Below are 70,401 nucleotides of genomic sequence, written 5' to 3'. Positions count from 1 at the left end.
CCGAATTTCAAATGAGTATCCGAGTTGGCCTGGAGGAGCACAATCAAACCAGCGTCCAGTAGCAGCTTTGAGACCAACCGAGATTTATTCCAGGCGGGAGCTTTTGAGCCTGAGGAAGGGTGCTTGCCCTCGAAAGCTCACGCCCTGAATCAATCCTTGCTGGCCTTCAAGGTGCCACCGGACGTCAGCGAACAAATCACACTCACTCCCTGCCTTTCCCCTTTGGTTTCCTTTCGAAAGAACTACTAGACAACGGAAAAACGTGGTCCGGCCATCGGAGCCCTTGAGGCGGAGCCCAAGAAGGAGCAGTGCATCCAGCTCTTCGGTGTCCAGCCAAAGCAGCTTCAGCGGCCACACCAGTGACACCTCGTATCTGACCGTTGCCTTGGACAAGACTTCGATTCAGGAGCAGACTGCCGTCAAGCACCTCTGGGGTAACGGACTCGCTCTTCCTCCCCTGACCGTTCGGGATAGTTCCGCAGCTGCACAAATCCGGGTTTTAGTGGGAGGCGGTGCCGTGCCTGATTTGGCAGAGCCCCAGAGCTGCCCTCGTGCCCCTGGGGGGGGGTCCGGCCGGGATCGAAAGAGCCGCTCGGGGCCCTGCAGTTTCTCAGTTCAATAGCCTCTCTAGTTCACGACGCAGCCGGATCTGGCCCATGCACCGGTTGGCAATCGCCAGGGCAGGAGGGAGGGAGGTCCCAGACACCGCCCCGCCTTCAGGGGCTCTGCCAAACTGTTAGAGGCGCTCATAATACATGAGATGTGTCACCGGTCCTGCTGCAGAGCTCAAGAAGACTTTGCCGTCCCGCCCGCTTTGCCTTTTGCTGCCAATTGGACGGGTATTATCCAAAAAAGAGAGAGAGGGAGATTAGAGAGATTGTATATCCCAATCCAGTTCGTGGGCGCGTGAGACACATGAAGATATGAAATACTAGGGAAATAAAGGCTTTAAAAAAACACGGTCAGATGCCCGAGACATTAGAGAAGGGGGAGCAAACAGGCAAAGAAGATGGTTCTAAAGTTGCTAATATCTCCTCTCACAGGGGCAGGCGGGAGGCTGGGGCATGGCTGGAATTTGCTCTCTGGAAAGAGCTTTTGGGGAGGGGGAGCATCTGTAGCGTTCTGGACCCCAAAGCGTGGGGGGGAAGGGGGGAAATGTCTTGTCCTCGCTAAGCGACCATTTCTGGTTCACCTCTCACCATATTATTATTATTATTATTATTATTATTATTATTATTATTATTATTATTATTATTATTATTATTATTATTCGATTTATTGCCCGCCACTCCCTTGCGGCTCGTGGCGGGTTACAACATCTTAAAACCCCATAAAATCCATTAAAACAACGCTATAGCTTCAACAATATTAGTTAGCTAACTATCATGGCAAGATCGGCTACTTCCCCTTCCTACTACTGTCAGGTGGAGAGGGGATCCAGATGGTACCAGTCTCAATCCCACTCCCAGATCCCGGGGGGCATAGATGTTAGCCTTGGCCTCAACCGTAAACCTGGCGGAAGAGCTCCGTCTTGCAGGCCCTGCGGAACGATGGAAGATCCCGCAGGGCCCGCAGCTCTCCCAGGAGCTCATTCCACCAGGCAGGGGCCAGGACCGAAAAGGCCCTGGCCCTGGTCGAGGCCAGGCGTGCTTCCCTAGGGCCGGGCTTATTCTTCCACTTATTCTGGGAGAAAGAAACACGGGACCGGCCCCTGCCGCAGGCATAGTTTTTAGCGGCTTTGCGACTTCCTTAGCTGGTTCATGGGACTCTCTTCCCCACGGGGGGAAGGCAGTCATCCTAGGTTTTCGTTGAGCAGTTCAAGGGGTCACCTCTAACCGAGCCACAGGAATTCAGGGCTCGCCCACTCCCTCTAGCCTCCCCTCAGAAGCTAGGTAGGAAAGGGGTTTTGTCTTGCTTGACATTTCCAGTTCACGTCGCTTCCGCCCCAGGGCGGCCCTGTGCACCAACCTTCTCCAAACAGTCCGGCCAGTCGCTGCCTTGCTCAGATCTTGTAAGCAGAGGGCCGTGGCCGTCTCCTGCTGAGTCTTCCCGTTTTCCTTCAACTTTCCCCAGCGTGGTCGTCTTTTCCAGCGACTCTTCTCTTAAGTAATCCCAGTTCAGTCATTTGAGGCCCCAGGGAGCCTTTGGGCTTCATTGGCTCTCAAAGCCAAATGCACAGGAGCCGTCAGACTGTCAGAGGCAAGCGATGCCCAACCAGGTAGAAGTTGGTGCCCCCCCCCCAAAGCAACTTCTCCACAGATTCAGAGCTGCCCGTGTGCAGTCGACAGCTTCCGGCTGTGCTTTCCGCTTGTGCTTCCGCCCTTTCTGGTCACTCAGCCTTCCGCCCTTGGTGTCTCTTACGAAGTCACATCGCGCATCCCTTTCCTTTTAGGTCTCGACGACGACGGGGATCTGAAAGGTGACTTGGACCCAGTGTGTTCTGTGTGTCTTGTAGCCCCCTCGGTTCCTTGAGCGGGAGGGTAACGTTTCAGACCCTTGCAACCCGACAGGAGGACAGACCACAGTAATACGGGCACAGTAATACGCGGCAGCTGCCCAGAGCCAATCGCACTGAGCAACGGCTACACCGGGAATGACTCACCGCCTTCTCGGCCGCCCACATGCCGCCCACCAGAATTTACTCCAGGGACCGGAGCCAAAAACACAAGTACAGTAAGTAGAGGACTGTTCTGAGGGGGAAGTCTGAGAAGGAGGAATGGTCTGCAGATTCGCCATTCTTTCGCCATTCACTGGCAGTCTTCAAGCAAAGGCTGGATACACACTTTTCTTGGATGCTTTAGGATGCTTAGGGCTGATCCCGCGTTGAGCAGGGGGTTGGACTAGATGGCCTCTATGGCCCCTTCCAACTCTATGATTCTATGATCCTGCGTTGAGCAGGGGGTTGGACTAGATGGCCTGTGTGGCCCCTTCCAACTCTATGATTCTATGATTCTAGGGCCACCCTTCTTCGGGACGACCTCACAATGCGTCTCTATCTGTTGCGGATCCGTGACAATGAACTGTCTTGTATTAACGGATTGTTACCGTAACCAACAGGTGATGACTGTAAGGGGAAGAAACAGCTTGAGGTGCACACAGCAGCCAACATGCGCTCCTCACGGTCTAAAGGGGTCGCAAGGACCATTTGGCACATCTTTTCGTACTCTCTGTCTCTCTTCTTTTGTGTGTGCGTTTTGATTTCTCTGATTTCCTGCACAAACCTCTCCCTCATTGATCGCTCATATTGCTGGTTTTGCTTCCCAAGCTTCTTTGCAAAGGAGGTCAGGCTGAAATCGTCTCAGGACGTAGCACCTCTGTCCCCCCTCCCCATCGTCTGGCATCATTGCACATGGCACGCAAGGGTCCTCCAGGAGAGGCCATGGCTCAGTGGAAGAGCCTCGCAGAAGGTTACAAGCAGGGGTGCGTGCTTCGGCTCGGTTCGGCCGGCTTGGCGATCACCAAAGCCCAAGGCAGCCAGCAGCGCAGAAAGGAGGGGGGGTGGCGCGCCAGATTGGTGTCCTGCGTGCCGCTTCAGGCTTTGGCGATCGCCAAGGTGGCCGAACCGAGCCAAAGCGCACACCCCTACTCCCAAATTCGATCCCCGGCCTCTCCAGCTTGAAAGCGTCATAGAGGAGAGGATGCGGAAGACCCCTGGCCGAATCCGTGGAAAACTGTGGCCAACCTGAGCATCAATCAATCAAACTTTGTTGCAGTCGTCCTGACCAAGTTGTGTGAAGTTAATACACAAAAGAGCAAAAGAATGTGGTCTTTTAATATAACACAATGTGAAACAGACCATGAAACAGAACTTAAAATGATGCTGATCTGAGCAGAGCCCCCCAACCTTGTTGGCCTGACGGTTTGACTCAGCGGGATGCACCTTCCCTCGTGTTTATGCGTGTTCAGATGACAGCAGCTGATGCAAAATGTGATTCACACAAATAGAGTCTTCCCGGGAAGCGTAGAACCGGCCCCTGCCATGGCAACAGTAGATCTACATCCGCCCCTCCAGTTTTCGGGAAGAGGCCAGAGGATTCTTTGTTGGCAGGGAGAGATGACAGTGGAGTGATGAAGATGCAGATCCGTTGCCAGGCAACGCCCCCCAAGCCATTCGGGACCGGGCCGGCGAGGGCTCTCCGGTGATCTAAACGGGGGAAGCACTTTAGGAACGGGCTGGGCTTGTTGGGGTGTCAAAGCTGCCGCGTTCCTGCATTTCCTGCAGTAAAGGCTTTCCCTCAGAGGCACGCGCAGCACAGAGATGAAAAGCTGTGATTTAAGATGCCTCTAGATTCCTTGGGCATTGGGGTCCCATGGCATCCCTCTCCCCACCCGCGTGACTTTCCAGTTAGGAAAACAAAAAGGCAGAGCATAGGTTGGATGGTCTTGGATGGTTCTCATCAGATCTCGGCCCTTGGGATTGGGACAGGAGGTGGCCAAGGTAGTCCAGGGTGCTACCAGAGGGGACGGACGTGCCTTGGGGGTTTAAAAATTGGCCAGGATGCTCCCTTGAGGGCTGGGGTCATGCCTACAGCACTCTGCCATGTATTCACTGGGTAGAAGCAGAGACGCACCGTCAGCCGAAGAGGCGTAGGCGGAAAGAAACAGTTTTGAAGCTGGTGAGGGCGAAAACAATATAAGCAGGACAGATTCCAGGGTACAATCTCGTGTTCATATCTTCATGCAAACCCTTAGTCTATAAAAATTATAAAATAAAACAAAAAATTATAACAATTTTAATATATATATATATATTAAAAAATTCTACCTTTATCAGTATTACGTTGTGTTTCTTTAAAGCGGGTTTCTACAAAGACTGCTATCAAAAATAGTCTTCAGCAATCATCAACATACATATTTCACAACAAAATAGCAAATTATTTCAGAACATATACCAAACATCTATCCCTTTGATTTAAGACATACGTTCTTGAATCTCCAAATTCTCTTTTATATTTAGTATCTCTCAGAAATGGGTCTAAATGGAAGAAAGGTGTCAACACTTAACATCAAAACTTCCACGTTGGGCTTACAAACGATCTAAAGCCTTAAGGAAAGCATCCACAAGACTAATCATCCTGTTTTCGGTTTGTTCTGAACTTGACGTGAGCACGAGCCACTTCCGATCTTGCTGAAAGGAGCTTTGGAGAGATTCTACCCCCCCAAAGTGCCGCTTTTAGGGGCAGGGGGAGAGGAAGGGAGCGCGGATGCAGCCGAGCTCCTCCGGAAGCGAAGTCAACCATAAACCCTGAACTCTAGATCACTCCTCGGGCTCATTTCCCCTCTCCCGCCATCTCCACGATGCTGTCGCTTTGAGGCGGGCCTTAAAGCCCTTCTTGAAATACTCCTGTGGAGGGTCCTTGAGAAACTGACCTCAGATTTCCCGTCCTGGCGCGTCCGGGAACTGCAAAGGGGTGATGGCCGGGAGACGAGACGCTAGTTAGCGGTAGGGTTCCTCCGGCACTTGGCGTGTCCTCTCTGAACCCTTGGAAAAAATCATGTTAACAGACCTCTCCCGACTCCTGAGCCCTGCTGAATTGCGAAGTCCTTTCTCTGTAATATCCCCGCTTCTTCGTTTCTTATGACGCCAGTGATCCGTGTGAATGTGCAGGTGCGGGAGAGAGAAAGAGAGCGAGAAATGCTTGTGAGATCCACGTCTCGCTGGCTTCGACGGCCAGCCCTGCTTGCCGTGTTCAACGCCCGTCTTCCTTTGTGTCACCCTGGGTTCCTTTATGCTGTACGCCAGTGGTCCCCAACTTTTCCGAGGCTGGGGATCGGCAGGGCATTGGGCCGCGGCCGCACGGACCGGCTGCGCCCACGCATCGGGCCGCGCCCGTGGGCCGTGCCCACGCATCGGGCTGCGCCCGCACAGGCCGCGCATGCGCGATGCGCGGCCTGGCCCTGATTCCCTCTCCCCGCCCTCCCGCAGTAAGAAGCTTCCCGGGCCGCAAGCTTGCGGCCTGGGAAGTTTTTTACTGTGGGGGGGGGGGCGAGGAGAGGGAGCCGTGGCCCGGCGCCATGGCCTTCGCGGCCCACAGGTTGGGGACCACTGCTGTCCGTGTTGCAGAGCACGGGGACGGCAGGATGGCTGGCCTCCAAGAAGGTCCTGTCCCTCCTGTGGTTGGCTGTTGTGTCTCCAGGTTACTACTGACTCTGTCTCTGCCTGGTGCCGTTGGGTTTCTCTGCATGCCGTTCCTTGCTTCCGAGGGCAGATTGGCGTCTCCAGCCGCAGGGGAGCCCTGGAGGAATACGAACAGGGAGCTCTGAGGGTGCCGTTCATTCCCTGCACGGAAAGCACTCCCCGTGAAGGGCCGGTGGAGCCCAGGTCTTTGGCACAGCTGGCCAGGACAGTGGAGGGAAGGGGACAGTCGACTGCCAGGCCAAGAGCAGGGGAAATATATAGATCCTACCCTCCTTCCACAGAGCTCCTTTTTACGCTCGCCACAGTTGTGAGAAGAGAGAGAACCCGGTGGCTCTGTCAAAATTAACATTTGTGGTAGAGCGCGACCTTTTGTGCGTCACTGCTCACTTCTTCAGATGCAGTTGTGAGAGGTGAGGCACGCTCCTGGACCGAGATCGCACGGCGGGCACGTCTCCCCAATTCCCCTGGGCAGACCACTCGCGTTAAGGGAATCAGATGGTTAGGGGGGATCCTCTGCCTTCCCCTTTCCTCCGGGCCGTCCCCAGCCCTTCCTGTTACTCTTCCTCTGCTGGAACAGGAGAGGCACAGCCGCCTTCCTCCCAGTTCTCCTGCGGCAGGCTGATCCTGCCAGTCGGACGGCTCCTGGCCGGTTCATCTTGCCTGCCTGGCCCTGCCGGGTCCTAAACGCTTGGCCACTTCCTCAAGAAGGAAGCCAGAAGCGTGAGAACGGGATGCGCCACTTTCACCCGGCTCGGAAGTGCTTTTCGTTTGGAGCGACCTTCAGGCTCCCCCCCTGCCCTGTTCATTAATTTGTGCTTCCTCCTCCTCCTCCTCCTCCTTTTGCTGAACGCTTAAAGTCTTGTGGGGATGTGTCTGTGTGTCAGACTCTCTAATAACACCGCGTACGTTATATAACTAGGCTCCTTCCGGTGTTTGAGGGGCAGGATGGCCTAGTGGCGAAAGCAAGGGGACAGCTCCCGGAGATTGGGAGGACTCCCTCCCCGTAACGCCATGTAAGCTTTGGGGCTCTTACTTTGTTCTCTCTCTGTCTCTCGTCGCTAGGTTCCCATCAGCGCAATGCGCAACCGTTTGCGTGTGCCCCTTCAGAGCGCGTGATTTGTGTGCCGCTTTACTAAATCCCTCGCTGCATGACTTGTGTTTGTAGATTTATCTATCGATTTGCATGCCGCTAATCCGGAACAGATAGCGCAACGTTATTCCAAGCTGTTTTTTTTCTTTAATTTTCTTTTTTTCATTTGCTCATTTCATTTTGTTTTGAGGCTGCGTGTCTGTTGCCATTGGCCAGCATCCCTTCACAGACATGTGTCCTAAGGTGTCGCTTTGTGCTCGGTCTGCCCCGTAAGCCAGTGGTTTTCAAACTTTATATCCCCGGGAAGCTTGCCTTTTCCCTCCAGAGAAAAGCTCCGGAGCAGCAGATGAGCTTTCTTCAAAAACCCAGCCACCATTATGGATGGTTCCCTGCAGCAGGTGTGCCCAGGCGAGTCTTAGCTGTGGCCTAGAGTGCCTTTTGGGAGCATGTGGGAGAAAATGAGGTCCAGCAGTCACGTGGGCATTCCTGAACGGTCCCCGGAGTTGTCCGAGCTGCATTGAGCTTCCTTAGCAAGGATGCAGAGGTGGGAAAGTTCCCCTTAGGATCGAAAGTTTGAAAACAACTGTCCGAAATCAACTCCGCTTGAAGTCCCCAGTTGATTCCCGTGTCTCCTTTCTTTTCCCAGGGAAGGCCATTTCTGGCATCATTTGGTGGCTTGGGACCGGCTGGTACCAACTTTTCACTGTGATCTCGTTGCTGAATGTATTTATTCTGACCAGGTTGGTAAACACTTCCTAGCAAGTATTTGATTCCCGCGCTCCGGAAGCGGGCTTGTAGGCCAGCCAGTCAATCACGGAGCACCCTTTAGAGCCCTGGGCTTCGGAAGCGTTCCGGTCCCACTAGCAAGCGGGGAGTCCACCGAGCCGGCTGCAGAGGGCCAGTCTCGCTAGTACCTCCGTGGAAGCGTGATAAGCTTGGGAGGTGGATGGTGGCTGTAATGAGGCTTCAGAGGATCTTGCAGCGGGCAAACCATCTCCTTCTCCCGCGTAACCAGTGCTCTGTCTTGCTTTGGAGTGAAGGCCCTGCCTTTCTTCTCCAGATGCCTTCCAAAGCTGTTCAAGATGCTCTTGTACCTCATCCCTGTGTTCCTGCTGATAGGTAAGAGGAAACGCATCGTCAGCCTGGGCCGAGGGAGCTTCCTGGTTGAGGCGGCCTGTTTTATTGGGGTGAACGTGTGCGGTTGAAATTCACGGCTGACCCAGCCCTCCTCCGCTACTGCCTTTGTTTGCTGCCTCCAGGAAAGGGGCGTGTCTGGGGGGAGGACATCCCGTGAGGCCACTACTTTTATAGGATTGTGCGTCTGTGCTGCAAATCTGGGCTGTCAATCAGCGGTGCCTTTGATCTATACCTGCACGACCTCACATTTCACGGCTCATCCAGTGCTTCCTTGGCGGTCAAAGACCATGGCCCTCAACGCAGCTGGGTGGCAGGCGTGCCGGCTGGCTCCGGAATTCGATTCCATTCTCAAAAATGGCATTCCTACAAACCCCCCCCCCCCCGACCTGACTAGTTCTGTTCGGCGCCCTTTGCCGTATCAGAGTCATCGGAAGGTTCCTCCAGTTTGGGGGACAGAGGTATTTCGACCAGCCCTGACCCCGACAAACCCGTGTAGCTTCCCCGCAGCCCCGAAATTAAGACGGGGATTCTTAGATCTCATTTCCAAGGGGGCCAGCTAACTGTAACCCTCTTGGACACAGGTTCAGACTCAAGGAGCGACTAGATACAAACAAATGCTATTTGTTGAACTAAAGTTTTTAAAATGCAGCTTTGGCCAAGATAATTTCTCCCCTCCCTGTTTTTCTTTTTTAATATTCTTGCTTCAGGTTTATGGTTTTGGGGCTCCGAAGCTTTCCTTTCATTCCTGCCTGCACTCAATCTGTGTCCAAGAGGGTTACAGTTAATGTTGACGTTCGGCTTAGCATAAGACAAGGGATGGCTGTGCTAATCATTCCTCCCGAAAAAGCCGGCCCTGATGGCTGAGATGCCTGCTAGGGATGGGCCGAAGCAAGCTTGGGTCGGGGGCAAGAACGGTTGTGGAAAAACACTTGTGCCTCCAAGCCTTTTTGAAACTCTCCTCTCTGTGAGAGCTGGCAGAGGGAGGGGCACAGCTATATGCCCCCTGCAGGGCCCTTTGCTGTGTGGGTAAGAATCTGTTGGTTGTCCCGGGCCCCTGGGGACATCCACCTGACCTCGACCAGGGCCAGGGCCATTTCGGCCTCGGCCCCTGCCTGGTGGAACAAGCTCCCGGAAGAGCTAAGGGCCCTGAGGGAGCTGTCTAAGTCCCACAGGGCCTGCAAGACAGACCTCTTCCACCGGGCATCTGGCTGAGGGCAGGAGAGGGTTGACTAGAGTTTGATCAGGGGTCCCACCTTGGCTGAGCATCTCTGTAATACAGCACAACCAATGCTGAGAGTAAATTATGTGGGGTGACAGTTAGTTCTGCCACCTTGTGGGTTTTTGTGTGTATTGCTGGGGTTTTAAGGGGGGGTTATGGGGAATCATAGAATCCTAGAGTTGGAAGGGGCCACACAGGCCATCTAGTCCAACCCCCTGCTCAACGCAGGATTAGCCCAAAGGGAAATAGTTGTGGTTTTAATTGTTAGCCGCCTTGAGGCGACAAAAGTCGTGAGAGGCTGGATATAAATCCAAGAAATGGGTGGGTGGATGGATGGATGGATGGATGGATGGATGGATGGATGGATGGATGGAAGGAAGGAAGGAAGGAAGGAAGGAAGGAAAGGAAGGAAGGAAGGAAAGGAAGGGAAGGAAGGGAAGGAAGGAAGGAAGGAAGGAAGGAAGGAAGGAAGGAAGGAAGGAAGGAAGGAAGGAAGGAAGGAAGGAAGGAAGGAAGGAAGAGATATGGGGGCAGCTGGCAGTCCGTGGACCCCGTAGGCGTCTCAGCCCACTTGGGAAAGGAACGACGAACAAGTCCCTCCGGCTTCTCCAGCTCCTAGTTTCTTCCCTTCCGCCCCTTTGCAGCAAGCACACACGATTGTGGACAATGCCCTGAAGCTTCATTCAGAGGACAAGATCGGGATGGCAGACTTTGCACTGGAGTCTGCAGGTGAGAACTGCCATGGGGAGGGGGGAGAGCTTTTTCACCCCTTCTCAGAGGCTCAACGCTTCAAAACCTAACCAACACAAACGTTTTAACGTCCGGCTGGGCTAGCCGGAGCAGCTCTCGGGTTCTCACGCCTTGCGGGAGAATCAGAGAAATAAGAGAGCAGGTGCCGCCAGATTCGGGAGCTGCGGGGCCATAAGGGATTGTTGCGCTAAGCCAGGCCTCCCCTCGGGCACCAATAATGTGGGCGGGTCTCTGGTTCAAGTGGGGAGGTGCTGAGCTTTGGCGTGCAGAAAGCCACCCGCTCAGATCTCGGTTCGGAGTTGGCCAACGCGCTTCCATCTCTCCCTGTGGCAGGATCAGAGCATTGGCCCCCAAAACTGCACTGTTCCTCCCAGGCAGGGCAGCTCCGTGAAGGACGCCACAAGAGGGTGACCGGGCATGCTTGCCTGAACAATCCCCGAAAATGCAGGCGGGACCCGGGGGTGGTTTCCCGTAGCCGAGTCCTTGTAATGTTGGGCTAAGCATGTTCTCGCAGGTTGAATCACCCAAAGGGTTTCTGGTGATGGGTCCTGTGAGTGGGGTGGGACTTGACCCCTGCCTTGTCTCCCCCAGGCGGTAGCATTCTCAGCACCCGCTGCTCGGAGACCTACAATACCCAAACAGCAGTCATCAGCCTTTTCGGGTTCCCCCTCTGGTACTTCTCCCAGTCTCCTCGTGCGGTGATTCAGGTAATTCAAGCGGAAGCCGCCGTATTGATCGCTGGGTTCGATTTGCGGGCCGACCCTCTCTCTGGCAGGCTCGGCAGGGAAAGGCAGCCGTTGGGTGGGCGTCCCAAGGAACAAGGGCTAGGAGGGCCGCTTAGAACCGCTCTAGAGGGGGCCGGTTTCTGCAGATGGGCCAGGACTGGACCAGGCAATTTCCCTCCCTCTCAAGTCCCAGAGAGGAGAAAAAATATTCTGGGTGATGATGCCATTGCCAGTCACTCTACTTGAGGCTGCTTTTGAATTGCCACCTCGCACGTCTTGAACGATTTGTTCCCAAAAGGCCACCGTATGCCGGCAGGTCCTTCGTAGCCAAAGCGTTAGTTTTCGCAGGGCAACATGCTGTCGGGTGTGCCATTACCCCGCCTGCGTGCCCGACCCAGAGCTTTCTCTGTTACTGAGCGTCCGACGGCAGTATTAACCCCCCTCTCCCCATCCATTCAGCCGGAGGTCTACCCGGGAAACTGCTGGGCGTTTAAAGGATCGGAGGGGCATTTGGCGATCCGGCTCTCCGTGGATGTCCTTCCGACGGTTTTCACACTGGAGCATATTCCGAAATCGCTTTCGCCCAAAGGAAACATTGACAGCGCCCCAAAAGAATTTGCCGTATACGTGAGTGTCCCCAGCAGCCAAGAGGGATGCTTTTGCTCAGGTTGAATGGCAGCTAACGGTAATTCAGAGGGTTTTGGTTCGTTCAGCCAGCTTGGTGTTGCGGTTAGGAGCGCAGGCTTCTAATCCGGCAATCCGGGTTTGATTCCCCGCTCCTCCTCCCCATGCAGGGCCTTGCGGATGAATACGACGAAGAAGGCGTCCTGCTAGGACAGTACGTGTATGATCAGGATGAAGAAGCATTACAGATGTTCCCAGTTACGGTAGGTCGACCTCGCTAGGAAATGCAGTTGCCAGAGGCACTTGGGTTCTCTCTCAGTCTCCGTTTTGTCTTTGCGGTCTGCACTCCTTCCGCACCCGTGCACATAAAGATCGCAATGCGTCCCAGTGGAGAAGGCCATATCAGGGTCACAAAACAATTGAACATGCTGCTTATTGCAAGGGTATGCAGTGTCCCTGAGGGACTGCCTCCCTGCTTATGCCCCTCAAAGAGCTTTACGCTCCACCACCACCAACCGGCTAATGGTCCCTGGCCCTAAAGAAGCCCGCCTGGCCTCAACCCGGGCCAGAGCCTTCTCTGTCCTGGCCCCCACCTGCTGGAATGAGCTCCCGGAGGAGATCAGGGCCCTGACGGAGCTAAAACCCTTCCGTAGGGCCTGCAAAAGGGAGCTCTTCCGCCAGGCATTTGGTTGAGACCAGGCATAACCAACAGCGAATGAAGGGCCCCTGCTTTCCCCCTCCCTCCCAGAACTCCATCAGTGCACTCTGGACCTGTTTGCACTATTACACTGTTTTGGCATTGTTTGCAATGATCAGTTATTAGCATTAATGTTATGGCGATTTACGTGTTCTGGATCGTTTCTACGTTTCATGCAAACCGCCCTGAGCCTCCGGGGAGGGCGGTGTATAAATATAATAAATAAATACGTCTGCGGCCAACAACCTTAACATTTCCAAAAGTAAGCGAGGCTGTGCCTTTTCCTGTCTTGTAGGAGGTGGTGGACAAGGCGTTCCGGATTGTCGAATTAAAAGTGCTTTCCAACTGGGGAGATCCAGAATTCACCTGCCTGTACCGTTTCCGTGTGCACGGGAGGCTTCCAGAGTAAATGCGGCTACGTTTTACCTGCTAGTACAATTCCCCCCCCCATTATATCTTTTCCCTCTTAATAAAACAGTAAGGGGTGTTGGGGTGGGCTCAGTCCGTGATGGGGAGAGCCAACAATTGGTCCCTTGGACCTGGACTGACAAGTGGAGGGGCCAATCAGAAGGCGCTTTGCGCCTTCCAATTGGCCATTCACCAGGACAAACCAAAATTCCATCCTGCCAAGGGCAATCTGGAGAAATGGCTGCCAGTCAGCCCCTGACCACCAAAGGGAGAGGAGACTGAGGGCCTTCCTTTTGAGGGGGGGGACTTTCCCCTTCTGCCAAACAGTTGGCTGACAGGGAGGCCACAGAAAAGCCCCTTCTCACTTAAAATACTGCTCTGGCCAAACCATGTGTCTTTCTTCTTTGCAACTCTATGCAGATCTGAGGCTACTGCACAGCACTATTCTGCAGACAAAGCTGTTTCTTTTGTCTCCTGTTTCATCTGCACAACAACCCTGTGCAGTAGGCCTCAAGTGTTTGAATTCAACAACAACCACCTGTGTGGGAGGCCTTAAATGTTTCTTCTCTACCACAACCCTGTCCAAAGTAGCCCTTTCTGCCTGGGGAGCTGATCTTTATACTCTGCAGGTGAGCTGTAATTCCAGGAGCTCTCCAGGCCCCACTTGGAGGCTGGCTACCCCTGGGTTGGAAATATTCCTGGAGGTTTGGAGGTGGGACTTCAAAATCGTACAATGCCTCAGAGTCCATCCTTCAAATAAGCCATTTTTGCCTACAGTTGGTAGGGAGTGGTCCCTCCTGGCCTATGGGCTATGGCCAGCCCTTACCAGCAACTGTTTGTATTCTGGGGCGCAGACAGGCTGACCAGCATCAGTCCTGTGAGTCTGGAAAGTACAGGAAGATCTAAATAAATACTTACAGCCTAAAACTGTAAATAGTGAGAGGGATAGGAAGGAAAGATGATTGGAAAATGCTTTGAGACACCTGAGGCCTGCTAGGTTACTGCGGCCCATTCCCAGTTCTCTCAGATCTCTCACAACCCCACATACCTCACAGATTGACTATTGTGGGGAGACGAATGTAAAAGGTGTTTGTAAACCACTTTGAGACTCCTTTGGGTAGTAAACAACAGATAAAAAAATTCTTCTTCTAAGGAGCAACCATGAAAGAAGCATGTGGCCACATAACATTTTATCAACAGTGAAAAAATGGAGACAGAAAGCCAGGGTGAAAATCTGTGTACCGTGACTACCCCATGTGTATTAGAGCAGGGGGACATTTCAGTGTCTGTGGCCTAATTCACACAAGAAGGGAAATGGTGCAGACCTGGGAGGAATTGGTTGTCATGCAATCCCCCCCTAAGATGAGTCTCCAGTCTGATCTTCCCTTCACATATCTGAAGACATGGCTCTGGAAAGCTCATCTGTAACCACTATACCACAATTCCCAAAAGTCGGTCCTCTCCCACACTCAACGAACATTCGACACCACAGGTTCTTGACACCCATCTCTCCACACCCATGCCCTCATTGGCCACCACAACCTCCCACACAGCACACACATCCAACCCCATGCCCTTACAGACTGGACAACTCCTTCCCTTCCTCTTCCCACTACCAAGCTCTAGCGCCCGTTGTATTCTTGGAGACAACGGGCTTTGCCCCTAGTATGTATATAAGTATAGAAAATCCCAACTTAAATTATATCCCTGTGGCTAAAGGTGTGTGTGTGCCACAAAAGCCCTCAAATATTTATTTATTTTTTTAAAAAGTTACCTCTGGAGTTAAGCTAGAGATTTATTGAGTTAAGGTTAAGCTAGAGATAGAGCCCACGGCCTGTGGAGGATTTGCTAAATATGTACAGGCGTTTCATATACTGTAGGTTAAAGATATAAAATATATAAATATAGTTATAATGATAGGTCTGTAGAAATCTAAATTGGGGAGTTGAGAGGGTGGGGGCTATTTTGAATAACTCTAACTTAATTGACTAACTTATTTTTAAAGAGCAAACAAAAAAAAGGGAGGGAGGGAGGGAGGGAGGGAGGGAGGGAGGGAGGGGGGAAATAGGACTTTGTGCAATGTATTTTTGTAAGTGCTTTTTCCAGAATATTTGCCTCTGTTATCCTTTGCGGCCTTTCCAATTTGCTGCCTTTCCTATTAAAAATGTTTTAAGAGTTTTGATTCCCCCTTCCCCCACCCCCCTCTGCCCTATAAGTGCATGTAGTATTTCAAAGTAAGTAATAAAGTTTCTTTATTTGTTTGGAACGTGTGGTGAATGGTTCAAAATCTCTCAGGGAACGAGCGCTCCTCGAGAACCAGTCGGATCCCAAACGCCCTTGCGTGGCCACAAATGGTTGCGTGTGGCACCAACTCCCCTTAGAATCTGTGATCGCCTCACGGCAGGCAGTTCACCGGGAAAGCAACACACAGAAACTTGAGCAACAACCTGGTTGTTCAGAAAGATTAGCCAACTTGTCATTGCTAACTCTCTCTCTGTCTCTCTCTGTCTCTTTCTCTGTGTCCCCCTGTCTTTGTCTCTCTCTCTGTGTCTCTGTCTCTTTCTCTCTCTGTTTGTCTCTGTCTCTGTGTCTCCCTGTCTTTGTCTCTCTCTCTCTCTGTGTCTCTGTGTCACTGTCTCTTTCTCACTCTGTTTGTCTCTGTCTCTGTGTCCCCCTTTCTCTGTCTCTCTCTCTGTGTCTCTGTCTCTTTCTCTCTCTGTTTGTCTCTGTCTCTGTGTCTCCCTGTCTTTGTCTCTCTCTCTCTCTGTGTCTCTGTCTCTTTCTCTCTCTGTTTGTCTCTGTCTCTGTGTCTCCCTGTCTGTCTCTCTCTCTGTGTGTCTCTGTCTCTTTCTCTCTCTGTTTGTCTCTGTCTCTGTGTCCCCCTGTCTCTGTCTCTCTCTCTGTGTCTCTGTCTCTTTCTCTGTTTGTCTCTGTCTCTGTGTCTCCCTGTCTCTGTCTCTCTGTCTCTCTCTTTGTCTCTCTCTCTGGCTGTTAGCTGCAATGGCAAAATAGGATCCTGAGCTGGCATGAAACTGGTTGGATATTAGGCATGTAGTTATTTGTGGAGAAGGATGGAACACCTGGTGTGGGCAGTTTTGGGGTAGGGTCACCAGTCCCAGGCTGAGAAACTCATGGAGATTAGTAGAGGGTGGAGCTTGCAGAGGACAGAGACCTCCAGCGCTCTCCAGGCCACCCTCTGGAGCAGCCATTCTCTCCGGGGGAACAGATCTTTGTAGTCTGGATGTGTAATTCGGGGAGTTCTCCAGGTCGATCTATGGTGTGCCCTGTGGTGTCCCTATGTGTCAATACCCAGTATGGTCATGAAGATTGGCTAGGGAGCCCCATAGATGAGGGAGGTATGTCTGTGAATGGGGTGGGAATTAGAACTGGAGGCAATTAGGGCTCGATACCTGGCTAATCTTGGTCTCGGCTGGGGTTGGGAAGACCGTCCACCCACTTCAGCCTTGGTGCAGAGAGCTGGGGAAGGACGGGCTCAAATCTCCTTTTTTCAAGTGTGGCGTAATCACGAGCCATACTGGGCATCTGTCTCACTGGAGGAGGGTTTGGGGTGCCCAGTGGGGTAAGTTGTGAGGGTGAAGTGAAGGAAGGGCGATCCACGAGGGAAAGGTTGCAGTACGATGTACTAAAGCAAGCTGGGGATTGGAGCAGTGCTGGTCAACCTTTTGACCTTGGAAGGACCCCTGAACTCTTTTTCAGGCTTCAGGGAACCCTAGAAGTAGGGACACGCCCCTTCAGAGAAGGAGGCACGGAAGTAAAATGCAGGAGCCATCTGATCGATTGAGCAATTGATCATTTATCATTTCCACTGTGGCCTGTAGAGCAACGGGGGAAATGCGCTCCAGTGACATTTATGGATGTCAGTGGCCATACCAACTTCTGGGAAAGGTCATGTAACTCCGCTGAAGCTCTTGTGTGACCCCAAGATTCCCCGGCACCCTGGTTGGTAATCCCCGGACGGGAGAGTAAAATTAAGCAGAAATATATACATATTTTAATTTGCTTCTGTTTTAATGAAAAAAATAAAAAAGGGGGATTGCCTGACTTCCAATCTCCCCTAGAAGAGAACCACATAGAGTGCCACCACAAATAAGCCCACGCTGAAATAAAAGTTGTCAATCTCTCACGGGCCCCCAGCTGTTGTGTGGCGTTGTGTGATAGTCGCCCAAGAGCACTGGTTGCAAACTCTAGGTAGGGAGATTCCCTGAGATTTGGTGGGGGCCATGAACAGAGGCTGGATAGCCCTCTGACAGAGAGGCTGATTCTGTGAAGGCTCAAGGGGGCGGCAGGTGACAGGGGACCACCAGGAGACCCAACAAAACCCAGTTATCCAAAAGGGGAAAAAATCTCTATTTTGCCACACGGGAGTGTAAAGATACAGTCACTCAAGAGCAAGAACAGTAATCTGTTGGGGATTTTGAAAAACGCCCTTGCAAAGGAGGGATTGTATTTTTTTAAATCACTCTTTTAAAAAGTATTGATCAATTTGTACAATGCCCCTCTTGGACCTCAGGGTCTAAGCCTCCTCCAACTGCTTTGCAGCTAACCCTTAAGGTAAAGGTAAAGGTATCCCCTGTGCAAGCACCGGGTCATGTCTGACCCTTGGGGTGACGCCCTCCAGCATTTTCATGGCAGACTCAATACGGGGTGGTTTGCCAGTGCCTTCCCCAGTCATGACCGTTTACTCCCCAGCAAGCTGGGTACTCATTTTACCGACCTCGGAAGGAGGGAAGGCTGAGTCGACCTTGAGCCGGCTGCTGGGATTGAACTCCCAGCCTCATGGGCAAAATTTTCAGACGGCTGCCTTACCACTCTGCGCCACAAGAGGCTCTAGCTGACCCTTAGCTGAGAGAAACAGAACCTTTCCAAGGCAATTGGTACAATAAATTTTATATGTCAATAATTCTTTTAAGGAACAACCAAAACGGTTTCTAGATATACTCTGTTTTCACAGTTTTTCTTCAGTGATTGATTCCTTATACTCTTACCAAGCAATTTTTATATATATAAATAGGCCACCGGCTCTGTAAAGTATTGTGGGGAATGTCAGTCAAAAAACATTCCATCAGCTCTCATTAACAAGCTATTAGGGAGAGGCTGAACCTGGCCTGTCCAGCACCCCTGCATTTGGGGGGAAGCCCCCAAGGACACCCTTTCGGCTCTGCAACGGAGTCACCTGCAAAACATCAAAATAGAACTTGGGGGATTTCAGCACGGCCACCAGAGATGTACTCCTCCAGAGAAGGGTGGCCGCTGCTTAAGTGATCAGCACATCCTTGTGGGTCTGGATCCTTTTCGAATTACAGCAGCACTCTTAAGACTCCTGTTGGGGAAAAAGTTCTTCAAACTGATAACATGCAAAAATGTATTACACAATGGAGTGCCGCGTCTTCCCCCAGAGTCTTCAATGTGTTTTTTAAGTTCTTTCTGGGGGAATGCCTTATTTTGTTCCATTAAAGATCAGCTGGAGAAGAAACTATCTTATTTTCTTAACTTTTTATACCGTCCTTCCATACGGCTCAGGGTGGTTTACATATAACGTTTGGGGGGCATACATGGAATGGCCATGAGTCTAATGCTCTGTTGACTAGTGTTTGATAAGTATATATAGTAGAAAAGAGCAAAAGTTCAGTAGTGAAAGTGTTGAATCTTGCAGAAGTTAAGTCAGGTTACAGGCTTTTGGGAGTCACTGTAAACTACTTCAGATACAGCTAGAACATGAGTCTATCTGTCCTCAATACTGGACAGCAGGTGAATGATAGAATTAGGTGTAATACGCATTAGGGTAGGAGGCAGGGAGAATCAGCAGTGGTAATGAGACAGGAAACCTAGGTCCCGATTCACTCCAGGAGGCTGCTTTGTCTTCGGCTTCATTCTCAGGACTCACAATCAAACTTTATTACAATCCTTCAGACCAAGTTGTATGAAGTCAATACATAAAAGACCAAAAGAATACGGTCATTCAATGTAATACAATTTTAATAATTGTAACAAGAAAAGATTTTTCAGTTATGTGAGGAGCAAATGTAAAGTAAAGGAGGCAATAGGCCCACAGCTGGACAAACTCTAACAGAAGATGCACACTTTTCTTGGATGCTTTAGGATGCTTTGGGCTGATCCTGCGTTGAGCAGGGGGTTGGACTAGATGGCCTCTATGGCCCCTTCCAACTCTATGATTCTTTGATTCTAATATGCAGATGACACCCAGCTCTTCCTCCTGATGGATGGCCGCCCTGACTCTCCCCCAGAAGCATTAGCCAGCTGCCTGGAAGCAGTGGCGAGATGGCTGAAGCAGAGTCGTCTGAAGCTCAATCCTTCAAAGACGGAGGTCCTGTGGCTAGGTAGGAAGGGCCCATGCGAGGAAGCGCGCCTGCCTACCCTGGATGGCGTGCAGCTCTCTACGGCTCACTCCGCCAGGAACCTAGGCGTGATTCTGGACACCTCCCTCACAATGGAGGCCCAGATCACAAAGGTAGCGCGGCTGGCATTCTACCATCTCCGCCAAGCCAAACTACTAGCGCCCTACCTGGCCCCGGAACACCTAGCCACAGTGATCCATGCGACGGTCACCTCTAGACTGGACTTCTGTAACTCGCTCTACGCAGGCCTGCCCTCAGCCCTGACCCGGAAACTACAACTGGTTCAAAATGCAGCAGCCAGGATCCTCACAGCAACACCGTGGAGGTCCCACATCCGGCCCATTCTCCACCAACTGCAGTGGCTGCCAGTTGAATTCCGGATCGGACTAAAGGTTCTGGTAATTACCTTCAAGGCCATTCGCGGTCAGGGCCCAGCGTACCTGAGGGACCACCTCCTTGCCTACGCCTCCAAAAGATCTCTGCACTCCACCGCCACCAACCGGCTAATGGTCCCTGGCCCTAAAGAAGTCCGCCTGGTCTCGACCAGGACCAGGGCCTTCTCTGTCCTGGCCCCCACCTGGTGGAACGAGCTCCCAGAGGAGATCAGGGCCCTGACGGAGCTAAAACCCTTCCGCAGGGCCTACCAAAGGGAGCTCCTCCGCCAGGCACTTGGTTGAGACCAGGCATAACCAACAGCGAATGAAGCCCCCCCGTTCTCCCCCCTCCCTCCCAGAACTCCACCAGAGCGCTCTGGACCTGTTGTGGACCTGTTGCACTGTTGTGATGTTATATTGTATTGTGTGCTGTTACAACTTTAATTGTTATAACCACTGTTGTTAATATTATTGTTTGATTATTAATGCAAATTGTTTCACGTATGGTTCGTAAGTCCAATGAAACCGCCCTGAGCCTCCGGGGAGGGCGGTATATAAATACAATAAATAAATAAATAAATATAATAAATAAATAAATACATCCTCTTCTCCACTGGGACGGGCTGGCACATGTTGCTGGTCTGCCACTACAGCCTCCCTCGGAGCATGGAGACCAGCTCCCTCTGGTCACCCTGAAGTTCAGGATCCACTGACCATCACTCCACGTTGCCTGAACAACGTTCTCCCACCAGTCAGTGCTTCTCTCGTCCACCCACCTCTGTCTGGGGAAGCACACCTCCATGAGTGTGAACCACTGATGCCGGTGGGCTTGTCTAGCCCTTAGGGAGGTCTGCACAGACTGGCCATGGCAGGGACCCTTGGGGAGAGGCCATCCCAGTGTCCCCAGGCAACTTCTACAAACCATTCCCATATCATGTAAATGAGGGTGGCAGAGATCAGTTGGATGACGGCTCCCACCTGAGGCAGCATGGCCACTGCCCCGGGAGGGCCACTCTCGTTGGATTCGGGAAAGTGGTGGGAAGGGGGATGAGGTCCCCTGGGGAGGGGTCAGGACATGGATTGGCACTCAGGCCGTCAGCGAGCACTGCTGGGCAGGTGACCAAAAAGGAATCTCGACCACCAGAAAGCGAATCCCATTCACAATCACGTCAGAATGGGTCCTCGCTGTTGCATGTTCCCATAGCAACGCGTACGTGCCCTTTTTGGAAAACGTTTAATCGATTACTGGCCTTGGGGCGGCTTTTGAGTCCTCCAAAGCAGGGGTAGTCAACCTGTGGTCCTCCAGAGGTGCACGGACTACAATTCCCAGGAGCCCCTGCCAGCAAACGCTAAAGATATCACAGCTTTGGCTAGACATCCCGGCAACTTTTTAACCTCTGTGGATTTGCATCTGTTACACTGAAGCCAGGCAAGGCCTCCTCCAAATTAGGCCAGGATGGAGTATCACTGCATTTGGAATTTTGGGAAACAATGCAAGACCAGGAATGATAGAATCACAGAATCATAGAGTTGGAGGGGCCATAGAGGCCATCTAGTCCAACCCCCTGCTCGACGCAGGATCAGCCCTAAGCATCCTAAAGCATCCAAGAAAAGTGTGTATCCAACCTTTGCTTGAAGACTGCCAGTGAGGGGGAGCTCACCACCTCCTTGGGCAGCCTATTCCACTGCTGAACTACTCTGACTGTGAAAAACTTTTTCCTGATATCTAGCCTATGTCGTTGTACTTGAAGTTTAAACCCATTACTGCGTGTCCTCTCCTCTGCAGCCAACGGGAACAGCATCCTGCCCTCCTCCAAGTGACAACCTTTCAAATACTTAAAGAGGGCTATCATGTCCCCTCTCAACCTCCTTTTCTCCAGGCTGAACATTCCCAAGTCCCTCAACCTATCTTCATAGGGCTTGGTCCCTTGGCCCCAGATCATCCTCGTCGCTCTCCTCTGTACCCTTTCAATTTTATCTACGTCCTTCTTGAAGTGAGGCCTCCAGAACTGCACACAGTACTCCAGGGGTGGTGTGACCAATGCCATATACAATGGGACTATGACATCTTGTCATTTTGTTGTGAGTTTGCCTAAGAGCCCCTGGGTAAACAGGATGGAACCAGTTCACTCAATCTGCAATACAATGGAGTGGGGGGAGGTAGATGGAGAGCAAGACTTGAACCAGGAGCCACCTGGATCAGGCAGGGGCTGTCATTCTAACACAGGCAGAGAGCAACTAAGGCAGAGAGCAAGATTTCTAAGATGGGGTCTGGTCTGGTCTGGCCTGGAAGACTTTAGCAGTGTCATGGCTTTGGCTTAAGCCTAGGCTGTTGAGGGGGGCCATTGGTTGCGTAAGTCAGTGTGCCCGTCTGTGAGGCAGGGGTCCTGCCTTACTTAACACTGCAAACGTGAGGTTTACAATCCCGCATTCACAGGAAGGAGGCAGGGAGCATTTTATGCCTCCGTGCAGAAATAGTCTGGATTTTGACTAGCTTTACTGTGTTTTACTGTCTAGTTTTATTGTTTTAACCATGCCAATAAAGGTATTGAATTTTGAATTTTATAAAAACCCCAGGTTTTCATGAAACCCTGCTTGACATATGCTAGCCAAATAAAACAAGAGAGGGTAGAAAAAGGTGTGTCTCCCCCTCCGTCTGCAGGTATTTGAGAATCAGAATAAAGGAATTTTTTTTCTGGAGAGCTTTGGGGATTGGGCCGTATGTTAGGTAGCTCGAAATACTCCTTGCCCCCGAGTTTCTATCTATCCTTTGTGGGGGTTTCCTTTGCCCATTGCTGTTTGTCAGGTAATGTTTGTTGGTTGCAATCCATTCGTGTCATGGATGGCAAGGTGAGCTGTGACTATTTCAGTACGGAAAAAGAAAGCCGCCAGCAGCCTGCTGGCAAGACAGAGACTGGACTGGGGGGGTGCTAGCAGCGTACCTTGCTGAGAGAAGGCTGTCCCCGTGCTCTGGCTGTCAAATCCATTCCCTGAGCAGACGCCGAACAGAATGAAGTCCCTGGGTGCTTCGTGTTCCTGAAATGCAGTGGGAGCCCCCCTGGATGGCGATTTCCCCAGGGAGCTTTTGGATCTGGTTTATTTAGAAGACACCATGCATAGCCATGAACCGGTGTCTCCCTCCTTCGCCCCCTTTTATTTCTCCAGGGTCTGCAAGAAGATAAACCAAACAGACCCTCTCTGATTTGTTCTAAGGTGGGGGGGGGAAATTAAAAGGCTCCAGCGTGTGTCGCAGTAATTAAATTCGTAATCGGTGACAGGGCATTGTGCAGAGATGGATGGGTTTCTAATGCCTGAGACAAGCACGGAGCAGATGTTGTGGCTGGGAGAACAACACGGTGGCAGTCACGTAGGCGCTGGAGGAGGAATGGCCGCTCGCCAGATGTGCTCTTAGGAAATGTAATTATTGCCCTCTCCCGTAGAGTTTGGTTTCTCCCCTTGATTCCTCGCACTGAAAGGGGAAGCTGAGGAGAAATCCTGCCTTACAGGAGCAGCCGTTAACCCTCTGCAGCCAATTTAGCTAATTCACTTATCTCTGTATGTTACTTCCCTATTTGGACGATGTTTGATTCTGTGCCAGAAACAGCGTCGCCTTGATCTCTCCACACACCCCACCCCGAGGGAGTGTCTGGGGATATGAAGATTAGCCCTGAAACATCAGAGAATTGTTGGCACTGCTGCAGCATTTAAGGCACCCCGTAGATATGGCAGCAGTCCTTACGACAGCCCTGCTAGGTCTTCATCCTGTGGCAGCATGAGAAAGGTGGCATGCTGAAGGCCACTCACTGAGGCTGTAGAGGGGATGAAATTTGACCTTCCAGGTCTTGGACCTCATCTGGGAGACTTGGGTTCAATTTCGACTTGGCCACAAAACTTGCTTAGGTGAACTTGAGACAGGCACACTCTCATTGATCCGACCTGACAGAGTTCTTGGAAGGATAAACCAGAGGATATTATGTGTTGCTGTCAACCAGAGTCAGTTTATCCATGTGGTACATGTAGCATGTTCTTCCAGAGGCCCCGCACAATGCCCCAAACAATCTCCTCCCCTCTTTTGCCCCCCTTTCCTAAAGATAAAAATTCCATGTAATCCAGATGTGAAATAACTAAATTACATCCCTACAATTTCAGGTGAATATAGGAATATTGTTTTGCACATAATTACAGCAACCAGACTAATGTATGCTAGACAGTGGAAGGAAAATATATCTCCAAAGAGCCAAGATTGGTTATTTAAAATATAGGAAATATATATCTTGGTGATCCCTGGCTTGCAGGAAATCTTGACCAGGGTCAGGGCCTTTTTGGTGCTGATCCCTACCTGATGGAATGAGATCCCAGAAGAGGAGGAGGAGGAGGAGAAGAAGAAGAAGAGTTGGTTCTTATATGCCGCTTTTCTCTACCCAAAGGAGGCTCAAAGCGGCTTCCAGTCGCCTTCCCTTTCCTCTCCCCACAACAGACACCCTGTGAGGTGGGTGAGGCTGAGAGAGCCCTGAGATTACTGAAGAAGAAGAAGAAGAAGAAGAAGAAGAAGAAGAAGAAGAAGAAGAAGAAGAAGAAGAAGAGTTGGTTCTTATATGCCGCTTTTCTCTACCCAAAGGAGGCTCAAAGCGGCTTCCAGTCGCCTTTCCTTTCCTCTCCCCACAACAGACACCCTGTGAGGTGGGTGAGGCTGAGAGAGCCCTGATATTACTGCTCAGTCAGAACAGCTTTATCAGTGCCGTAGTGAGCCCAAGGTCACCCAGCTGGTTGCATGTGGGGGAGTGCAGAATTGAACCTGGCTTGTCAGATTAGAAGTCCGCACTCCTAACCACTACACCGAACTGGCTCTCTAGAGATAAGGGAGGTCTCACAGTTCCACAGGGCCTGAAAGACAGAGCTCTTCCACCAGGCATTTGGTTGAGGCCAGGACAAGGAAGATCCATTGGATGCCTCCTCTGAGCACCCCCTTACGCATTGGGCCAGATGGGTGCATTGAATCATTGGGGGGGGGGAATGGTTAAGGGTTTAGGACTTTTATGGGTATTATAGGGTTACTAGAGTTCAATCTATTGTGAACTGGTGACTAGACCGAAAGCAGTGGTCAACAAACATAATAAATAAAAAATAAATTAGCTGCTTACTCAAATAATAAAGATACAGAGAACTTTGATTCAGCAATAACAGGTTGTTATTTTAAGTTTCTTTGATAATATTTGGTGTGGAACATCTACTGGCGCGCTCCCTCAGACGGAAATGTAGGCGGATGTGATGCCCATTATCCCACCTTAGGGATGGCCTGGAGACTGGCGGGGGCCATGGCAGCAAGCCTGTCTCAGCGCTGTGGCTCGCTGGGCTGGTGCCATCCCAGCTAGGCTTCTGAGGCTGTCCCTGTGCTCCGGAGAGCAGGAGAAGCCTGGGGATACTGGGGGGGGGGGGCTGCGATGGAAAGTGCGCCTCAGTGCTGTAGGCTCCCAAGGCCGCTCCCACCATCCAGAGACTGGGAGACTCAGCTCAGGCCCCAACCGCACCCAGGAGCCCTGCAAGCAGGTAGGGAAAGGGAGCGGGGGGGGGCGAGGAGGGGAGGGGAGGGGAGGGGAGGGGAGGGGAGGGGAGGGGAGGGGAGGGGAGGGGAGGGGAGGGGAGGGGAGGGGAGGGGAGGGGAGGGGAGGGGAGGGGAGGGGAGGGGAGGGGAGGGGAGGAGCGGGCAAGAGACAAGGATTCTCGCCCATCATGTAGATGTTCCACATAAGGGATGAGAATGTCGGTTTATAATGGAGCAACGAATAGGATACCTTTTATCATTTTGTCACTTCTTTAATAATGAACACTCAGGGTGACAGCCCTTTCTCCTTTGGCCCCTCCATCCCCAGTCTGGTTGCTCCTGGTGCGGTTGTACTCTCCCAGGGCCCTGCGAATCCCGAAATTGGTTCTGGCGAATCCTTCAGCCACTCCTGTTGTCAGCTCCGAGGAGGAAGAGCAGGATGGAGAAACGTGACAGAGATGTCCGTACCTATCGGAAGCCCTTTCTGTGGAGTCAGGGGATCCGAGCACTCAGAACATGTGGCCCTTGGCCAAAAAGATATCACAGCTTTGGCTAGACATCCCGGCAACTTTTTAGCCTCTGTGGATTTGCATCTGTTACACTGAAGCCAGGCAAGGCCTCCTCCAAATTAGGCCAGGATGGAGTGTCACTGCCACTGCATTTGGAATTTTGGGAAACAATGCGAGACCAGGAATTATAGAATCACAGAATCACAGAATCATAGAGTTGGAGGGGGCCAAAGAGGCCATCTAGTCCAACCCCCTGCTCAACGCAGGATCAGCCCAAAGCATCCTAAAGCATCCAAGAAAAGTGTGCATCCAACCTTTGCTTGAAGACCGCCAGTGAGGGGGAGCTCACCACCTCCTTAGGCAGCCTATTCCACTGCTGAACTACTCTGACTGTGAAAAACTTTTTCCTGATCTCTAGCCTATATCGTTGTACTTGGAGTTTAAACCCATTACTGCGTGTCCTCTCCTCTGCAGCCAACGGAAACAGCATCCTGCCCTCCTCCAAGTGACAACCTTTCAAATACTTAAAGAGGGCTATCATGTCCCCTCTCAACCTCCTTTTCTCCAGGCTGAACATTCCCAAGTTCCTCAACCTATCTTCATAGGGCTTGGTCCCTTGGCCCCAGATCATCTTTGTCGCTCTCCTCTGTACCCTTTCAATTTTATTGACGTCCTTCTTGAAGTGAGGCCTCCAGAACTGCACACAGTACTCCAGGTGTGGTCTGACCAGTGCCGTATACAATGGGACTATGACATCTTGTGATTTTGATGTGATGCCCCTGTTGATACAGCCCCAAATGGCATTCGCCTTTTTTATGTGGTAAAAGTGACCATGAGGGTGTGAGGAATAAACATAAGATTAATTGTGAATGCAAAAATGAGACGTGTCGTAAGCAAAACACCACTGAGACTGGCCATTGCGGGGTCAGCACATCCTTGTTAGGTGTGTTGGGGGGGTGATTTGGGAAGGTGGGTATTAGGCGGTGTGCAGAGGTTTTGCCCTCATTTGTGCTTGGGACTGGCCTCTCTGGCGTTCCACTCCCTTTGTTGGTTCTCTTTTCCTTTCCTCTCATAAAAGGTAAAGGTAAAGGTATCCCCTGTGCAAGCACCGAGTCATGTCTGACCCTTGGGGTGACGCCCTCTAGCGTTTTCATGGCAGACTCAATACGGGGTGGTTTGCCAGTGCCTTCCCCAGTCATTACCGTTTACCCCCCAGCAGCAAGCTGGGTACTCATTTTACCGACCTCGGAAGGATGGAAGGCTGAGTCAACCTTGAGCCGGCTGCTGGGATCGAACTCCCAGCCTCATGGGCAAAGCTTTCAGACGGCTGCCTTACCACTCTGCGCCACAAGAGGCTCATTTTCCTCTCATAGAATCCTAGAATCATAGAGTTGGAAGGGACCTCATGGGTCATCTAGTCCAACCCCCTGCACTGTGCAGGACACTCCCAACCCTCTCGCTCATCCACTGTCACCTGCCACCCCCTTGAGCCTTCACAGAATCAGCCTCTCCGTCAGACGGCTCTCCAGCCTCTGTGTAAAGATCTCCAAAGATGGAGAACCCTCCACCTCCCGAGGAAGCCTGTTCCACTGAGGAACCGCTCTGACTGTCAGGAACGTCTTCCGGATGGTTAGTCAGAATTTCTGTTGAATTAATTTCATCCCATTCGTTCTGGTCTGTCCCTCTGGGGCACGAGAAAAACTCTGCTCCATCCTCTACATGGCAGCCTTTTAAATACTTGAAGATGGCTATCAGATCCCCTCTCAGTCATCTCCTCTCCTGGCTGAACAGACCAAGCTCCTAGATCCTTTTCGCACATGCTACTGCCAAGACAAGTCTCCCCCCTCTTATATTGGTGTATTTGGTTTTTCCTACCTAAATACAGAACTTTACACATGTCCCTATTGAACTTCATTTTATTCAGTTTAGCCCACTTCTCGAGCCTATCAAGACCATCCTGTATTCTGTTGCTGTCTTCCGTTGTGTTTGTTACCCCTCCCAGTTCAGTATCACCTGCAAATTTAATAGGTATCCCTTCTGATCCCTCATCCAAATCATTTATAAATATGTTGAACAACACAGGCCCCAGGACTCTCAAGCAGCAGCGGTGGTGGAGGAACAAATGCCATAATAGGGACCAAGCCCTATGAAGATCGGTTGAGGGACTTGGGAATGTTCAGCCTGGAGAAAAGGAGGTTGAGAGGGGACATGATAGCCCTCTTTAAGGATTTGAAAGGTTGTCACTTGGAGGAGGGCAGGAGGCTGTTTCTGTTGGCTGCAGAGGAGAGGACACGCAGTAATGGGTTTAAACTAGAAGTACAACGATATAGGCTAGATATCAGGAAAAAACTTTCACAGTCAGAGTAGTTCAGCAGTGGAATAGGCTGCCTAAGGAGGTGGTGAGCTCCCCCTCACTGGCAGTCTTCAAGCAAAGGTTGGAGACACACTTTTCTTGGATGCTTTAGGATGCTCTGGGCTGATCCTGCGTTGAGCAGGGGGTTGGACTAGATGGCCTCTATGGCCCCTTCCAACTCTATGATTCTATGATTCTATGAATAGGGACTATGAGGAAAGTTAACATTTAAATGACCCTCGAATAGAACATAGTTATGGCTGCTTTGTGTGCCTAGTTCTGAAGTCTCCACTGGAAATCTCCATTCTGCCAAGATGTCCGCTGGACAGGTGTGGGCCAATCCTGGCTTCTCTCTTCATTCTCAAACGGGGAGGGGAGAGCCATGCATGCCTCCGTATAAAAGGAAATGCAAGATCTGAATCCACTGCAGGGGGTTGGACTAGATGAACTGAAGGTCCCTCCCAAGTCTTGGACCATTTCCACACAGAGGTGTGAAATGCGTGCTGCCTGCAAACATGGGGTTGTCAACCCATCACACAGCGGAGTAGAAATAGGTTGTACAGGGAGGGACTGAGGGTTAGAAGTGCTCTGTCAAGATTCCTCTGAAGACAGCCTGGGGGGAGATCGGAGTTCACCTGTTTGCCTGGTCAAAACAACAAAGTGGGCCATGTTTAGGAACCATGTAGGAACCATGCGCGATTCTCCAGTCTGACTTGCCTGGTTTGGCGGGGAAGGGAGGAGGTGATCCGGCCGGAAGGCACGACCCCCCCCCTCCCAGGAGAAGAGGTTGAGGCGGTCGGAGACCCAGGAGCGGGAAATGTAGAGGAGGGTGATCCTGACAGCCCCCCCCCCCCGCAAAGCCCAGGTATGTGCCAATTGGGTTATGTCCCCTGTCCAGAGGGCCTTTCTGGTGCGCTGAGCCCTTATGTGTCCAGGCCCACAGTGACCGCTGTCTCCCCCTGATGCAGGCCACATATCGCTAGAACAGGCAGGGGTGTGTGGGGAGCACCGTGGAGTGGGAGCATCAGTGGAGGAGCTCCTACAGGCCACTGAAGGGCTCCAGGGGGAAACGCTGTCAGCCTGTGAGTGGCGGCCTTCCGTGGCTGGGAGTCCTGGGGTTGTTGCTGGCCGCTTCAGTAAAATGCTCCTTTTTGTACTCCCTCCCGCAGGGCATGCCCACCAAGAGATGCTGGGTGCCCAGGAGCGGTGGAGGAGGAAGGCCGGGGACTTCATAGTCTTCATAGTCTTCATAGTCTGTCTTCATAGTCTGTCTCTTCATAGACTTCGTAGTCTGTCTCTTGACAGCGGCACAATTGTGACTGTGCTCATTCGGAGGGACTGCAGGGTTCAGTTCCTAAGCCCGGAGAAAGAAAGGGCACGGGGGACGTGGCATCCGTTTCTTGAGCCCTGTTCTGGTCCTATGGGGCTCTGCCTAAGACATCCGGGGCCGTTGATGTGAGATTTCTCATGCAGTCAAGTCCCTTCCAGCCCTGCAAAGATGCCGGCCTTCTGATTTCACAAAGCCACGGATTAATCTGTTGCAACGTCCTATGAGACGGCTAATGAGGGAGGCCATAAGCCTGAGGAAGAAGTCCTATAATGAGAGATTTCATCTGAAAGCTGAAATTAACCTTGGTTGCTGGAAAGCTGAAATGGGCATCTCTCAGGCCTTTGTGTCGTGCCCCTCCAGTGCTTCATCTGGACAGCTTTTCAGAGGGAGCTGCTTCAGCACCTGAGAGCCAGTATGGTGTAGTGGTTAGGAGTGCGGACTTCTAATCTGGCATGCCGGGTTCGATTCTGCACTCCTCCACATGCAGCCAGCTGGATGACCTTGGGCTCGCCACGGCACTGATAAAACTGTTCTGACCGGGCTGTTATGTCTGTTATGGGGAGAGGAAGAAAAGGCGATTTTAAACTGCTTAGAGACACCTGAGGCCTGCTGGGTGACTGCGTGCGATTCCGGTTCTCTCAGAGCTCTCAGCCCCATTTCTCTCATAGGGTGTCTGTTATGGGGGAGAGGAAGGGAAGGCGATTTTAAACTGCTCAGAGACACCTGAGGCCTGCTGGGTGACTGTGCACCATTCCCAGTTCTTACAAAGCTCTCAGCCCCACTTCACTTACAGCTGTCTGTTAGGGGAGAGGAAGGTAATTTTAAATTGGTTAGAGACATCTGAGGCGTTTTGGGTGACTCACGGTCATTCCCATTTCTCTCAGAGCTCTCACAGCCCCACTTCCATCACAGGTGGTCTATTGTGGGGTGATGAAAGGAAAATGTGTTTGTTAACAGCTTTGTGATTCCTTTTGGTAATAAACAGCAGTGTACAAAAATCCATCTTCTAATCGGCAACAGTGAATAAGCATGTGGGCACATTATATCAACAGTAACAAAATGGAGACAGAAGAAGAAGGGCCACAGAACTGGGAGGAATTGGTTGCCATGTAATCTTCCCCTAAGAAGAGTCTCCAGTCTGATTTTCCCTTCACATATCTGAGGACATGGCTCTGGAAAGCTCATCTGTAACCACTATGCCACAATTCCCAAAGGTCAGTCCTCTCCCACACTCAACGAACCCTCCACACCACAGGTTCTTGACACCCGTATCTCCACACCCGTGCCCTCACTGGCCACCACACCACCACAACCTGCCACACAACACACACATTCAACCCCATGCCCTTACGGACTGGACAACTCCTCCCCTTCCTCTTCCTAACGCCAAGCTCTCTCTATCTTAATCACTCTCTTCCTTTCTACCTTCCTCTCTCTTTGCTATTTTCCTCCCTTCCCCTGCCAGCGCCCGTTGTTTCAGCTACAACGGGTTTTAATTCTAATAATACAATAAAACAGTTTTAAAACCCCATTAAAAATCAGTGTCCAGTTGGCGAGTCCCTGCTTGATATGACTATATAACTGTCCTCATCTGTCACTTGATTCTTTGCTAAGGTCACTTACCAAATTAGGGAATGGCCCTCTGTCCCCAAACTCCCCTCCTCTCCTCCCTCCCTTTCCAGTGAAATGGGGCATCCCCCCTAATTTCTGGAGTTCCAGCCAGCCAGCCAGCTAAAAGAGCAGTGGCAGCTAGTGGCAGGCACCTTCACAGGACCATCTGCTTAGACTCCAGTGGTTTTATATTCATTATAATTATACTTACTGGTTTTTGGACACAGGCACTCATTGCTATAGCTGCCGAAGGGAGGTGGTTTTGTCAGTGGTTCCCATGTGCTAGCTTCCATGCAAAGTAGAGACCGCCCTGCTAAGGGGATGTGTAGGGGCACCACTCTCTGGGAGCAGCAGAGGAAGCCAAGTCCAAAGCCTCTAGGTTGTTCGTGATTTCAAGCAGCGGATACTTCGTTCCAAATCCAATGTTCTGTGGAGCAATGCATGGAGGAGATCTGTGGCAATCAGAGCAGAGATCATGAAGCTGTCTTCTTCCCAAGCCAGAACATCCTAGAAGTGCCTGAAACTAGAATTGTCTGGAACGGAAACGCAAGCATGGATCATGCTTGGGGAGTGACACACTGGAAGCTGCTCTCAGCAGACACAGATTGTGGGCCCAGGCTTCCCAGGTGTACCTTTTCTGCCAGGTGACCTTGTGATTATTTCCTTTCTCCCCTTTTGCTGTTAAGTCACAGCTGAGCTTCACCTGAGTCTCAGATGGATGAGAGCTTATCCCAGGCATATGCTCAACAGGCAGACAGTTTTGATCAGCAGAAGGTAATGGAGTGGCAGACAAACCAGCGTTTGGACTCCAAAGTTGTTGCAGAAGCTCCTCATTCATCTGCCCAACCTCCACAGTGCAGCTCCCTGACTTGTCTGCCTACCTGGCTCACTTAGGCCAGTTAGGCAATATCAGAGCTCCAGTCTAAAAGGCACCATGACAGGTTAGCAAGTGAGTTTGCAGAACCCTGTGAGTCTTCACAGAGTGAAAAATCTATAGAACCTTTATTGGCATGCAAGACTTGGGGCTAGGAGGCTCCTTCTGCTAATACCATTGAACTGAATAAAATGAACCCTTGACTCTCTGGACTGTCTGACTTTAAATTCTGTTTTTGGATACTAATTCTCCCTGCCTTCCTGTTAGCTCCTCTGTGCTTCCTTCCTTCCTTCCAGTAGAAAGCTGAAACCTGAGACCAACGCACAACCCCTGGTAGGGGTTTCAAGGAAAGAGATGTTCACAGGAGGTTGGCCATTGCCTGCCTCTCTGTGCAAACCTTGGTCTTTCTTGGTTATCTTCCATCCAAATACTGGCCAAGGCTGACCCTGCTGAGCTACCAAGATCCAACAAGATAGTTCTAGCCCAGGGGTAGTCAAACTGCGGCCCTCCAGATGTCCATGGACTACAAGCCCAGTCTTGTTCAACATTTTGACTGTGTTTTTCCCCCCAGACTTTGAGGAGCCCCTGAACCAGGCCAGAAGTGATGTCAGCTGGCCATGCTAGCCACATCAGGACAAATGGGGGGGAGAAAAGAGGCAATTTGAAACAGGATTAGATGTCCAGACTCCACCCTGATTTCCCAGGTATAGTAACCACACAATAATGCCACCCCCAAGTCAATGGAAGTGACTGGTTCCCTGCTTTCACAACAATGCTGGGAACAGATTGTGGCCAAGTCCGTCAAATCAGGATATGGGGAAAAGGCCAGGGAGCCTCTGGGAAGCTCTCACAGAGCCCCATGGCTCCAGCCCTGGTCGGGAATCCCTGCTCTAGACAGATTGATAGTTTTTCTTTCTAAATCTGGCCACCACCTATTGAATCAGTGTGGAGTGCTGGTCCACATTGGCATCATTTCTTGAAGTCAGTACATTTTGGCTGGTCTATTGACCTTCTTTAGAGCTTTAGAGCTTTCAGTCCACAAGTATCCCAAGATCTAGTTCACACACAGCTCACCAGAAGTGTCTCTCCCATTCAGTAGGCATCCTTTTCATTTCTGTGACACAGATGTAGAACTCTGAACTTCTCCTTACTGAATTGCAGTAAGCAATTAACAGCAAAAGGGGAGAAAGGAATTGGTCTTATTTGCCCCCTTTTCCAGCATGGACTAGATGGCCTGTATGGCCTCTTCCAAGTCTAAGATGCTAGCCATTCTCCTATGACCACCAAAACTATCTATCTATCTATCTATCTATCTATCTATCTATCTATCTATCTATCTATCTATCTATCTATCTATCTATCTATCTATCTATCTATCTATCTATCTATCTATCTATCTATCCATCTATCCATCCATCCATCCATCCATCCATCCATCCAACCACCATCCATCCATCCATCCATCCATCCAACATCCATCCATCCATCCATCCATCCATCCATCCAACCACCATCCATCCATCCATCCATCCATCCAACCACCATCCATCCATCCATCCATCCATCCAACCATCCATCCATCCATCCATCCATCCATCCATCCAACCACCATCCATCCATCCATCCAACCATCCATCCATCCATCCATCCATCCATCCATCCAACCATCCATCCATCCATCCATCCATCCAACCACCATCCAACCAACCATCCATCCATCCATCCATCCATCCATCCATCCATCCAACCACCATCCATCCATCCAACCACCATCCAACCACCATCCATCCATCCATCCATCCATCCATCCATCCATCCATCCATCCATCCATCCATCCATCCATGCACACGGCTTTTTCCATGACTGGATGGTGGGCTGATCATTATAAGGTTTCCCTGGCCACTCATCAGGGTCCTACCGGCCAGAGTGTTGCCTCAGGTTTCTAAATAACAAACGAGTCCCAGAAGATTTCCTCCTGTGAACATCTCTTTCCTTGAAACCCCTCCCAGGGGCTGTGTGTTAGTCTCAGGTTTCAGCTCTCTACTGGAAGGAAGCACAGAGAAGCTAGCAGGAAGGCAGGGAGAATTAGTATCCAACATTGTTTATCAAGGGAGAGATTTTCTTTCAGGGCATCAGGGTCTAGCTGTGAAAGAAGCTTGCAGCCCTGAAATCCTGTGTTTGAGCTAGCTCTGTGCACTCCTGCCCTGATCCACCCAGGCAGCCTCATTGTCAATTCCTCCCCATTGGCTTTTGAGGGGCTGATGCATCTCAGCGTCTCCTTTGTTTTGTCTGGAGAGCACAGGGAGCTCTCCGATTAATTGCTAGCTGGTGCGGTGGCCGAGCAATCAATTCCCAGCCTCAGGGAGCTAATAGCAGGATGATTATTTAACAGTCCGGGGAGTGCAGAGCCAGCTTTCCATGGCTTCAGTTTGGTGGGCTTTAAAGTGTGCATGTTTTTTTTTTTAAATGAAAAAGTCAGCACTGAACGCCTCTAAGTACACTGTAGTAGTGAAAGCCATGAATCATTTTGACAAATCAACAGCTAATGGCTTTGCAGAACTCTCCATGCATCTCCAAAGGTAGAAGTAAGTAAAAAGTGAGACATCGTTTCAGCGCATAATACATAGAACCATAGAATTCTAGAGCTGGAACCGGCCATCTAGGCCAGGGGTCTTCAACCCCCGGTCTGCGGCCTGGTACCGGGTCGCTAAGGCCATGGTACCGGGCTGCCAGCGGCCGCACCTACTTCCCCCCCCCCGCAGCGAGAAGGGGGAAAGAGGCAGGCACGGCTGCTGGCACGCCAGCGATGCAAACGCGCACGCCCGGAGCCGCCGCGCATGCGTCTTTGCGCCCCCTGCTGGTGAAAACGCGCACGTGCGGCTGTTCTGCGCATGCGCGTTAGTGCTACCTAGTGACAAAAACACGCATGCGCGGCAACCGCGCGTGCACGTTTACGTGCAGTTGCTGTGGCCGGGCCGCCGGCTCTCTCCCACCCTCGGAGGCGGTCCCCGACTACAAGAAGGTTGGGGACCGCTAATCTACGCCATCTAGTCCAACCCCCTGCTCAACGCAGCATCAGCCTCAAGCATCCAGGGCGGATTCTGCAAAAGGAATTTGCCCCTGGATAGCCTCTCATTGCTCTTGGGTTTTAGTGCTGCTTCCACATGACATTGGCAGCAACCTGGAGCTCTCCAGAGGGTGGTGCGAGTTTTTGGCACCTGAGCGCCCCAAACCCTGCCAGTCTTCCTCGTATGCCCAATGGTGCGCGGTAGCATGTCTTCATTGGTGCATGGCTTTTTGCCCCCAAAGTGGAACTTACAAGCACACCAGGATTCTGGCAAGGATTCTCCCTTGCCAATCTCTTTGACGAAGCAGACCTCAAGGACGATCTCTCCCATGGTCAAGATGCCCAGTCCAAATTGCTCTGAGAGCAGTCTGCAGGAGATGCTGCTTGCCAGGTACTGGAGAGCCGTGGCCACCCTCTACTCCACCAGGATGGCCCAGTGCATATTGGCGGTCTGCTAATGCAGCCTCCATCGGAGCACAGAGACTAACTCCCAAAAGGGCCCTCGGGTCATCCCGGCGTTTGAGATCCATTGGTCGTCGCTCCAGTCAATGCTTTTCTCACCCACCCACATGTGTTTGGGAAGGTGAGCACATGCACTGGCCAAGCTCTCATGCTGCCCGCTGGCACCTTCTATGGAGCATTAGCCTTAATGGAGCATTAGAGAGCCAGTTTGGTGTAGTGGTTAGGAGTGCGGACTTCTAATCTGGCATGCCGGGTTCGATTCTGCACTCCCCCACATGCAGCCAGCTGGGTGGCCTTGGGCTAGTCACAGCACTGATAAAACTGTTCTGACCGGGCAGTGATATCAGGGCTCTCCCAGCCTCACCCACCCCACAGAATGTCTGTTGTGGGGAGAGGAAAGGGAAGGCGACTGTAAGCCGCTTTGAGAATCCTTCGGGTAGGGAAAAGCGGCATATAAGAACCAGCTCTTCTTCTTCTTCAGTAATCTCAGGGCTCTCTCGGCCTCCCCTCCCTCACACGGTGTCTGTTGTGGGGAGAGGAAAGAGAAGGCGAATGGAAGCCACTTTGAGCCTTCTTCGGGTAGAGAAAAGCGGCATATAAGAACCAACTCTTCTTCTTCTTCTTCTTCTTCTTCTTCTTCTTCTTCTTCTTCTTCTTCTTCTTCTTCTTCAGTAATCTCAGGGCTCTCTCAGCCTCCCCTCCCTCACAGGGTGTCTGTTGTGGGGAGAGGAAAGGGAAGGTGACTGGAAGCCACTTTGAGACTCCTTCGGGTAGAGAAAAGCGGCATATAAGAACCAACTCTTCTTCTTCTTCTTCTTCAGTAATCTCAGGGCTCTCTCAGTCCCACCTACCTCACAGGGTGTCTGTTGTGGGGAGAGGAAAGGGAAGGGGACTGTAAGCCGCTTTGAGCCTCCTTCGGGTAGGGAAAAGCGGCATATAAGAACCAACTCTTCCTTCCTTCCTTCCTTCCTTCCTTCCTTCCTTCCTTCTTTCCTTCCTCCTCCTCCTCCTCCTCCTCCTCCTCCTCCTCCTCCTCCTCCTCCTCCTCCTCCTCCTCCTTCTTCTTAAGTAATGTGCGGTCTCCTGCCGGATGGCCTTGAGAACGGCAGAGATCAAGCTGATGATGGCACCCACGTGAGCCATCACGGTCACCACCCTGCGATCCTCCCTGTCCACAGATCGCCGTAATGAGGCCTCGCCAAGACCAAAGGGAAATGGTGGAAAGGTGTACCCTGAGGCAGGTTGCTTCAGGTCACTTGGGGAGTGGTCAGGGCATGGAGTCACACTCTGCCAACCACTGAGCATCACTGGGTGACCCTAAAAGCCAGATAGCCAAAAATGAATCCAGACAACCAAAAAATGAATCCCAAACAGAAATCAAGGAAGAATGTTTTCTTGTAGAGGTGTGTTCCCATAGCAACATGGGAGTATGCTTTTTAAAATTAATTTCTGGACTTGAGAGGAGGTGTTTGAGTCCCCTCAACCACCGCTGAGGTTGGTTGCTTCCATTGATTGACAACCCGAGGAGCAAGGAATAAAGTTTGCAGTGTCCTCTCTTGTGGCTTCTCTGCCTCCTCGTTGGGAAGGGAAAAGCCATGTCAAAGCGGCGGGATAACATGGGAGGGGGCTTCCCTCAGGAACCCTCCAAATGCGCAGTTTACAATGGCACGTTTGCAAATGGGAGGCAGTGAGTGTTTCAGCCTCTGTGCGTAATTGGTCCCGGATAAGTATCTGTCCAGTTGCTGTTTGAAGACTGCCAGTGAGGGGGAGCTCACACCACCTCCTCAGGCAGTCTGTTCCATTTCTGAACTACTCTGACTGTGAAATTCTTTTCCTTGATATCTGTAGGATTTCATTCTCCACATAGTTTAAACCCATTGCTGTGTGTCCTATCCTCTGTCCTGCTCCAAGTGACACATTTTCAATTACTTAAAGACAGCAACCCTGTCCTCTCTCGACCTCCTCTTCTCCAGGCTGAACATTCCCAAGTCCCTCAACCTTTCCACATAGGGCTTGGTCCCCATCCTCTTCTCTCTTCTCTGAACAATCTCAATTTTTGTCCATTTCCTTTTTGAAGTGAGGCCTCCAGAACTGCACACAGGACTCCAGGTGCAGTTTGACCAATCATAGAATCACAGAATCATGGAGTTGGAAGGGGCCATAGAGGCCATCTAGTCCAACCCCCTGCTCAACACAGGATCAGCCCAGAGCATCCTAAAGCATCCAAGAAAAGTGTGTCTCCAACCTTTGCTTGAAGACTGCCATGGATAGCCACAGATCCCTTTACCAAAACACTGGACCTTCATGGCTTCACTTTTCTTGGATGCTTTAGGATGCTTAGGGCTAAACCTGCGTTGAGAAGGGGGTTGGACTAGATGGCCTCTATGGCCCCTTCCAACTCTATGATTCTATGATTCTATTCAAGGGAAACATCTGGCACATCACCTGTTCTCCTTAGGCAGCCTATTCCACTGCTGAACTACTCTGACTGTGAAAAACTTTTTCCTGATCTCTAGCCTATATCGTTGTACTTGAAGTTTAAAGCCATTACTGTCCTCTCCTCTGCAGCCAACAGGAACAGCATCCTGCCCTCCTCCAAGTGACAACCTTTCAAAGACTTAAAGAGGGCTATCATGTCCCCTCTCGACGTCCTTTTCTCCAGGCTGAACATTCCCAAGTCAACCTATCTTCATAGGGCTTGGTCCCTTGGCCCCAGATCATCCTCGTCGTGAGGCCTCCAGAACTGCACACAGTACTCCAGGTGTGGTCTGACCAGTGCCGTATACAATGGGACTATGACATCTTGTGATTTTGATGTGATGCCTCTGTTGATACAGCCCAAAATGGCATTTGCCTTTTTTACTGCTGCATCACACTGCCTGCTCATGTTTAGCTTACAATCCACAAGTACCCCAAGGTCTCGTTCACACACAGTGTTACCTAGAGGCCTATCTCCCATCCAGTAGGCATGCTTTTCATTTTTCTGACCCAGATGCTTAACTTTACACTTATCTTTATTAAATTGCATCTTGTTCTCATTTGCCCATTTTTCCATTGTGTTCAGATCTCGTTGAACTCTGTCTCTATCTTCCGGAGTATTTGCCAGTCCTCCCAATTTGGTGTCATCTGCAAACCTGATAAGTAAAATCATGAAATCAACATTTCTGTGAGATGGCTATCTATTCTCTTCTTAAAAACATTCAAAGAAGGAGAACCCCCCACCTCCCAAGGAAGCCTGTTCCACTGAGGAACCACTCTGACTGTCAGGAACTTCTTCCGGATGTTAAGCTGAAAATTCTTTGGAATTTATTTCAACCCATTGGTTCTGGTCTGTCCCTCCGGGGCAACAGGAAACAACTCTGCTCCATCTTCTCTATGACAGCCCTTCAAGTATTTGAAGATGGTTATCATATCACCTCTTAGTCGTCTTCTCTCCAGGCTAAACAGATCAAGCTCCCTCAACCTTTCCTCATTTGACTTGGTCTCCGAACCCCTCACCATCTCCGTAGCCCTCCTCTAGACATGCTCCAGAGAGAGCTACTAATGTTCAGCGTCTCTATAGTTTGCCTGGTTTGCCACTTTTTAGTGTGTAAAATCATTACTTATTGAAAAAGATTTCTAGAAACTCATTATGATTTATATAGGGGAGAAATCCTTTTGTCTGTCCACAAATCGGTTTTGTTTGGGCCCATTGTTCCTGTTCTGTGCCTCCAAAGGACCCACCGAGCAGCAGACCCCTCCTGAATAACACAGTGCAGAGTCCGCCTCCACGCGCTGAGAATTTATTAGAATACAAACAAGTATTGTCAGACACAATATAGTCTCTAGTTATGAAAATATCAATTGTTACAGTTTGAATAGGCAGTAGATAATATTTGTACACATTGTGGGTGGGGGTTGGCTTTTATTTCTAGAAATGAAGACATGTACAAATCAAGGCCTGATATATTCTCTTTCTTGGGTATTTGGAGGCGTTGGAAATGAAAGCTGAGTCAAGCCAAATGCTAGACACCAGCAGGTCTTCCCAGTTCCAGCCCATTGTAGTTCCAGAACATTGCTTTGTCTTGCTGGTATCGAATTCCAGGATAGCCAGGTGATTTTAAAAATGGACTCCGGCACCGGAGCTCTCTCTGCATGGTGCTAGAAATTGCCACTGTGAAATGCTCCAGAAATTATTGATCAAATTTGCCTTGCTTTATTAGAGGTCGTGGCCTGAAGAAGCTGTGCCCCTTGCTTATTAATGAAATGTTTCTGCTTTTCTTTTATGGGTGTCGTGGTTAGGAGTGCGGACTTCTAATCTGGCATGCCGGGTTCAATTCTGCGCTCCCCCACATGCATCCAGCTGGGTGACCTTGGACTAGTCACAGCACTGATAATGCTGTTCTGACTGGGCAGTGATATCAGGGCTCTCTCAGCCTCACCCACCCCACAGGGTGTCTGTTGTGGGGAGAGGAATGGGAAGGCGACTGTAAGCCGCTTTGAGCCTCCTTCGGGTAGGGAAAAGCGGCATATAGGAACCAACTCTTCTTCTTCTTGTTGGACTTGACTTTTAATATTAAAATATTCTGCTGCAAGAAAGGGAGTTTGACATTGGTGGTAAATATGAATTTTCCAATCCCTGCATTCCTTATCAAACCAGGCATCTGGAAGAATCTCTCCTCTTTTTGTCTGCCCATTAGGGTGTTTTAGTACACCAATTATATCAGAGAGTAGGTCATCAAATGTTTGAATGATTACTAGAGAGTTATGAGAGTCAGTTACAGTAGATCTAAGTTCTAAAAAAAGTTTTGGTTTTACATAACTGTTGAGTCATTTGAATTGAATCAGGAGACGAACAAATGTTTGGAAGGATATCTGAATCCTCACTAGAAGTCAACGAAGGTCAAATCAACCTTAAAGAGGTTGTAAAATTGACGGTGGCCCTGGAGCAATAGGCTTGCGTACATTGGACAACCTCTGGAAACCTAAATCTGGGGACAGAGGAGGAGGATTGCTGAAATCCCAAGAGCTGTCTCCCAAGAACTGAATTGCATTTGCTTCCTCAGCACTTGTTTAATACCGAGCCACTGGAGCATCAGAAAAGACCGATGATTCAGCAAGACAGTGTTAAGGTAACAACAGTCATTGAATTAAAAAACAGGTAAAATAAGGTGAGGTGAGTTGCCCCCTCACTAGACAGATTGGAGAGGCTTCCCAAGAAAGGAGGAGACCAGGCCTGATTCTCCCAAGGGAGATTTTTGGGCGTACCAGGATCTGAACAAGATGCCAAGTGTCACCAATAGCAACATCTGCGTTAGATGAAGAACAAGCCAAGGAACATTCCGCCAAATTCGATTGGGTACCCTTCCATCATGCGCAGTTGTTTGAAATTACAGGGCCTTGGAACGCCGCTGGAATTTCGTCTTCCCTGAAAGGGGCAACGAGTTAACACCAGCAGAGCAGTTTAGAATTGGCATGCCAGGCTCACCTGCTCCTTCATCTCTACCAGTTAAGGTTTCAGAGAGTTCTGGAAAGGAGGGATTGGGACATAACTGGTGCTTGATAGACACCGGAGACATCATAAGCATCTGGACCACTTTCTTTCTCTTGGGGTAATGGAGCAATTCAACTTTCAGCCATCAGTTTCCCATAGGCAGCAGGGAGGGGCAGGATATATCTTGCCAGAATGCCACAAAAGTTGTTAAAGGCCAGGTTCCCAGGTTGCATGGAGGACCCTCTGCTTGCTTGTGGCTCCACACGATCACAAGTATCACTAGAGTGGTGTTCACGTGCCTTGCTCAGCGGTGAATATTGAAGGATAATTGAATAATGGGCCTGTTCCCACATTGTAGGGTTGTAGTGGCAGACAAAAACTGCCTTCTGTGAATGTCCCTAGGCAAGTTTTTAGAGGATAAACATCAGGCACCTACAGCTGGCTTTCTCAACCAGGTTTTCTTGACGTTCCTGAAAGGGTTTCCCAAATGGGTGGAAGTTAATTAATCTCTCTCTCTACATATTTGTGTGTGTGTGTGTATATATATTTGATATATATTTATCAGGTGATATGACCATATATAGTCATGTTGACCCAACCCACGCCCAACCAACATGGTTTGGTTCCTCCTGTATTTGTTGTCCTAACATTAAAAATGCTGCCTAGAAGCCCTAGTTCTGCTGCAGAAGCCATGCACTCCCTAGGAACAGGAGCTGTCGGGTTCAATCCCTGGCACCTGTCTTGGGATCTCACACCAGCCATGGCCAAAGGAAGCCAAGGCCTACAGTCAATGGAAGAAAACAAACAGGATAATGAAACCAGCAAGCCCAGCTGGGAGGTCAGCTAGAACACACATACCCCAAAGCCATTACAGTGACTTTCCCTCACCCTCCTGTTTGCCTGTGACCATCCAGGGTTAATAAGTCCTGCATTAAATACACTGATTCAGCTTTAGAAGGACAAGGACATAGTAATTGCTTTCCACATACAAAGTTTACATAGGTCCTTCCTCCCCTAAAAAGTTCTAAACATTCAGTTGCTTAGGTGTAGCTATTCATATAGAAGTGCAAAAAGTTAAATATAAATGTTTTTGTTGTTGTTGTTGCTATTTGGACAAAAATCAGCCTTGGTTGCATTTGTAGAAACAAGTATATGTCTATTGCACGTATACAATCATGTAGCATCTTCACCAGGTATCGGTTCAAGCAAATTCTCAATGAAAGCGCCTTCTATTGACAAGCCCATCCTGTACGGTTCAGGACCTTGGACAGATCCGCTTTGGTTCAACGTCCGTTTGCGATGTCAAAGGATGAAATACAAAGGAGAAATACATTCATGAGCACAGAGTCAGGGAGAAGCTATAAATATAAACCAGATTTGCAGTAAAGGAGTTGTTGGTCTCCTTTGATGGTAATTGTTTTGATGATGGCTGAGAATTGATATTCCTTTCCTACTTTTTAACTGCTGTGATTTTTAAAGATGCAAACCCTGTGTGTGTGTGTGTGTGTGTGTGTATTTGTGATGGGTTGTCCAGATTCTTGATTTTTAAGCCAACCTGCATATGGATAACATACCTTGGGGTGGGTTTTAGAGGGAGTTTCTGGTATGCAGCACTTTGTGGAAATGATATAGGTTTCCCCACAATGCTCAGGCCTGGTCAACTTACTTTAAAACGTGCTGATCATCGAATGTGGTGGAGCAAATCTGGCCTTGCAAGAGAATATTCAGAGGGCATCATCAGGGACGATCCTTCCTTCTGCCCAAAAGAGCCCATGACCTTGGAGCTACATAACTGAAACTCCAGATATTCGGTACTGAAAAGCAGTCAGGGATGGAAGGGGACCATCGATCTGAATTGTCAGAGATAGTTAAATAATAGTAGATGTTGGACTTAAGACCCTCCCCCTCCCTGTCAATAATATCAATCAGTCTAGGAATTGCAATTCCGAGAATGCACCGGTGGGGACGTGGAAGAACCAAGATGGAGATTACCCTTCTCTTGCTGTGGCCTGCAATGGTGGCCCACTGAGTTGAGATGGGGTGGCTGGTCCTCAACGTTCAAACCTGAGGGCATCCCTATGAAGTGGGGCCAGAGCCCTGGGGAATGGAGGGTTAGCTGTCCCCTCTATGCCATTTCTCCATTCTCTCCCCTGCCGCAAGCCCCAGTAAGTAACAGGCAGTCACAACATGTGTACCAGTTTTCCATCCCACCCACCATTCTTAAAAAGCAATGGGGGAGGGATTTTTTTGAATGAAAGAAATGGAGCAGGAGGACACATGACCCCTCCCATTCCCAGTGCCATCACCCTGGTTCATATCAGCCTCCCCCCATGTCTTCTCAGGGCCACCTTTTGTGTTCCAGTTGAGGGACATCAAGATGATGTATCATTTGGCCCTCAAACAAGGTGTTGTGACTCTTGCTTGAGAACAGGGCACTCACAGAACTAGGAGCTGTCATATCTGCCCCCACCAGTCTACGAATCCATTCAGAGAGTAAAATTATACTCGGGGCCAAGCACCGTTCAGAACTCCAATGACGTTCCCATCACAGCCCCTGAAAGCAAAACTTCAGTCCTACAGAAACCTGCCTGTCATAGACTTGAGTTCAGAACACCGAGGCAATTGGAACATATGAAGAAGCAGTGCACTCAGATGCTTACAGTTTTGCCAAAATCCCATGCACATGACGGTACACATGCTATGGAGAGTTACATTCAGATTCTTTAAGGCCAGTATGAATTGCCCCTCACAACTGTCTCAACAGAGATGGAACTGTTCATTGTTCATGTTCTTCCTTGACATTTGCTGAAATGTGCAGTATTGCTTCTCTTGGGTTATAAAGCTGGATATTTCAAATGCTTGCCTTCTTACAATCGTTTCAAACGTACTTCCACAAACAGATTCTACTCTTAATGATGTATGTTCAAGTGGTATGTCAGATACATTCACAACCGCACCCCCCCAACCCATTCTTCTGACATTCATGGGTTTTTCAAATGTGCATAATTAAAAGTTTGACCCAGTAAGATCTCACTATTTCTTCGGATTTCTTAGGATTCCGCAGGAATTATGGATTCCCATATAAATCACAAACTAAATTCAATGTCTCTAGAGTAACAAAGCACCTTGGAAGATGGAATACTGAATTGAAAAGGGGCTCATTGAAATCAACACCCAAATAGGTGATCTTTGTTCTTGGCTCGAAGGAGAAAGGCCACCTCCTCCTGCAAGATGGTCTTCACAACGCATCTTCAAAAAATGTTCACAATCATCTGTATAGCTGCAGTTTTTGCACTGCTTACCGTGATAAGGCCCATACATTGGCTTATAGGCCTGGATCCTTCTTCCAGTGGGCTCGCTACAGTAAATAGATCTGGCCACCGGACTGCTTTCTTCAACAGCGGACAATTCGTGCAGTAGGGTTTCCATGCCAGGATCAAAATTAAAAAAAAAAACAACACTTCCCTTTCCAAGCAAAAGCACATAATGTCCATTTTTGCAGAGAAAGATATAAAATGTTCAGTCTGGCTGTGTGGCCTCAGTTCTGTAATAGTTGCAGGGACATTCTGCAGTAACTTCTCGCCCAGAACGTTGCTCAGGATTGGATGGATGACATGGAAGGCCTCCTCTAAGCATGTTCAGGATGTCCTATAAGTAAGGGATGAAACAGCTCTGCCTTCTCATTCCTTATCTTCCAGATCGACTGCTCCTCTCAACAGTTCCTGCCTAAACCCGTTCCCAGTCCTCAGGCAAGTGAAATCCAACAGCCATGCTTTGCAAGGACCCTGTGGGCACCCATGTCCCATCAAGGGAAGAGCCTGAAAAGAACTCGGCATCCAAGAGACTCAACCTCTCAAGACACAACTACGGCGATATCTTTATAGGCTTCCCGTTCTTATCATACTGGTAAACGAGCATTTTTATGCAGTGTGAGTTGGCCGGGGAGATCCAGGGACTGCTGGTGATGGAAAAGTTATGGTTTGTATAGAACTGGATGGGCTGCTTCTGACACTTCAGGAAGGCCTTGAGGGTGGCGGCGGCCATGGTGCGGAAACGCTTGCTGATGAAGCAGTACAGGAAGAAGTTGATAGCCGTGTTCAGCAGGGCCAGCATGTTGGCAACGTCGGAGACAATGTGGACGGACCGCCTGTTGTCTTTCGGCGAGACATACAGGTGATACAAGATCATGATCATTCTCGGTGCCCAGAGGATGGCGAAAATGGAGGTGATGGTGAACAAAATGGCGGTGGTTTTCCCGGTGGAGTAGCCTCTCAGTCGGAAGTGGCACTTCTGCCGGAGCTTGTACACAATGATGGAGTTCAGGATGGAAAAAATGGAGCAGGGCACCAAGTAGATGGTGAAGCAGTGGACCCAGATGAAGATGTGGTGGACCAGCGTGCTTTTGTAGTCTTCTAGCCAGACCTTGGGCCACCAGTAATAAGGGATGCTGGTCAGAAAGCAGATGATGTACACGCTGACGATGACTTTCCGGGTGCGGGCTGGGTACGAAACCATGTGGTACTTCAGAGGGTGGCAGACGGCAATATATCGGTCGATGGTGAGAGGCACAGTAATCCAAATGGAGGTGTGGATGGAAGAAAATTCCAAGACGTCGACAATTCGATCCAGGACCTCGGGCATTTGCTGTTTCAAGACGAAGTCTTCCAGCAAGAAGTCCACAAAGACAATAAAGAAGAGCACCAGCAAGTCTGCGGCCGCAAGAGCCAAAAGGTAATTGTAGGAGGATTTCTGCCGGCGAGCCACCAGCTGGGACAGAATGATGACGGTCAAAATGTTTGCTAGGCAGAGAGAGAGAGAGAGAGGTCTGTTAGCTTCCCAGGAGGCAGGGGTTATGATATGAATAGCCAAACAGTTTTAAATATATATCCTAATTGCATTTGGGGCTTTACAGCAGGGGTGGTCCAACTGGCTCTCCAGATGTCCATGGGCTATAATTCCCATGAGCCCCTAAGAGCATGCTGGCAGGGGATGATGGAATTTGTAGTCCATGGACATCTGGGGAGCCACAGAAGGGCCACCCCTGATTTGCAGTACAATCTCATAGCTCCGTTGCAGGCAGTGATGGACTCTATCCTAGGGACAACCACCACTGCCAAAATCGCTCTGTATCTGCTTGACCCTTTGCTATCGAGTCCCTCATTGGCTGGCTGTGGCTCCTCCTCCAGAAGGGTCTTCCACAGCATCTCTTAGAATCACAGACTCGTAAAACCGTGGAGTTGGAAGAGGCCACAGGGGCCATCTAGTCCAGTGATTCCCAAAGTGGGCGCTACTGCCCCTTGGTGGGTGCTGCAGCGATCCAGGGGGGCAGCGATGGGCCACAGGTGCATTTGGTGGCGATGAATAACTATTAAAATAAAATTTTAAAAATTCCAGGGCGCTGAGTAATATTTTTTCTGGAAAGGGGGCGGTAGGCCAGATAAGTTTGGGAACCACTGACAACCCCCTGCTCAATGCAGAATCAGCCTAAAGTATCCAGGGTAAGTACCTGCCTAGCAACTGCTTAAAGACTGTCCTTGAGGGGGAGCTCTCTACCTCCTTAGGCAGCTGTGATTCTTTTGTCCGGATAGCTAGACAGAACCTCTTTTACAAATAATTTAAATCCATTACTGCAGGTCCCATCCTCTGCTGCCCACAGGGCCCTGCCCTCCTCCAAGTGACAACCTTTCAAATACTTAAAGAGGGCTATCATGTCCCCTCTCAACCTCCTTTTCTCCAGGCTGAACCACGTCTCCTTGCAACCTCCTCCTCTCCATTCTCAGTCCTTTCCTCACAGAGCATGGTCTCCAGGCCCTGGATCATCCTTGTTACTCTCCTCTGCCCCCTCTTAGTTTTGTCTACCCCTTTTTGAAGTGAGGCCTTCAGAACTGCAGACAGATGCAGTCTGACGCCTGCAGTATACAGTGGGACGAGGACATCTTGGGATTTCGATGTGATGCCGCTTATTGGAGATCCTTCTACGGAAGATTCAAGGGATTGAATATGGGGAGATGTGCCAAACTCCGCAAGAACACGAGAAGCTGCCACATCCAGAACTAAATCCTCTGTCTGTCAAGGTCGGTGCAATCTCCTGTGACAGGGTGTGAGTTTTCTGTTTGTGAGGCATTCCAGCTGTAGGTGCCAGGGACTGACTGCAGAATTTCTGAATGCAAAGTGAGTGCCCCAGCCTGACTCCCATTCTCAACTCCGACCTGGCCACCATGCCCTGCCTCCCCTCACCCGAGCATACCTGCCCCAAGCTTGCAGCTGCTTGTTCATGAACCAAGTGGCCAAGGTGTTCTGGCAGTCTCACTTGCCATAGCATTGGCATTCTTTTGCATGCACACCCTAATTGCTGCTCTGGCAGAACTCATGCGCCCAGCTGAATGTTAAACCCCTGATTGTGCTGATGGCCTTTTCAAGGCCAATCAGAAATAATTATGAGGATTCCTCTAAACAGGAATCAAGGGGAATGAAGGGAGAAAAGGAAAGAGTGTCCTTAAGCGCCCCCCGCAAATGCCTGTCCTTGGGCACTTAGGATTCACGGTGATTCCCTTACATTTATCAGGGCTGCCTGCCCTTGATTTCTTGGGATCGGGGGAAGGAACCGGCATCATTCTAGCAGTGAGAGCCTCTGCCACTCAAGGGGATGGCACCATCACCCACGTTCACAGTCATTGGGGGGAAAAGAAAGAAGGAGGGAGGTTCTTCCATGCATTGTGGACCAGCAGCCATTGCAGGAACAAACAAACAAACAAACAGGTACATAAAGACTTAGCCCACATTGCTGGTGAGCTCCCCCTCACTGGCAGTCTTCAAGCAAAGGTTGGATGCACACTTTTCTCGGATGCTTTAGGATGCTTTGGGCTGATCCAGGGGGTTGGACTAGATGGCCTCTAGGGACCCTTCCGACTCTAGGATTCTAGGATTCTATGGTATAACTTTTTGTGGACTGAAGCCCGTTGTTTGCGAATGGGAGGTTCCACAACATGCAACCAGCCATCTGCTTCCTGGATCCCCAAAAGCTGAGGCCCAATACAAGAGTGTTTAGGATGCCGCAGGCCTCCACCAAAAAAGACCTTTTAAAAGGATCCTTCGTGAGAGTGGGAAGCAAATTGCTTTGGCGTTCAGCAGAGGCAACGTTTTGTCAGGCTTCAGATCAAGTCTGTAATCCTCATGCAGCTAATGTCCCTTGTTTACACCAGGGGTAGTCAAACTGCGGCCCTCCAGATGTCCATGGACCACAATTCCCAGAAGCCCCTGCCAGCATTAAGGCCAACCTTTAAGGCCAACAAAGATTTATTCAAGGCGTGAACTTTTGAGTGCAAGCACCCTTCCTCAGACTGTGAACTGACCATCATGACAGTGGGAGTATAAAGCAAGAAATAATTCTGTTAAATTAGTCAACTGTGTCACAACATCCAAATGCAGCCATAGGATAATTCTTGGCCAAAACAGCCAATTTGGTCCTCTCAAATTCAGTTGTAGTTCACAAAAGCATAGGAGGAATAAAACTGTCTATATGTTAGCGATCACCGACTCCCACCCCACCATCTGCTGCCGGCCCCATCTGTCTCCATACAGATGTGAAACATTCCTGGAAGTCTTTCTCATCCCAAGACCAGGAAGCTAAACTCAAAATCCCATTCCATATCACGACCATCCCCTTACAGTCACATTGTCCCCAATAAAAGAAATTGTGAGGAATGCGGATACACAAGTTAAACAAGGTTAGCATGCATAGTCTGATTTGTTTTAAAAAACTGTCCTTGTTCTCTACATAGGGCAAACGGGTCAAACCCTCCGCCAAAGGATTAATGGACACAGGTCTGACCTCAAAAACCACAGAACTGAAAAGCCTGTAGGGGAACACTTCAACCTTCCAGGACATTCAAGAAGGGACCTGAAAGTAGCTGTTTTTATGGCAAAGGAACTTCAAGAACAGGCTGGAAAGGGAGATTGCAAAAATGCAAGTTATTACAACACATACCCTGGACTCAACAAGGACATAGGTTTTTCTATGCATGCTAACCTTGTTTAACTCACGTATCCACACATATTAAAAATGATCAGGGGAATGCCGTGGACATAGTTTATCTGGATTTCAGTAAAGCTTTTGATAAGGTTCCACATGATATTCTTGTTCACAAGGTGGTAAAATGCAGTATGGATCCTAATTCTGTCAGGTGGATCAATAACTGGTTGACAAATCGTACCCAGAGGGTACTTGTTAATGGTTCCGCATCTTCTTGGAAAAGAGTGACAAGTGGAGTACCCCAAGGATCTGTCCTGGGGCCTGTGTTGTTCAATATATTGATTTGGATGAGGGATTAGAGGGGTTACTTAATAAATTTGCAGACGATACTAAACTGGGAGGGGTAGCAAACACAACTGAAGACAGCAACAGAATACAGGATGATCTTGAGAGGCTCGAGAAGTGGGCTGAACTGAATAAAATGAAGTTCTATAGGGACAAAAGGAAAGTTCTGCATTTAGGTAGGAAAAACCAAACACACCAATATAAGAGGGGGGAGACTTGTCTTGGCAGTAGCATGTGCAAAGAGGATCGTAGACCACACATTGAACATGAGTCAGCAGTGTGACTCGGTGGCTAAAAAGGCAAATGGGATTTTGGGCTGTATCAAATGGAGTATCGTGTCCAGATCACGGGAGGTGATGGTGCTGCTTTACTCTGCTCTGGTTCGGCCTCACTTGGAATCCTGTGTTCAGTTTTGGGCCCCCCAGTTGAAGAGGGATGTTGACAAACTAGAACATGTCCAGAGGAGGGCAACAAAGATGGTCAGGGGTTTGGAGACCAAGACGTAGGAAGAAAGGTTGGGGGAGCTTGATCTGTTAAGCTTAGAAAGGAGACAACTGAGAGGGGATCTGAGAACCATCTTCAAGTATTTAAAAGGCTGCCATGTAGAGGATGGAGCAGAGTTGTTCTCTCTTTCCCCGGAGGGATGGACCCAGCTCCTCCATGTGCTGGGTAACCTTGGGCTAGTCACAGTTCTGTTAGAAACTGTTCTCACAGAGCAGTTTCTCTCAGGGCTCTCTCAGCCTCACCTACCTCACAGGGTGCCTGTTGTGGGGAGCCATTCTGAGATTCCTTTGGATAGTGAAAAGCGGGGTATTAAAACCAACTCTTCTACTGGGAAGGTGGTACGGGGAAGTCGCTACTGGGAAACAGCGTCTCCCCTCTCCACGTGTACCCATGACCTCATGGTGCTCCCATGCCATTGGTCTCAAGTTGGCCTTGTTGTGATGGTCTTGGATACGACTGCAGCAAGACCAAGGTGGTAAAGTCGATGGGAAATTCTGCACAATACAAAAAACTAGCGTTACGTCAGCGCAACGGCGTAACGCTAAAAAAAAAACGCGCCTCTGGGAATTTCTTACCTGCTGCCATCTCGTGCTCCCTGCCATTTCACACGCCTGCTTGAAATGGCGAAAGAGGGGCGTGTGCTATACACGCTTCTCTCTTTCGCCTGTCAATCAAGACAGGCAGCCAATCGCCTTTGTCAGTCTTTTAAAGGGAACATGATGCCAGCTGTTTTTTTAAATGAGACCTGTGTTTCAACATGCATGCATTGTGATACTTTTACTGCAAGCCCTAGATGAATAGAATCCTAGGGTTGGAAGGGACCTCCTGGGTCATCTAGTCAAACCCCCTGCACTATGCAGGACACTCACAACCCTATTGCTCATCCACTGTCACCTGTCACACCCTCGAGCCTTCCCACAAGCAGGTGGTCTCCTGCAGCCCCCCCCCCCACCTCCAGATAGTGTACAGAGTCTTCCGCAGCTTCCCTCCATGTCCCTCAAATTGAAAGAGGTCAGGAAAACTTACTGGCTGCAAGGCCTACTCTGAGGCTGGCTTCTCTTACACCCAGCCAATTTCTGAAACCGGAAGGAAGTTGGAAGCGGAAAGCTGACTCCTTTTTAAGGCCTTTCTGGCCAAGGGCTGACTTCGGATTGGGGCTAAGCCACCAGGGCAGGCCGTTCCTGGATAAGGGTCACCACTTACTCACGAGTAAACATTGACAGGGCAGAGGCATTTCCTTAGCACCCTGGATCCCAGGAGGCCAGCAGGGGACCATTTCTGGGTCTTCTGTAGCCCCCCCACCTCCAGAAGGTGCACAGGGTCTGCCACAGCTCCCCCCCCCCCATGTCCTCCAAGCTGAAAGAGGCCGGGACAAATTACTGGCAATGGGGCATGCTCTGAGGCCCACCTCTGAAACCAGCAGGAAGTTGCCGGTGGGAAGCTGGCTGAGGGCTGCTTCCTGGGCAGCCCATTCCTGGATGAGAGCCAATTAGGTAGTGGGTGAGCAGTCAATTTGGATTTTCTAAGGTTTACTGCTGATTATATGACCATATATGGCAATGTTGGCCCACCCTCCTCTCCCAAGATGGCCCATGATGGGCCAGGAGGGAGTGGGAAGAGGAGGGACCCCAGGTGGGCATGGATATAACTCTGCTTCCTAAGCATATTCTGCCCATTTGCGCTGCTTCTGGGGTTTCTCAAAGCCTGAAGAATGTTTCAGGGCTTTCTCAACAGTAGAAGAAGAAGAAGAAGAGTTGGTTCTTATATGCCGCTTTTCTCTACCTAAAGGAGTCTCAAAGTGGCTTCCAGTCGCCTTCCCTTTCCTCTCCCCACAACAGACACCCTGTGAGGGAGGGGAGGCTGAGAGAGCCCTGAGATTACTGAAGAAGAAGAAGAAGAAGAAGAAGAAGAAGAAGAAGAAGAAGAAGAAGAAGAAGAGTTCTTAAATGCTGCTTTTCTCTACCCGAAGGAGTCTCAAAGCGGCTTCCATTTCCCTTCCCTTTCCTCTCCCCACAACAGACACCCTGTGGGGTGGGTGAGGCTGAGAGAGCCCTGATATTGCTGCCCGATCAGAGCAGTTTTATCAGTGCCGTGGCGAGCCCAAGGTCACCCAGCTGGTTGCGTGTGGGGGAGTGGGGAATCGAACCTGGCATGCCAGATTAGAAGTCCGCACTCCTAACCTACACCAAACAGTAAAGATTTTGAGAAAGGCTGGCATATAGACTGGATGCGCGATATTCTTTTGATTGGTGCAGCTCTCCTGCTCCTTTGTCTTCTTCCCTCTTCCCTCTGTACCAATTGCCTTGAGTCCCTGGGGCCTGGGCCGTCCTCTGCTAGATAAATTCTCTCCTCCTCCGCACAGCAGCCCGAACCTTCCCCACCAGGAACTCACAAGCATGAGCTACGACTGTCTTATCGTGCTACTCGGCTGAAATCCTCGCGTGTCTTTGTACACTCAGCATACAGCACACGTCCGATCGCCTGGGATGGAAATGAAAAGATTGTCCTCAGATGACCCTGGTGAAGCACGGCTGGGATGGAGGCAGGTGAGGAAGTCTCTGGAGCTGATCACTGGGAGGGGATCCTTCTGGTTTCATCTGACCAGGTGGTCTGTGCCAACAGAATTAATTCAGCCTCTCAGTGGGGGAACAAAAGGCACACTGGAAGTTTTTGCCCGGCGAACAGCCATCCAAGGGGGCACATCTGTTTTATATCAGAGGCCTGTTCTTGAAGGTGCCTTCTGGTCCTCTTTTCAGGAAGACAGAAACAGCAGGCGACACCTCCTTGCTTTCTATTAACTTGCTGGCCTTTGATTCTTAAGGTGGAGTTGGGTCAAACGTGTTCAGAGCTTTCCTTGACTTCTGTGCCAAGAGACTGGCCTAAGTGTACCTTGTTAGAGCCAGATGCTCCACAGGAGGCCAATCTGTAACCATAAGGAGCTGGCTGGATGCATACAGTTTACAGTGCCCCCCCCCCCAGTTCTCTTTAACATTTCCCTTTAATTCTTGGCAACAGATCCAAGATGGCAGAGAAGGGAGATGAAAGCGTCAGAGTTAATACAACAATGGCATAATTAACCATTCTGGCATCCCAGGATTTGTTTCATACTCCGTTTCAAAACGAGCAATTAGAGCTCCAATCACGAAGAGACTATAATTTGTGACATCAAAACCTTTGGAGTGGAACAAGGACTCTACACTCAAGTGTGCCTCTCTCCAGTTGATTGCATTCAGGGGGTGTGGAATTAGGGAGGGGGGCAGGAATCCTACATTGTTAATTAAAAAACATTACTCTGCACTTCAAAATGGACCCATTCGCCTCATATCACCAACCCCCATTTTTGGGAAGAAGAAGAAGTTGGGTTGCGTATGCCACTTTTCACTGACCAAAGGAGTCTCAAACTGTCTTAACAATTGTCTTCCTTTGCTCTCCCCGTAACAGACACCCTGCGAGGGAGGTGAGGCTGAGAGAGCTCTGGGAGAAACTGCTCTATCAGTGCTGTGACAAGCCCGAGGTAGCCCAGCTGGCTGCACGTAGAGGAGTGGGGAACCAAACTCGGCTTGCCAGATTAGACCCTGAAATAACCATGTCCAAAAACAGGTAGGAAACTAAAAGGAAAGGATTCTGGTGAGTCATATCTTAGTGCAGGGGTAGTCAAACTGTGGCCCTCCAGATGTCCATGGACTACAATTCCCATGAGCCCCTGCCAGCGTTCGCTGGCAGGGGCTTATGGGAATTGTAGTCCATGGACATCTGGAGGGGCCGCAGTTTGACTACCCCTGTGTTAGTGGCTGAGCATTTGCTCTAAATGTCCCCAGTCCCGGGTTCAAATCCTGGACACCCCATTTTTAGAAGAAAAGGAGCCGACCAGGACCTTTCTTTGCTGGAAAACTGCTGCCCATCGGTGTGTTGATGTTGTACTGGATGGGTCCAGGAGCACAATTCTGAAGAATGAAGCTTCATATATTCACACATGAACAGTGACTATTAGCTAACTTACTGGGCTGCTGCATGAAAACTCAATTATCCAAGCTCTTCCCTTTTGTTTTTTTCTCAACAAAAGGCACCCAGCTCTAACATCTCCTTCCTTCCCAAGAGTAATTCTAGACCACCGTTTCCTGCTGGTCCCCCCCGTCATCCAGTCTACCTGGATACTTTCTGAACTGTTACAGTTCCAAAAAAGCTAGGTTACACAGGTTTTTCCAGGTGGGCTTTCAGCCTGATGCTGGAGTGCCATTTCCACCCGCTTTTTCCTTTTTTAATTTCTTAAATTATCACTGACTTTGGTTAACCTTCATTCTAGTTGCCGCGGCTGATCTTTCTTTTATTTGACCCTGCTTTGACCATTTACGTGCTGTTTTGGTTCCAATTTATATACAATGTTGATGCCATTGATGTGCAATTGAGCCTGAAACGACACTGAAAAATGTCTTCATTTTCGTGGCACAAAGCGAAAAGGAAGAGAGGCACACACACAAAAGGCTGTGTGCGTTCCTTTCTGACAAGAGAGCCAGTTTGGGGTAGTGGTTAGGAGTGCGGACTTCTAATCTGGCATGCCGGGTTCGATTCTGTGCTCCCCCACATGCAGCCAGCTGGGTGACCTTGGGCTCGCCACGGCACTGATAAAACTGTCCTGACCGGGCAGTGATATCAGGGCTCTCTCAGCCTCACCCACCCCACAGGATGTCTGTTTGGGGAGAGGAAAGGGAAGGCGTCTGTAAGCCGCTCTGAGCCTCCTTCGGGTAGGGAAAAGGGGCATATAAGAACCAGCTCTTCTTCTTCTTCTTCTTCTTCTTCTACAAAACTGATATGCATATTGAATCATACTGTTTCCTCCAAATTCCCAGTGTCTTGGAGAAGGAAGACTGGATCTGTTGAGCAGGGATATGAAGAGAACAAGGATGACATTTCAGAGGCATGGACAGGTGTGACTCTGCCCCCCTTCAGAGATGATATCCTCTCATGAGAGTTACCCTCTGCTTTGCAGCTGTTATAGCTCAGTCTCCTTGGGTTAATATTTCCATTAGCAAGATAGACTTAGGGCATGTGAACAGAATCAAAATATCTTGGCCGTGGCCATGCTGTCTTAGTAGCAACATATATCCAATTTGTGAAGATGTAAGGCGAACAAACCGGTCAGTCCTAGAGGAGATCAGCCCTGCCTGCTCTTTAGAAGGCCAGATCCTGAAGATGAAACTCAAATGCTTTGGCCCCCTCATGAGAAGGAAGGACTCCCTGGAGAAGAGCCTGATGCTGGGAGCGATCGAGGGCAAAAGAAGAAGGGGATGACAGAGAATGAGGTGGCTGGATGGAGTCACTGAAGCAGTCGGTGCAAACTTAAATGGACTCCGGGGAATGGGAGAGGACAGGAAGGCCTGGAGGATCATTGTCCAGGGGGTTGCAATGGGTCGGACACGACTTCGCACATAACAACAACAACAACACCTCAAGAAGATTATGCTCCTCCTGTCCCATGAGCTACTCTTGAGAATGAAATCCCAGAGATCCCTTGTGACCTTAAGGGTCCTTCCTATAATGGGAATCTAGAGTCTGAACAGATCCAGTTGTGTTCTGCACTTGTGTGTGTCGCAGGGGCTAATGGGGACTTGAAAGATCTGGGATAGAGAATCTGGGGCAAGGTCATGAAGCTTGCTTCACTCTCTCTCTGCCTAGCTGGCCTCGCAGGGTTGTTGTGAGAGCAAATTAAATCCCCTCACCCATCAAAATCGCTGTGATCTCTTTGGAGAAAGGCCGGGATATGTGTGAGGAATTAATGAGAAAAGTGGGATGAGGAAAGGCTCTGAATAGGATTGACATTTTAACCCATATAACAAGAAGGGAACATGCCAACGTAGTAATGGGTTTCAACTTCAAGTACAACGATAGAGGCTAGATATCAGGAAAAAATTTTTCACAGTCAGAGTAGTTCAGCAGTGGAATGGGCTGCCTAAGGAGGTGGTGAGCTCCCCCTCATTGGCAATCTTCGAGCAAAGGTTGGATACACACTTTTCTTGGATGCTTTAGGATGCTTAGGGCTGATCCTGCGTTGAGCAGGGGGTTGGACTAGATGGCCTCTATGGCCCCTTCCAACTCTATGATTCTATGATTCTAATACTTAAGGGAAGAAGAATCTTGTTGACCCCTTCTTCCTCCCCTCTTACTTTAAACAAAATTGTTTTCGGTTGCCGAGGGAACCCCAAATGGCAACTGAGATCTGTCTTTAAACTTTTTTGATTTTATATAATCCCATTTCTCCTTTTTCTTTTCCTCCTTTGAAAAAAAAAATGGGTTTTTTTCCCAGGTTTGCAAAAACTAATAATTTATCCATCCTTTGAAAATATTTTGATCTATGTAGGGCCGACCCACTGCTATTAGATATACGATAAAAAGTTAGCGGCATTTGCATGTCAGGAGAAGTAACATAAAAAGGCAAATCTCTTTCAATGGAAACCCCTTTCCTCTTCCAGCCAGGTCTTTTCAGGAAACACAATTACAGTGCTCAAAATTCATCATGTTGCAAAATGTGGACATGGCTGATATTTTACTGCTCCAATTCCTATTGGAAGCTGGCTTACCAAATGTCAATTAAGTGGAACCATAATATTAAGAGTATTGCCACTTTACTGACATCAATAGGTGTTTTGTCTTCTGAGTTCCATGGTAGATGAGCTTTTACTATATATTTTTAATGGTGAAGACATTAAGGTCTCATGTGTACAATATCAGGAGAGATATAAAGTTGTTTTCTGGAACTCATATGCTATTTTGCAGGTAAACCAAGATCAACATTGAACATAGGTGAAAGATTTTGCTAAGATACCCCATTGCCTATCCCTTTTATCCACTGAAAATCTACGGGGGGGGGGGGGTGTCTGAAGATTAAGGTCTACTAAAGAAGGAGTCTGTTCTGGTGTGGGGAGCTTCCCAACACTAGAGGGAGGTGCTACCATTAGTAGAACAGAACCTGGGGATTCACTTTCTGAATGGTTTTTGTTAACAAATGACAAACAGATGGACCTTTATACAAAAGAAATAAAGACAGGCCTCTTCACACCTTAGATTTGTGAACACCTAGAGCAGGGGTAGTCAAACTGCGGCCCTCCAGATGTCCATGGACTACAATTCCCACGAGCCCCTGCCAGCATTCGCTGGCAGGGGGCTCCTGGGAATTGTAGTCCATGGACATCTGGAGGGCCGCAGTTTGACTACCCCTGATCTAAGGAAAGAGATTTCTCATCCCCAAACACGTCTGCCACAAATCTGCAAGTTGCAAATCATAGAATCATAGAATCATAGGGTTGGAAGGGGCCATACATGCCATCCAGTCCAACCCCCTGCTCAACGCAGGATCAGCCCTAAGCATCCTAAAGCATCCAAGAAAAGTGTGTATCCAGCCTTTGCTTGAAGACTGCCAGTGAGGGGGAGCTCACCACCTCCTTAGGCAGCCTATTCCACTGCTGAACTACTCTGACTGTGAAAATGTTTTTTCCTGATCTCTAGCATATATCGTTGTACTTGAAGTTTAAACCCATTACTGCGTGTCCTCTCCTCTGCAGCCAACAGAAACAGCCTCCTGCCCTCCTCCAAGTGACAACCTTTCAAATACTTAAAGAGGGCTATCATGTCCCCTCTCAACCTCCTTTTCTCCAGGCTGAACATTCCCAAGTCCCTCAACCTATCTTCATAGGGCTTGGTCCCTTGGCCCCAGATCATCCTCGTCGCTCTCCTCTGTACCCTTTCAATTTTATCCACGTCCTTCTTGAAGTGAGGCCTCCAGAACTGCACACAGGACTCCAAAGCTACAATAAGATACCATTCTGGTTTTGTCTCATCAAAGTGGATTTTACAGATAGCTCATACTGATGGGCATTATTGTGTTTCTTTAAAAATGTGCATTAGAGATTTAACATTAAAAATGTTAATAGAAATAATTTCAGGTTTTGTTTAACGATCTTACTCAGTAAGACCTGAGTAGAGTGGGACTTACTCTGAAGTAAGTCTGTGCAGGACAGCAGATGTGGGAGTGCAGTGGTTAGGAAACCGATTTTTAATCTGGCAAACCAGGTTTGATTCCCCGCTCCTCCACATGCTGTGGAGCCAGCTGGGTGACCTTGGGCTCACCACAGCACTGATAAAGCTGTTCTGACTGAGCAGTGATATCAGGGCTCTCTCATCCTCACCCACCTCACAGGGTGTTTGTTGTGGGGAGAGGAAAGGGAAGGCGAATGGAAGCCGCTTTGAGACTCCTTCAGGTAGGGAAAAGCGGCATATAAGAACCAACTCTTCTTCTTCTTCAGTAATCTCAGGGCTCTCTCAGCCTCACCCACCCCACAGGGTGTCTGTTGTGGGGAGAGGAAAGGGAAGGCGAATGGAAGCCGCTTTGAGCCTCCTTCGGGTAGGGAAAAGCGGCATATAAGAACCAACTCTTCTTCTTCTTCAGTAATCTCAGGGCTCTCTCAGCCTCCCCTCCCTCACAGGGTGTCTGTTGTGGGGAGAGGAAAGGGAAGGCAATTATCAGCCACTTTGAGACTCCTTTTGGTAGAGAAAAGCCACATATAAGAACCATCTCTTCTTCTAAGCAAGTCTACTCTGAACTAAGACCCATGATATTCACTGGGGATTACTCTCAGGACAATGTCAGACACAGATAATTTCCTCTGTGTTAGGGATATGGTCCTGCTTGGAAGGCCTGTATCTTTCCATCCAGTTTTAATCCCATTCTTTACCCAAGGGAACTGTGCACAGTATGCATGGTATTCTCAGAACAACCTTATAGGCAGTTTAGACTGAATGACTTCTTCCAAATCCCAGACTGGGGGAGGGGAGCAGGGTAAGGGGGCAAACGGAGACCAGTTATTCATAAAGCAGTTACGTTGGTCTGGGAAAGGAGGTACTTGGCAGCCATCTGGAAAGGCACTTGAGGGCTTGGAGATCTCAGCTTTTTAAGAAGAAGGTTGGTTTTCTCTCCCCAAAGAAGTCTCAAAGACGCTTATGATTGCCTTCCCTTCCCTGTCCCTTCCCTGTGTAGCTGAGAGAGCCCTAATAGAACAGCTTTGCAAGCACAGCTCTTAAGAGAACTGTGACTAGCCCAAGGTCACCCAGCCGGCTGCACGTGGAGGAGTGGGGAATCAAACCCGGCTCTCCAGATTAGAGGCTGCCAGTACAAAAAGGTTGTGCAGCTGAGGGGGGAAGTGTGCCTGTGCAGTTGTTTTGTAGGTTTGTTCCTCTGTCTTCCTCTGCAGTATTCACCGGTCTGTCTCCATTCCACCCCAGCCCTGTCTGCCAAAGTCATTTACCTGCTAGTTGCTTCTCCCGCCAATAAACCAGCTGGCCAGCCGCGAGGCGGACGGTTCTTTCGAGCACAGTGCTGTGTCAGCACCATGGACAGTTCCTCTGCTGAAGCGCATCCCAGGGAGCCTCTACAGGTGTGTCATGGCTGCCCTGGTGGGAAAGCTCCCCTTGGCTGCTCTAGCCAGGGGGTCCTTCTGGTTTGTCTTTCCCGCGTCGTGGCACGAGTTTGGAGAATTCGCCGGGAAACTTCAGATGACCTTTGGAAGTTGGTGACCTCACCCGGCCGGTTTTCTTGGAGTCACCCCTCTGCCGTCCCCCCCACCCCACCCCACCCACACACCTACATTCTCTCTCGGACACCTTGTCTTCTCTGCATGGGAGCATCCAGGTGTCTAAGTCAGAGGACAGGGCTTCCAAAGGAGGACCAGACCACTGCTGGAGGGGAAAGTAGAGTAAACTCCACCAGCTGCATTTCCCCCCCCCCCAGTTCTCCCCTCCCACCCTCTGTCCCATTGTAATCTACATCCCCAAATACTAATGATGGGAAAGGCAAAGCAGGAGGGCACCTGCAGCTTTGGGGCCTGCCTTGCTTTCTGAAGGGGCCCCTTTTGTTGACGGCTGGCATCTCCCATCAAGGGAGGTGATGGCATCTCCCATCAAAGGGACTGACTCCCGTTCAGTCCCAGGTGGCCTTTCCCCTCAAGAGTTGGGGCAGCTCGGAGCAGACCCTGCAGAGCCGCGAGGACCAGGGCCTGACTCTTCCCTTGCAGCCGGCTCTGCTTGCTCAAGGTCCCCCTGGGCCACCTCCGCTCTCCGCTCAAAGCTGGCCGACAGCAGGTGTTGGGCCAAGGCCCAAGAGAGGCACGTCCAGGGCAAACGAGGCCCCTGGCCACCCTTGGAAGAAGGTCAGAAGCTCCTCTGGAGTTCGGAGGGGGGGGGAGAGATCTCCATCAGCAGGTGTCCGGCACAGCCGGCCAGCAGACAGACAGACAGACAGACAGACAGACAGACAGACCCCTGGACTCCCATCAGGCATCTTTGCTTTAGGATGCTCTGGGCTGATCCTGCCTTGAGCAGGGGGTTGGACTAGATGGCCTGTGTGGCCCCTTCCCGATCTGGGATTCTCTCTTGGCATCGGGGTCTGGCAGGAATAGGGGGTGGGACCCCCTGGGGGTAGCGGACCCCCCTCACTGCAATCCCAGCATCCCCTCCCCCTGCTTCAAGGCAGCTCCTCGGAGGGAGACCTGGCAGCCCCTCCCCTCCCCTCCCCTCCCCTCCCCGGGGATCCTTACCGGGCAGCCCGAGGCAGAGCAGCAGGCTGTAGTAGACGACGGGCACGTAGCCCAAGCCGCAGCCGGGCGGGGAGCTGTTGCGGAGGGGGACGTGGTCGTGCTCCATGGACGCCCGATCCCGCTTCCCCGCGTCCGCCGGGGGGCCGCCGCCGCCGCCGCGCACCATCAGCCGGAGGTGGGGGCTGCCGCTGGTGGGCCACTCGCCGCTTCTGCCTCGCTGGCCCCGCTGCTGGATGGCTGCCTGGATGGCTGGATGGATGGCGGCAGCACCTGGTCGCAGAGCCAGCAGGAGCAGCAGGAGGAGGAGGAGGAGCAGGAGGAGGGGCGTGGCGCGCAAAGGGTTAAGGCGCTCGCCTTCGCCTCCCTGCTGATGCCCGCCTTGCCCGCCGAGGCACATTGTCGCCCGGCCGCGCCGCGTGGTCTTAAAGAGCGCGGGGTTCCCTCCCCCCTCCCTTCCCCTGGCCGTCTCGAAACTCCCTTTGCGCTCCGCAGCGCGGGATCGGAGGAAGGCGGTGCTTCTGAGCATGTGGAGAGAGCCTTCCCCTGGCCGTTTCCACGCACCTGCCTTGAAAGGGAGCCGGAGGAGGCTTGCACCCTGCCAGGGATTCATTGATTTTATTTGTGGAAAGCGACCAGCGAAGCTCTAATGCTCTAAACCAAGGCAACCTCTACAGGTATACTGTTCCCCAGGTGGAGTGGTTTAGAGTGGCAGCTTCTGATCTGGGGAGCCACCCCCCTCATATAGGTGGCCTCGGGCTCCTCACAGCATTGATGGCATTGCTTTAGGATGCTCTGGGCTGATCCTGCGTTGAGCAGGGGGTTGGACTAGATGGCCTCCATGGCACCTTCCAGCTCTACGATTCTAGGATCGAGCTTTTCTGACCAAGCTGTAGTCTCAGGGCTCTCTCAGCCTCACCCACCTCACAGGGTGTCTGTTGTGGGGAGAGGAAAGGGAAGGCTGCTTTGAGACTCCTGATAAGAGAAAAAACGCTACATAAAAACCAACTCATCCTCCTCCCAGATGAAGAATCCATCCGTTTACCAGGGAGGCGGTCAGGAAGTTCTTCCCCAAATTTAGTCAAAACCTCCTTTGCTGTAGCTTATATACATTAGTCCAAATGCTTTCATCAACCATAGCCCAAAAGATGCCCGCCCCAGCCTCTGAATGCCCCCCCTTTGGGTATTGGAAGGTGGGGGTCACTTTCCATCTGGCATCTGCCAGTGTAGATTCCCTTGCCACTAAAAAATGGTCTCCACAACCCTTGCCATTGTTTTTGACGTACCCTGGAATCCTTTCAGCTTGTTGATATATTTTGATATATTTCCTAGACTAAGGTGACCAGATTGTCCCACTTTTGGAGGGGCATCTGGGGATACCTGGAAAATTGTACTTATGCTGAAATTTAAAAAATATATATTACAATACTATTTTTGCATTCTATGAAACTTTTTGTCGCTCCATATAGATCAAGAACCTCTCCCCCCCTTCCTCCCTCCCGGTCAATGGTGTCCCAATTTACCGATGTTAAAATCTGGTCACCTTATCCTAGACTGATGACAAACTGGAAGCATTCCTGCAGGTGAGGTCTAAGCCCAGTAATGTGCAGTGACAACCATACTTTGCATTAGCCCTTTTTTTCTTGTTGCCTCATGCTGCTGGCTTAGATAAAGCCAAAGATTTCCCATCTTGGAAATTAAGGACAGCTTCAGATCCATTTTTGATTTTTTCAAAAGGTCGTTTTACTGACTGTTTTATGGCAAAGGACATTTATGGCTAAGCCCAGACTAGCCCAATCTCTCAGATCATGAGAGCTAAATCAGGCTGGTCTGAACTTAGTACTTGAATGGGGACCACCGAGGAAATCCAGGCACACAATGGTGAACCACCTTGGAACGTCAAAGACCCTGCAGGGGTGGCCAGAGGGTGGCTCTCCACAATGACCATGAGCCCATGCCAGCAGGGGAATTGTAGTCCATGGACAATTGCAGAGTCACAGTTTGGCCACCCCTGCACAGCATTCTGTCTGCTGTGTGATGGTGTACCTTAAAGCAGGGGTAGTCAAACTGCGGCCCTCCAGATGTCCATGGACTACAATTCACAGGAGCCCCTGCCGGCATCCGTTGGCAGGGGCTCCTGGGAATTGTAGTCCATGGACATCTGGAGGGCCGCAGTTTGACTACCCCTGCCTTAAAGGGTACCAGTAAAGCTTACAAGTTGATGGATTTTGATCATTGAAAGCAGTCAGGTTTGCTGTTTTAACACACAAAGAGAATCTATCTATAGAGCAAAATCACAAGATGTCCTAGTCCCACTGTATAAGGCAGGGGTAGTTAAACTGCGGCCCTCCAGATGTCCATGGACTACAATTCCCAGGAGCCCTTGCCAGCATTCGCTGGCAGGGTCTCATGGAAATTGTAGTCCATGGACATCTGGAGGGCCGCAGTTTGACTACCCCTGGTATAAGGCATTGGTCAGACCCCACCTGGAGTCCTATGTGCAGTTCTGGAGGCCTCCCCTCAAAAAGGACATGCCGAAAATTGAAAAGGTTCAGAGGAGAGAGGGAAGAATGATCTGGGGCCTGGAGAGCAACACTATGAGGAAAGGCTGAGGGACTTGGGAATGTTCAGCCTGGACAATAGGAGGCTGAGAGAATCATAGAATCATAGAGTTGGAAGGGGCCATAGAGGCCATCTAGTCCAACCCCCTGCTCAATGCAGGGTCAGCCCTAAGCATCCTAAAGCATCCAAGAAAAGTGTGTCTCCAACCTTTGCTTGAAGACTGCCAGGGAGGGGGAGCACACCACCTCCTTAGGCAGCCTATTCCACTGCTGAACTACTCTGACTGTGAAAAATTTTTTCCTGATATCTAGCCTATACTTGTAGTTTAAACACATTACTGCGTGTCCTCTCCTCTGCAGCAAACAGAAACAGCATCCTGCCCTCCTCCAAATGACAACCTTTCAAATACTTAAAGAGGGCTATCATGTCCCCTCTCAACCTCCTTTTCTCCAGGCTGAACATTCCCAAGTCCCTCAACCTATCTTCATAGGGCTTGGTCCCTTGGCCCCAGATTATCCTCGTCGCTCTCCTCTGTACCCTTTCAATTTTATCTATGTCCTTCTTGAAGTGAGGCCTCCAGAACTGCACACAGTACTCCAGGTGTGGTCTGACCAGTGCCGTATACAATGGGACTATGACATCTTGTGATTTTGATGTGATGCCTCTGTTGATACAGCCCAAAAAGGCATTCGCCCTTTTTACCGCTGCATCACACTGCCTGCTCATGTTTAGCTTACAATCCACAAGTACCCCAAGGTCTCATTCACACACAGTGCTACCTAGAAGCGTATCCCCCATCCAGTAGGCATCGGGGTATGATGAGGAGATATGATGGCTTGCTTTTTTGAAAGGTTGTCACTTAGAGGAGGGCAGGGAGTGGTTCTTGTGGGCAGCAGTGGATCGGACCCACAATAATAGCTTTAAACTACATGCAGAACGATATTGGCTAGATATCGGGGGGAAATTCACAGTTGGAGTAGTTCAGCAGTGGAATCGACTGCCTAAGGAGGTGGGGAGCTCCCCCACACTGGCAATCTCCAGGCAACAGTTGGATGGATACTTATCCTGGATGCTTTAGGATGATCCTGCATTCAGTAGGAGGTTGGACTGGATGGCCTGTATGGCCCCTTCCAACTTTTTGATTCTATGATTCCGTTAATCTAAGGTTTGCTCTCCAGGAGTTTACACACAGCATTTCAGCCTTGGTGATTTTAAGAAGTGAAATGCAAGCTTTTATTAATATAAAACCATAGAATTGTAAGGGACCTCCAGGATCACCTAGTCCAACCCTCTACACTGTGCAGGAACAACCACCTGCCCACCAAAAATCTCCAGAATCCAGCCTGGCCTGGAGGAAATTCACCCACCATCCCACAACGGCAATTAGCAACTCCCTGGATATGCAAAGAAGGGCCACAAGAGACAAACACTGGCCCATCCCTTCCTGTCTAAGTTCATAAGATCATCATTCCTGTTAGAAGACTATCCAGCCTCTGCTTAAAAATGTCCAGAGAAGGAGATCTCACCACCTCCCGAGGAAGCCTGTTCCAGTGAGGAACCGCTCTGACTGTCAGGAACTTCTTCCGGATGTTTAGCCAAAAATTCTTTTGAATTTCAATGCATTAGTTCTGGTCCAACCATCTGGAGCAACAGAAAACAACTCTGCTCCATCTTCTCTAGGACAGCCCTTCAAGTATTTGAAGATGGTTCTCAGATCACCTCTTAGTCGTCTTCTCCCCAGGCTATGCCCTGCAAGTCCGTGCTGAGTTTGTTCAGCTTAAAGCCGTAGATTCTAATGGGCACAGATGGGAGTAACTCTGCACAGGATTGCACTTTTCATTGTTGACGAATCTGCTGAAGTGTTAGCTGATTGAGTGGGGCAATGTTAAATAACGAGGACGTCTTCTTGATGCTGTAAAAAGCTACTTTGTGTATGGTGTGTTCCCACAAAGCCAGACAAAAGGGGAAAATATTCACAATGGCCTTTTCTCTTGAACAATCTTCATTCTGTTGTGTTAAACACTCCTGTTCTTTTAAATAAGTTTTGTTCCCCAGACATGTGATGGTCTCTTTTTGAATCTCTGAAAGAGGGGCTGGGGTAAGCCAGCCTGGGGGGGGGGGGGGGTTTGCTTTGCCTTGGAGAGTGGAAGGGACAGGCAAAATCTTGGATTGAGGGGGAACAGGGAAAGGAAGGGTGCAGAAGCCAGGGAAGATGGGCTGGTTATTTTTCTTTCCTTCTTGGAGGTAAAAGTTCAATTGTTTTCTGCTTGTTCATGTTACCTCTTCCTTTTTGAAATTCTAGATTTCCTTATCTCTCTCTTTTTTTTTTTTTGTAGTTCAATAAATCAACTATTGTGGGGTTTTGGGGCCTATTGCTTCTGAAATTTGGTGAACTAAACCAAGAAGAGATCCATTAGCTGTTGCATGCCATCCCACAGCAGGTTGGGCTGCCAGGCCAAAGGAGCAATACATAAAAATAAATACAACCAGTTATAATTTCCCAGGACTCCTCCTGGTTAAAGAAGAGGGCATCAACCAGATAGGGAACAAAAGGACAGGGAGAAGTATAAGGGACCAGAGGTGGTAACCAGGGAACTGCACAGACTCCCAGTTCACCACACCATGAGTAACAAATTTATGCATAGTTACCTGGGAGTAAGTCCCAGTGAACTTAGTGGAGCTGAGTTCTGAATAAATACCTTGCTAGTCTATTAAAATTATAAGCTGTTCCGCAATTGCCCTCTAAAAGACACCTATACCAAGTTTTTTCCCCCGCGGAGCGCATAAAATAAAACAGTAAGGACCCCGAGGGCGGGCCCTGTCCGGGATGAGGAAGGGTGCAGATTGGCCTCTTCCCCTGGACTGACAATCGGAGGGCCCAATCGGCAGGCACAAAGAAGGCTCGAGATTGGTCCCTTGCCGCTGGACTGACGAATCGGGAGGCGCGAAGCCCCTCCTGATCCGCCCCCTCCAACATCGGCCACATGGGGCCAACCGCCGCCATTTCCTCCATCGCCGCGTACAGGACACGTCGCCACCTGGCCACGCGACCAAGAGGAGCTGGCGGCAGGGGCTGGAGAGCGACGGCCTTGACTCTGTCCCGGCCCCATGCCCGCCCGCCGCCATTTGCTGCCTTGCCGCCACCAACGGAGTTAGGTGGTGGGCTGGGCGGGGAAGAGGAGGTGGCAGCAGCGGAGGGGAAGGCAGCAGCAGCAGCGGGGAAGGCTCCCAGGCCGCCCCATGGCGCCCACAGGTTTGGGGGGGCGGGAAGGCGGAGAGCCGCCCCACCCAAGACACAAGGCCTGCTAGCACCTGCTGTATTTAAAGTACAGCGGGCTTAGTTTCTAGTATATATGTGTGTGTTAATATTTATATCAACCTAATATGAAAGCATTTTATTAGGGAATAAACACCAGACTCCTGAAATTTTAAAAAGCTTCCCTCGGTGGCTGTCTCTCCTGTTCACCAAATATCCTAGATATAAGATTGCCACCTCATTAAAAAAACAAAACACTTCTCCTCCGCTCTGGTTCAGCCTCGGTTGGAGTCCTGTGTTCAGTTTTGGGCCCCCCAGTTGAAGAGGGATGTTGACAAACTGGAGCATGTCCAGAGGAGGGCAACAAAGAGGGTGAGGGGTTTGGAGACCAAGACGTATGAAGAAAGGCTGGGGGAGCTTGGTCTGTTTAGCCTGGAGAGGAGACAACTGAGAGGGGATCTGATCACCATCTTCAAGTATTTAAAAGGCTGCCATATAGATAGAGGATGGAGCAGAGTTGTTCTCTCTTGCCCCAGAGGGACGGACCAGAACGAACGGGATGAAATTAATTCAAAAGAAATTCTGTCTAAACATCCGGAAGAAGTTCCTGACAGTCAGAGCGGTTCCTCAGTGGAACAGGCTTCCTCGGGAGGTGGTGGGTTCTCCATCTTTGGAGATTTTTAAGCAGAGGCTGGAGAGCCATCTGATGGAGAGGCTGATTCTGTGAAGGCTCAAGGGGGTGGCAGGGGACAGTGAAAGGGTTGTGAGTGTCCTGCATTGTGCAGGGGGTTGAGTTGGACTAGATGACCCAGGAGGTCCTTTCCAACTCCATGATTCTATGATTCCTCTGTTTTAACTCTAATTGGAGATACACATATTTAGAAATGAAGCTTCCCTTGTCATATTAGGCTACGATGCACCCATTTTTCATGCGTGGCGAGTTCCTGTTCAAGGTGCATGAGCCGTGTCACCTTTTAGCATGTTTGGCTTTTTGCTGTCAGTCGCATGCACATCAGCAGGGCCAGGCCCGGTCAGTCCTTGGATAGGAGACCACTCAGGAAATGCAGGGGCAGGGACTGGCAAACCACTCTGAATGCCTCTTGCCTTGAAGATCCCTGAAGGAAGTCACCTTAAGTCAGTTGTGACTTGGCAGCATTCCCCCCACCCCCTAACATCTCACTTAGTGTGGTGAGAGGCAGTGCGGGATGGAGGTTAGAGGGTTAGAGGCCCAGAGAAACCCAGGCTCAACTACAAAGTTCACTCTTGACATATCAGAGCATGGGAGGGGGCGACAAGGTGGCCGGGCGTGCTGGTTTCCTGGTGGCCCCTGTAGTCTGAGCCAGCATAGTTGTGTTCTTATGTGGTCACTCTGGGCCAGTCGGTGTCTCCTAGAGTAGCATACCTCATAGGAGAGTTGGCAGGGAGAGTTAAGAGAAATTCTCTCCTCCAGCCTCAAAGGGACCCTGTGATGGAGCAGAACCATGGAACAGGTTTCCATGGCAGAGTGGGGATTCGAACCCTGGTCCTCCTGAGATTCCAACTGGCATGCTAACCTCTGTACAGCATGGGCCCTTCTTTCGCAATCTCACAGCTGGCCTGCTTTGGTGCCCCAATGTTCTGCCTCCCCTTTTGCCTTCAAAGAGCATTTTTGACAGGACAGGAAGGTAGGTACATAGAAGATTCCCCCCCCCAAAAAAAAAACATGGGATTATAATTTTTAAAAAAGCCTAAATGTGTGGAAAGTTTATCATTTAAGGATTTATTGCTTATCAGGCAGCTTGTCAAAGGCTGCTGTGTGCAGAGATGATCCAGCTGCACTGGATGAGTTCAAATCCCCTGGTCCAGATGAAATGCACCCGAGAGTACTCAAAGAACTTTCCGGAGAACTTGCACAGCCCTTGTCCATCATCTTCGGGACCTCTTTACGGACTGGAGATGTCCCAGAGGACTGGAAAAGAGCAAACGTTATTCCGATCTTCAAAAAAGGGAGGAAGGATGACCCGGGAAACTACAGACCAGTGAGTCTGACCTCTGTTGTGGGGAAGATAATGGAGCAGATATTAAAGGGAGCGATCTGCAAACATCTGGAGGACAATTTGGTGATCCAAGGAAGTCAGCATGGATTTGTCTCCAACAGGTCCTGCCAGACCAAGTAACAGGTTTGCTGGATCGGGGAAATTTGGTTGATGTCATTTACCTGGATTTTAGTAAAGCTTTTGACAAGGTTCCCCATGATGTTCTGATGGATAAGTTGAAGGACTGCAATCTGGATTTTCAGATCGTTAGGTGGATAGGGAATTGGTTAGAGAACCGCACTCAAAGAGTTGTTGTCAATGGTGTTTCATCAGACTGGAGAGAGGTGAGTAGCGGGGTACCTCAGGGTTCGGTGCTCGGGCCGGTAATTTTTAACATATTTATTAATGATCTAGATGAGGGGGTGGAGGGACTACTCATCAAGTTTGCAGATGACACCAAATTGGGAGGACTGGCAAATACTCCGGAAGATAGAGACAGAGTTCAATGAGATCTGAACACAATGGAAAAATGGGCAAATGAGATGCAATTTAATAAAGATAAGTGTAAAGTTCTGCATCTGGGTCAGAAAAATGAAAAGCATGCCTACTGGATGGGGGATACGCTTCTAGGTAGCACTGTGTGTGAACGAGACCTTGGGGTACTTGTGGATTGTAAACTAAACATGAGCAGGCAGTGTGATGCAGCGGTAAAAAAGGCAAATGCCATTTTGGGCTGTATCAACAGAGGCATCACATCAAAATCACAAGATGTCATAGTCCCATTGTATACGGCACTGGTCAGACCACACCTGGAGTACTGTGTGCAGTTCTGGAGGCCTCACTTCAAGAAGGACATCGATAAAATTGAAAGGGTACAGAGGAGAGCGACGAAGATGATCTGGGGCCAAGGGACCAAGCCCTATGAAGATAGGTTGAGGGACTTGGGAATGTTCAGCCTGGAGAAAAGGAGGTTGAGAGGGGACATGATAGCCCTCTTTAAGTATTTGAAAGGTTGTCACTTGGAGGAGGGCAGGATGCTGTTTCTGCTGGCTGCAGAGGAAAGGACACGCAGTAATGGGTTTAAACTTCAAGTACAACGATATAGGCTAGATATCAGGAAAAAGTTTTTCTCAGTCAGAGTCGTTCAGCAGTGGAATAGGCTGCCTAAGGAGGTGGTGAGTGCCCCCTCACTGGAAGTCTTCAAGCAAAGGTTGGATACACACTTTTCTTGGATGCTTTAGGATGCTTAGGGCTAATCCTGCGTTGAGCAGGGGGTTGGACTAGATGGCCTGTATGGCCCCTTCCAACTCTATGATTCTATGATTCTATGAAAACTGGTCATGGATGAAGCAATGAGCCCCAGGCGGCCCCCACTGCAGCAGCCGAATCTCGGCCATGAAAGGGAAACAGGAAGTGAGCCTCCATCTTTGCAGTACTTTTGCCCCTGAAATATGGGCTTAGCTGGGAGGGAACTGGTGATCCTCTCCCAAGAGGGAGGCAGGTGCCCATAATTCATGAGCAGCAGGCCAAATCAGCAGCTTCCCTTCCCTCTTGAGCCGTCTCATTTGGCTGATGTTGTGTGCCACCACTTACAACCGTACTTGGCAGTTTGTTTTTCCATACAGATCAGGCGCGCAGAGGACATGTCGCATGTGTGCAGTTGCACACCAGGCTGCCGTGCGCAGATCCAGACCATTCGTCTATTAAGGTCTGATTTGTCTACTCTGAGTCACAGGGGATCTCAGGTCAAGGTTTTTCTCCCTCATCACTTGCTAACAAAGAGCCAGTTTGGTGGAGTGGTTAGGAGTGCGGACTTCTAATCTGGCATGCCAGGTTCGATTCTGCACTCCCCCACATGCAACCAGCTGGGTGACCTTGGGCTCGCCACGGCACTGATAAAACTGTTCTGACCGAGCAGGAATACCAGGGCTCTCTCAGCCTCACCCACCCCACAGGGAGTCTGTTGTGGGGAGAGGAAAGGGAAGGCGACTGGAAGCCGCTTTGAGCCTCCTTCGGGTAGGGGAAAGCGGCATATAAGAACCAACTCTTCTCCTTCTCCTTCTTCTTCTTCTTCTCCTTCTCCTTCTCCTTCTCCTTCTCCTCCTCCTTCTCCTTCTCCTTCTCCTCCTCCTTCTTCTTCTTCTTCTTCTCCTTCTCCTTCTCCTTCTCCTTCTCCTTCTCCTTCTTCTTCTTCTTCTTCTTCTTCTTCTAACTGGCCATTGCACCTCCCAGAGGGTTGGCTCTACTGTGAAACCAGCCAAGGTGGATGACTCAGGTGACAAGTTTGAGTCTTCCTGTATTGACCCGATCCATTTCATGCTGGGTCTTCTTCTCCGGCTCTTCTGCACATTGGGCATTATTGTGTGAAGCCTGCTGTATGGCAAAGCGTGAAAAATAATCGCAAC

At 50.0% G+C, this 70,401-nt stretch overlaps 1 protein-coding gene and 1 pseudogene across 3 annotated transcripts in view; one reads left to right on the top strand and one right to left on the bottom strand.

Annotated features, from left to right (window-relative positions):
- LOC143827490 (SUN domain-containing protein 1-like) overlaps positions 1-14,804 on the top strand; it is a 26,064-nt pseudogene extending 11,260 nt beyond the window's left edge. The window contains exons 4-16 of the transcript XR_013227337.1: positions 241-434; positions 2,393-2,419; positions 2,511-2,673; positions 3,058-3,183; positions 6,036-6,137; positions 7,876-7,969; positions 8,290-8,348; positions 9,074-9,168; positions 10,143-10,314; positions 10,927-11,042; positions 11,520-11,687; positions 11,855-11,947; positions 12,677-14,804. The product of XR_013227337.1 is annotated as an SUN domain-containing protein 1-like (transcript). The remainder of the gene's footprint in view (positions 1-240; positions 435-2,392; positions 2,420-2,510; positions 2,674-3,057; positions 3,184-6,035; positions 6,138-7,875; positions 7,970-8,289; positions 8,349-9,073; positions 9,169-10,142; positions 10,315-10,926; positions 11,043-11,519; positions 11,688-11,854; positions 11,948-12,676) is intronic.
- A 24,312-nt stretch (positions 14,805-39,116) lies between these two features.
- LOC143827293 (putative G-protein coupled receptor 139) lies at positions 39,117-60,528 on the bottom strand. 2 transcript variants are annotated; one of them, XM_077316747.1, is made up of 2 exons: positions 60,167-60,528; positions 39,117-45,561 (listed from the first exon to the last, which is right to left on the bottom strand). In XM_077316747.1, the coding sequence occupies exons 1-2, from the start codon at positions 60,330-60,332 to the stop codon at positions 44,627-44,629; spliced, it is 1,101 nt and encodes a 366-aa protein (XP_077172862.1). In that variant the 5' UTR covers positions 60,333-60,528; the 3' UTR covers positions 39,117-44,626. The 2 variants fall into 2 exon arrangements, with proteins under 2 accessions (XP_077172862.1, XP_077172863.1); XM_077316748.1 differs by lacking the exon at positions 60,167-60,528 and adding an exon at positions 51,976-52,258.
- Positions 60,529-70,401: the final 9,873 nt, after the last annotated feature.

The sequence above is a fragment of the Paroedura picta genome, chromosome 17 (assembly GCF_049243985.1).
Source record: "Paroedura picta isolate Pp20150507F chromosome 17, Ppicta_v3.0, whole genome shotgun sequence".
NCBI classification, from domain to species: domain Eukaryota; kingdom Metazoa; phylum Chordata; class Lepidosauria; order Squamata; family Gekkonidae; genus Paroedura; species Paroedura picta.
Note: the sequence above shows the minus strand (reverse complement) of the source record. Positions and strands in the feature narration are given on the sequence as shown.

Coding starts and splice junctions, on each gene's coding strand:
- LOC143827293 (XM_077316747.1), bottom strand. CDS start 60,332: ATGGTGCGCGGCGGCGGCGGCGGCCCCCCGGCGGACGCGGGGAAGCGG. Junction 45,562..60,166: donor GCTCTGCCTCGGGCTGCCCG/GTAAGGATCCCC, acceptor CTCTCTGCCTAG/CAAACATTTTGACCGTCATC.